The sequence below is a fragment of the Haemaphysalis longicornis genome, unplaced genomic scaffold, assembly GCF_048455015.1.
Source record: "Haemaphysalis longicornis isolate Haplotype H1 unplaced genomic scaffold, Haemaphysalis longicornis Haplotype H1 scaffold_8, whole genome shotgun sequence".
Lineage (NCBI taxonomy): Eukaryota > Metazoa > Arthropoda > Arachnida > Ixodida > Ixodidae > Haemaphysalis > Haemaphysalis longicornis.
In genome coordinates, this window is record NW_027526445.1 from 24,550,549 (window position 1) to 24,622,637 (window position 72,089).

General features: G+C 46.2%; 1 protein-coding gene across 1 annotated transcript; it reads left to right on the plus strand.

The window, feature by feature from the left end:
* Positions 1-15,543: 15,543 nt before the first annotated feature.
* Positions 15,544-32,943, plus strand: LOC144148963 (male-specific histamine-binding salivary protein-like). Its single transcript, XM_077680481.1, has 5 exons — positions 15,544-15,699; positions 21,024-21,190; positions 28,617-28,699; positions 30,228-30,311; positions 32,804-32,943. Exons 1-5 carry the CDS (start codon positions 15,568-15,570, stop codon positions 32,929-32,931), a joined length of 594 nt encoding a protein of 197 aa, XP_077536607.1. The 5' UTR covers positions 15,544-15,567; the 3' UTR covers positions 32,932-32,943.
* The last annotated feature ends 39,146 nt before the right edge of the window (positions 32,944-72,089 follow it).

The window sequence follows — 72,089 nt, forward strand, 5'->3', positions numbered from 1 at the left end:
ACCAAAAAACCATTGTGCCCTTTCCCTCTCTCTCACGCTGTCCCCCGCAATGCAACACGTTTGACACCCTCCCCCCTCTAGAAGCAATTCTGCTGATGCTCCGGTCGGATGTTACTGAGAGCTGTTGTGATTCATATTCATTGGCAGTTATAAATTCACCTCCATTAACGTGCGCCGAAATCTCGACACGCAGGCGTTTTTTTTCTTTTCGCCTCCAAAAACTAGCAGAGTCATCAGTAGAGGGAAGAAAGCCTTAACAAGCAACGGATTTACTATTGAAAAGTCTGCGAGAATTTGTTAGGAAACGAAGAAAAATACAAGTGTCGAGAATGTCGACCCTAAATAATTTATTACTAAAAGCACGATGTGTGAAACCCGTAAGAATCTCACAACGAGTATTGTAGAAACATTAGAGAGTTTTAGTATTGTGGAAAGCACCACTTTAGCGCGCCCATAGCGTTAGCGGGGACGCTAACCGTCGCGTAACGAGGCGCTATTCGTTTGCGATTGGGGCCCGCAAACGTAAACGCCACAGCTAACACGCTATACTAAAACTATCTATTAAAGTAGGAGATTTAGGGGACCCTGGTACGCTTATTCACTGGTACGCTTATTATTCACTGGTTCACTGGTACGCTTATTATTGGAATAAACAAAATAATCTAGGTCAGAAGCCTATTGCAAAGAAAGAATATTCTCCCCTAGAAATCTAATTAGTCACAATGGCTATAACGAGGGTAATGTAACTACAATTACGAAAGTGAACTCCAATAACAGACCTCTGCGGCCCGACAACCACCGTGGTCCTGCGCTGTAAAGCTGCTGGGAACTGATGCCCGCAAGTTAAGTTGGTCAGTAATTGTAGGTGAGGGCCAACTACTAAACAACGGTGACCACTTGTTTCTCGGGTCAGCGAATGCTGTTCGTGAACTGAATAGTCCCCCCAGCGTGGTTTCACCTATTTAGCTTAGCCGGTTAGATGTTCAGGATGATGGTGTATTCCGAAGCCGGCAACAGCCCACCCCTTCATCACTTATGATCTGGGAGCTTGGAGAGAAGAGCTGAAGAAACAAAAAGAAAAGAATAGCGCGAGAAATTAATATAGAGAAAAGAAGAGAAACAAAATAAAATACCACGAAAGGAAAAGATAATAAAGTACAAAAAAGGAATGCGCCCACCGCGAATGCGGAAAAGACATGTTTGAACTAATCCGCGATCTGTGTACCTTTCTTTTTTTGTTCAACGCAAAAAACATCTCGTACGAGGAGATTAAAAGAGAAACATTCGAAGCTCGCCTAGCTCTTATTGCGATGCTCCGAAAAAAAGAAGCCACTACGTGATTGCAGCGGGTCAATAGGTACGCGACAACAAGCGGGTTTGTTCTCAGTTAATTCATGCCGTTCCCCCAAAATCTATGGTGTTTCACTGCTTGCGAGCAAAGAGGGGTATGCGTTTATAACTGTTCTCTTATGTAGATATATGTCAATATGTTTTGAAAATAAATCACTTCACCTTGGTCATGCGTAAACAACTTTGTTTGGACATTATTCCTCACGGAGTGGAATCATATACATTTTGTTGTCCAGCAGTGTCGGTATCTTGACCTATCATTTCCATTCCTTCATTTTGTCCGACCAAATCCGTAATATGCTCACAGCAAACTTGATTTTACAACCCAATAAGTTACCGCCAGCACAAGTGAAAATGCTTGCGCGTCCTTCGCCGCTTCTACTTGATGTCCCCACAGAAGGTCTTGCAGTCATGCGAGCGACGCCCCACTGCAACCGATTTCACCACCGATTCGGGTCTTGGCTTGACAGCTTCTCTCTTCCCTGTCACGTGCTCTTCCTAATATATTTTCATACCCTCCCTCTCTGGAGATTAACGGCGATACTTGTCGCCGACATGCTTCAATTACTGCTCACGTAATATGAATTATTCACGACGAAACGCCGCATCGCAGCACGTAGTGCCCGAAGTTGGCACTGCGGCCACACTTTTTCTTTCAACCAACCTTCGCCTATGGCAGTGGGGCAGCCGACTGGCGTCGACTCGCGTAGCTTACGTTGTGGCAATAGCTTCAAGGACTTTCGGTTCGCCAATCGGCGTTACTGTTTGCTCTTAGTTTTGGGGTTGTATGGCGCGCCGTCACATCATAAACAAGATTCGCAGCAGAGACCTCGTCGACTGGACGCAGCAGATCCTCGGCATACGCGGCCCCAACATTAAGGTGTAAAACAGCCGAACCTCCGGGTAAGCACACTTTACGAAAACTGATAATCTTTGGTGAATCAATTTGCTTTCGCACGCTAGTATTTTGAGGTTTTTTATTATACAAGAAAGACTACTGCGAAACTGGTTGTTCCCCGGTTTTCGTATTTACCTTATTGCAGACTCACAGGGAGGCTCAAATATATGCCCCCCATCTGTGAAATGATCGCATGTTCATCTATATACCAACAATTTGCTGGAATAAGCAAATAGTTCTATGTTGTTGCAAAAATTTTGTAGGGTCTCGCCAGATTGTTTCGCGATTGTGTGACGGTTTGCACTGCTTCAATCTCGTGTAAGAAAACCGAATTAATACAATAATATGGGAGGCAGGTGGTCAGAGGGAGGTAAAACGAATTACGCCTGTGCCCACTGGTACAGCAATATATTTTGAATAGGGCGAAAAAATCGGAAAAAAATAATACAATTTTGTAAAGAACATGCCACTGCGAGCTGCGCTTTGTAAGTCATCTATTGCGAAGACTACATTTGGTTTTCACAAGGTAAACATTTTTACGAGACACTCTATTTCACATTGCCTTTAGAACCTCCCTGGTACGATCAATATTAGCAACTAATAGCGATGGTTTCATCACACAAGGAAAGCCATATTTATTGTCTGCAGTGTGTTACCGCGGTGATGTTTTTTCTGGGACTAAAAGTGGGTGAAAGTTCTTCGCGTGTTCGCTGTGGTTTAAGAAAAAAGGGTTGCACCGAGTTTAAATCGGGTCAGAATTTGAGAGGAGTAGAATGGTATGATAAACAGAAGTTCTTTTTCTCAAGTTTTTTATACTATTTGTAAGAACGAATTAATCTGGCGTTTGACAGAGGGCCTGCGTTGCATGAACGCAAATGGCCTGGACCCAAGGGTGTCCGCGAAACACCCTGCAAGAGATCGTCATTATATAGAATTTCTTAAACATTTGCTATGGTTGTTCAGGGGCACGTTTAAAAAAGCTACAGCAACATCAAAACACATGCCAAAACACGGCGCCTCTCGAAAGCATGAAGATTTCGTAGTGAATGGCCTCCCGAAACATGGTACTACTGCTCTACGTGCTGGGTCTCTTCTGAATAATTTCTTAAGAGGTAATCGCAATGAACGTCTCAAATTAGCAACTATGCCGTAGCGATTTAGGTCACGGCAACCGTAAAATGTTTTGGAGCGTATATACCTTACCAACTCCCACTTTGTCCGAAGCGCTGTGTACTGCCGTATGGTGGAGCGGACGACCAACTATAACCCTTGAATACACTGCCTTCAGACTAATTAATCCGCATCAGCACGCCCTCTGATAACACAAATGTTACGTGGAAACCACAAAAATCAATTTTCAGGAGGGCATGTTTTTCCAGCTAATTGGCCCGAGTGAACATTATCTGTAATAACGTAAGCTATGCGAAAACAGAGTGCGTAAAAAATTTATCGTGAATTTGATTAGAAAGCCAAACATTTTGCACTAGCGGAGAAGCCTGCAATTCGTGTAATATTCGGAAACATTACTGTTAAAGATTTTACAGTACTCGGTTTGTGTATAATATCTGTGTAAATGTTTTCCTCGGGTTTTGGGGCCTTCTGCAAATCGCGTAAACGTTTGGCGACTGAACTTACCGAAGATAATCTGTGCCTAACTGCTCAAACTTGCACAAATGTAAAGAACTTTATCAGTGGTAAACGGGGCAAGCTTAAAAAAGTGTTACTTAATTACCCCCACTGGGGGGAAAATCAGGAAAGCTTGTACTCACGCGCAATACTTGAATGGCGAGGCTGTTCTTAGGGAGAATTTTGCGGCACACAGTAACTTTTCAATATCCTTGATTATTTGCGTAGTTGCGATGTTAGTAGCTATCGTCATGTGCATTTCAGGGCGAGTGGTGGAAGCAAAGTCATCCTCAGCATTGTGTACTTCCACCAGCTCCACTGGCGAAGCTGGCAGAAAGACCACAAAGCTTGAACGATAGCGAAGCTGCAGGATTTCTTTATATGTTAGCACTGAACAACACATTAGCGTATTTCTACAAGATTGAGACGGTTAATTTACATTTTCCGTAATTGCGTTGCACAGTTACAGTAGTAGTCATCGTCAAATTCATAGATATCGTCGTGTTTTTATTCCAACCTTTACGCGTGCGGTAGCGCTTGAGGATCGCGTTGGGCTTTTTGTTAAAGCAACTGCTGCAGCTGCGAGTTGGCCATGGCCACAACGCACATGCTCAGGACCGCTCAGCATTTTCTTGTGACTCGTAGTTCTTGCAAGTTTTTTTTTCCCCGCTAACGCCACTGCGCGTGCCGGAATTGCTCGGCGGTTGGCGTGAGGCGCGCGCTCTCGAGGGATCCGCATATTCTTAGTGTTTTTTTTTTCTGCAACCCTGAACTTAGGGCTTTGTGATGGTATACAGGCTCCCAACAGTCTCCAGAATTACGGACGGGAGAATAAAAACACAGGGCACCGGAACATGGAAAAGAACTGAACACGGCACAATTTATAAGATTGGGTTATGGAAGAAACCTGCGGAGTTAGAAGGCGAAGGAAAAACTAAACAGGATTCTAACTAATAGCGAAACCGACTGTTCAAATCACACGAGTCCATTTTAATAGAAATCAAATGGGAAAACCCTTACAGTCGCAAAGAATGGACGAGCTGCTCAGGAGGTACAGCTTGGCTGGAGCTTCGTCTGCGCGCCGGCGGAACTTTCTGGAACGTGGTCGAGTCGTGGGGCGCTGGTCCGTGCAGTTATTTCTCTGGACGTTGCCTTCCAGGCCGTGGCAATGGAACCACGGTCGCGCATCCGGTAGTTGAAGAGCGCTGTATGATCCGCAATCTGCCCTCTTGCTCACAACCACCGCAGGACAAGACCAGAACACCCCGTCGGTTTCCCGGCGGGAATACTCTCCTGCTCTACCTCCGTTTCCTTTTCTCACAGCCTCACAATAGAGATTGGCCGTCTTCTTTCACGAAATTGTCTTCAAAAACAGAAAGTTACCGGTACTTCCTCACAGACTTGTGCAACAGCTCCGTTGTTAAAAATCCCTAATAAAAGAATTCTATTGCGTGGGAACGCAATAGAATTGCTTTTGATTTGCCTCTAATTTGCGCTGGACTGAGTGGCACATTTTGAAGGTCTTTTTGTATTGCGGTTGCCGAAAACTAAGCAACGCAAGCACTCGGAAACGTTATGCGCTTCCTTCCTTACTGCAGGTAGGAATAATGGCTGCCCAAGAAACATTTTCAAGGGGCACTAACATCACGGGGGAAAAGGTAAGGTTGCGCGAATAAAGCTTAAGGCTTTTATGTCAACGAGAGTACTCAAGAAAGATGACAAAACGATCGTTTTTGTCTTCTTTCTTCACGTTATACGAAGCGCGTACAATGTTTCCCTAGTGTACAGCGAAACTAAACTGGGCACACATTTGAAGTTTCGATAGGAGTGGCAAATATGCACTGTTGCGCAAGTGTGAAGTTCCTAGTAAATGGAGGAAGATGCAGCAGTCTCAATCAGTCAATTGGTATAGCATCCGACGCTTCATCAAGGTTGCGGGTTTGGTCCAGTCTTAGTGCATATTTTAGCCCGTTTTTTGCTCCGTTATTATTCATTGATTTCCTATTCAACACGTAAAAAGGAGAAACTACTCTCAGTGCCAACTTTGGCATTCTTGACGGTAGGCTTTCCTTGTTTTGCGTTTTTATAATGAAGTTTTCTATGCCTCTCTCGCGGCGTCCGACGAACGACAAAATACACTGCAGGAATGCCTAATTTGCACAAGCCCTTCAAGAAAAAGACGCTTCCAATGAGCGGCATCACACCACCTGGGTCTGTCGCGCTGGGAACGCGACCTCAATTCCACTGCGCATTCGGATACGTTCGACAGGGAGCGGAATTTTAAAGCGAAGTATATATGGTCTGACTGATGTATGGAGGTTTGATTACAGTTCAAGTGAAAAGTCATGTATTCAGGTTGGAATGTGGAAATGATAAAAATTTCTAGATACCACCGGTGGAATCTCTTTAATACTAATCTTTATTCGACCTAACGATTAAGTACTACCGTCAATGATCTCTTCACTACAATCATTCATGTTTCGACTTTGGCACTTCGCCATTTAAATCGTACGGAACAAAGCCTCGTGTTCGCGCTTCAGCCATCGTTGCTTCTAGACGGAGGGGTGTTTCAATTTTGTCCACGAGCCATCCCTGGTCTATTTCCCTGAGGTATACATGAATAGCGCTGGGGCTCAGTTCTGGCAATCTGGCTGCCAGCCGTCGCGTACAGGCGATCCACGGCTAATAGACTGCCGCTTGAGCAGTGTAGACTCTCAAGTCACAGGTTATAAAAGTTCCCCTGACGTCGACCTTGTCATAGCGGCGTTGGCCGTGCATCCAGCCCGATACACTGGATAATGCGGTATATTCGTGTCTATTACATACACACGGTGAGCACCCTTAATGCACCGAGAGCAAGAATAGTGAACGTTTCACATCTCTAACAGTGAGGTTCGACGAAAAACTACGGTGTTACAAAAAGGAACATTAAAAATGTACACAGGGAATAACAAAGCGAAACATATTGCCAAATAGCAATAACGATACACTTTGCGGGATCATGTACAAGTAGGTCTCCGTGGGGGGCATATGGAAGCGCAATCTTGCGATATGGAATATTATATCATCGTTATGTAAGAAGTCAGTACAGGATGGGCTGCGATAACATCGGCAAGCGTCCTGTGAAAGGAATTAGGCTTAGTATTTGCGAGTAGGCATTGGTTATCGACACGAAGGTTTGTCGAGCGTCTAACCCTGTTACGGTAAGTCATTGTGCATACCAATTAGATGTTGTACTTGGATAAAAGAAATCTCAAATATACATAGGGCAGTTCAACAGTTTCACCCTACGTGTCACATGCTTCACGTGATATTAATCGACATGTGAGAATAAAAATTGATTTCTCAGCGACATTCAAACACGCATTTTGATTTGTGTGGTTTGCGCCGTAACACAAAGTAGGGATGCCCGGAGCTTAATCGCAGTACAGTGTTTCAAAATGGACTACCATATGCGTGGCCAGCCACCAAAGGGTAAGTTTAAAATTTGTCCACAACAAGCAATGGACGCCCCAGATCGCATGTGTGTTCCAACACTGGCCGTAGTAAGGACGTGTATGGCAGTTCATGTTAAATTTATTGATCTTGTCAAAATAACCCTGATAGTCGCCCTTCAGTCTGCGGTTTGAATACTCGTTTTCCGGTCAAATTCAAAGTTATTTTTGTTAGGCGATTCTTATGTTGTTTGACCGTTTTCAAGTAGAATAATTAAATTTTTTAAACGAATTCAACCGCATTCTTTTTATGTGGTCAGGTAATTGTGGAGCATTTTATAACATTTCTGTTTGAAGTACACGAATAAGTCCTCCGTCGAGGTAGCTTGGTTCTCTTTCGAGGGAACAGGAAGGCACGCAATACCGTCTTCGGCAAAACATCAGCCCAATTGGGGTGAGCTGGAATTGAACGCTATGTCACGTCGCATGGGACAGGAAAAGGCGGGAAACATTTGCGCTGAACCTCAGCGAAATTCTTCAATTACTACTTCTCAATTAGGCGAAGTTTCAACTCTTTCGGGGCACAAAGTACATAAGCCATCTAATTCAATAAAATATAAACCATAAAAACCATCGCCCGAATAAAATGTTGCGAAATGCCGGTTCCGATCGGGTACGTGAACATTTTCACTTCTTTGCAATCAAAAGAAATAGGTCGACGGCGAATATTTTGGCTGTTATTCATTACCAATATTAAACTTCTAGTACAAACAAAACCTTGGTCGAACCTTTTTCAGAAATATGTCAACTTGTGAAATGCGCCTTCTTTGTTTGGCGTTTTCAGTTACTCCTGACTGCCACGAACTGAAATACTCCTAAAAAGCCACGCTGGAAGGGATCCTGTTTGGAAAAAAATGCACCTTTACTTTCAGCAAATTAGCTTAATGTGTAAGAAGCCAGTGTTCATGGCTCTGAACGCTGTAAAGGGAGCGTCAAGCGAGCATTGGCGCCGCTCTTCTTGGTACTCAACGCACTACGTGGTGGGCAACCAAGCAGACAGCCGTGAAGTTCTTACCGAGAGGCTGTGAGTTCGCGATGTCAGATACCAACTGTTGCCTCGTAAACTGTGCACATTCTTATGCTAATTGCCCTCCGGGAACAACGCTTCTTCGGGTTTCATCACGGACATGCCTTTAGGAATTGTAAATACGATGTATAAGCTATAGTGAACTAGAATACTTGGGTAGTGAAAAAAGCGGGGCCTTCTACCCACAGCACCCTTGAAGCCGAACATGTTAAAGGCCAACTGCACTCAAAATTTCGACTTCTTGAAAACCCTATTTCCGTATAGTCTGCTTCAAACGAAAGCAACATGCAAAATACAACAGCTGAAATACGCACGTGGCCGCCGCAAGCGGCCAGCAAAAATCGGCGATTTTGAAACCGAAACCGAGGAGAGCGCGGCCATTGCAGTGACGTTGCAGCCGTCCAGCGAGCGGCCGGACGGTCACCAGTTCGGGAGAATGTCTGCGCGCAAGCTCTACGCGCGCACGGGGCAGCAGAGCTCGACCGGTTCTCCCGCTGCGTGGCTGGCCAGAGGAAAAAGCCACCGTCGGCTGGAACGTCAGAGGCGCGTCATGGCTGTTTACGCGATCCGCCGGCAGGTGCAGAGTGGTCTGCGGCGGAGCTTTTTTAAACGCTTCTGACTGATTAACGAGGCGTTTCACGGGGCTACCACTTGTGTCCCAGCTTATTTGGGGGTACTTACTACGCATTAAAAATAAATTTGGCCGAGGTGAAATTTGAGTGCAGTTGGCCTTTAACCGACGCGCGTGGCCGCTATGCTACTGTTCAGGGATTCACGCTCGGTTTTGATGTTTCTGAAGCCGCTGCACATATTATTTTCTTGCGAGTAATTTCAAGAGCAGCCTAGCCGGCATTACGCTGATTTTTAAACGTTCTTGTATTTCTTTCGTTTGTAATTTGGAGAGGGCCTATGATTGCATGGTCCAAAGGGCCATGGCCCATGCGGTTTGAAAAGATAGGGCAATAGCGTGTTGTGGGAGTGTGATTGCGACTGTGACTGTGAATAGATTGATGTGATTGCTACAAAGATTTTATATTTGCGATTTGTTCTAGCCTGCTTTTAATAGTTGAATTCCTAACTGCTTCATACTAACTTACGTCCGTAATACGTGGGCAGCACTTTTTACGAACTTGTGCATTTGTAATATAATAATTGTGTGATGTCAATGGATGGCCAGCGTACCGATGAACTGTACAGTTTTAAAATGATCACTCTATAAAGTTTGCCGTATGGTGCTTTTGTGAGAATTACAGTTGCGAATGTTGATGCTTTTCGCCGGAGTGAAGTTATTGAAAACATACTGTGTGTGTTGTGTGGATGATTGCACTGCAAGGGCCCGGCCTAGGTGGCACGCATTTTCTCGGGACCGGGCGGGGTTCAGCCTTCAACAATTTTTAAAGACGATAGTCTTTCTTGGGCTACTTAAACCCAAAAATTTTGGTATGTCTGTATGTCTGTCTGTCTGTCTGTGTGACTCGATTCAGCCACCCGGCCAAAGTAAAACAATGTTTGCGCAATAGTCTTTTATTGTCACAGCTAATTGTGGCCGTCTAAGTCCGATGTAATGTTCATACTTGTCAATATTGTTTAGGAACAACAAGGTATTACGGATATATAAGACAACAAATTAATGCAGAAGTGATATTTGCAGCGTTCCATTATAAAAAATCGTACAGGTTGGATTTTGGCGAGAATAAATACTTCATCAACCGAAGAAAAAATTATCACACCGCCGTCACCTGCTGTCGCCCGCTTCATATAGCTTCTGGCGGAAATTGAAGAAATCAAGTGGCAAGAGTTACGAAAGGTTCCACTAGATAGGTTCCACGTTCTGCTTGCAACGCACGTGGAGTACGGAAACGCGGTTCTATAAACGTTGAAGTAGGGCGCCTCGATTCATACGCGTCTTCGCCGTACGGCAGCGTTGGCCTTGAGACACCCGGTTTGGAGCAGTGAAACGCGGGAAATTTAAAATATTTTAAGCAAACCGTTGGCGTCTCCACCTTGGGAGGAGCGCGACGCAACAGGAACAACATGAGAGGTGAGCGGGAAAGCGGAGGGAAGCATTTACTTGGCTAAAGTCGATAAAGGCTATCGTCTTTTAAAGACATTTGCAACGAAAAGAGCAGATACACGGCCAATTTATTTTTTTTCAGGCCATGCTGGCCTGCGCGCATGCATGCAGGGTCTGAGGCCAGGCAGTCGTGTGCCGCGAATTCATGATTGCTGATACCAAAAAGTTTACTCATTGAATGAGGTTAAATTAACAAAAAACGTCGAAGTGCGAAGTCACTACACCTCTGAAGAAAATATATTTCGCCGATACGTCGGACATTCCTTTTTTGTGTCCGTATATATATTTACAAAGATTGGTCGAAGTTTAAACCTTTTAACTCCAATATACTCGCGCTATGTTACGTTTTCAGATTGATAACACACATGTTTTCGGAGTCATGGGCATAGTGTGCTGGACGCGGGCTTATATATCAAAACAGTTTGACAGTTTCTGGTTCATTATAATAAATTTTGTTGGGTAGGGGTGGGGCTGGCTCCTATATTCAAAAAAATTCTTGGGCTCGGGCAGTCTTACATTCAAGAAATTGGTCGGGCTCGTACCGGGCCGGGGAACTGCGGCCTGAGCAGTGCTCTAACGAGCCTAAAATTTGAAAAAAAAAAAACGAAAACAAACAAACCAAAAAGGAAACAAAACGCACCACGCTGTTTCCTCGGCTGACAAAACACGACAAAAACGTTAGAAAACAAAGCAAACGCAAGCCTCGATCACTAAAGAACAACACACGCGGTCTGCTTGGTTTGCCAAATTGGTTGAAAAAATGAAGGGTATATACACATGACATAGCTGTGCTTTTCACTTAAGAGCCTTGATATATTACTAATTGCATTCGCAAAGCTACTGCAGCGCGCATTCGCCACACCATGGAGGAATTTACTCTCAAATAAAACTGCTGCCCCCCGAATCGAGTCCACAACAAACGCTGCGGGTTGCGTTATAGTGTTCCTTTCTTTCTCTGTGTTTTTGTTTTGTGTTTTGTGAGTTTTCTCCCACGCGCGACGTTTGCGCGCATTACCGGGACCCGTTCAGCATTGCTCACGCACTCCGGCGAGTTGACGCTTTCGTGTGGTGCTTAATATTCTCCTCCGTAGCTGTTCTTGTTTCAAGCACACCGAGCTTTTCTTTTGCATTTGCGTTTTGACTCTCAGATGTGGTCTCGGTTCTGTTTCTCTCTTCGTGTTCTTAATACCGGAATACATGGAGCGAATATGCGACGAACAGTCGACGAACAACGCCCGGCGGCGTCCACCCGGCGCGCGGCGGTGGAACAAAATTTGCCGCGTATCTGCTCCTTTCGTTGCAAATGCCATCAAAAGACGATAGTCTTTATCGGCGTTTGCGAAGTAAATGCCGCCCTTCGCTTTCCCGGTGACCTCTCATCTTGTTCCTCTTGCGTCGCGCTCCTCCCAAGGTAAAGTCGCCAAAGGATTGCTTAAATCATTTTAAATTTCCCGCGTTCCACTGCTCCAAACCGGGTGTCTCGATGCGAACGCTGCCGTACGGCGAAGACGCGCGTTAATCGAGGCGCCCTACTTCAACGTTTATAGAACCACGTTTTCCTACTCCACTTGCGTTGAAAGCAGAACGTGGAACCTATCTAGTGGAACCTTGCGTAACTGTTGCCAGTTGATTTCTTCAAATTGCGCCAGAAGCTATAGTGGGGCGGGCGACAGCAGGCGACGGCGGAGTGAATTCTTTTTCTGCAGTTAATGAAGTATTTAATTTCGCCAATTCAAGCATGTTTGATTTTTTTATAAAGGAACACTGCAAATATCACTTCTGTATTTATTTGTTGTCTCATATTTGCGTAATGTCTTGTTGTTCTTCAACAATGTTGACAAGTATGAACATTACACCCGACATAGACGCGTAGATTTAGCTATGACTATATAAGACTATTGCGCAGGCATTGTTTTGCTTTGGCCGGGTGGCTGAATCGAGTCACAGACAGACAGACAGACAGACATACAGACAGACCAAAATTTCTGGGTTTAAGTAGCCCAAGAAAGACTATCATCTTTAAAAACGTCGTCTGCCACCGATCTGCCGAGGACAGATAAGTTCGCCCGGCGCCGACGGCACCGGTAGCGGCAAACAAACAGCGTGCCAAAACTAGCCAATCAGGAGGTCTCACCGCTCGCCCCCATTTCCGCCTGCTGCGCTTGTCTGCGTCGGCTGCTGGGCGATGTCCACCGTTCACGCCGGCCGCGCGCTTGGTACACTGTCGTCGTCGAAAGCAGCCCGGATAGAATTCAATGACCGTAACCATTCAGCGGAGGTAGTGACAAAAGCTTCCCGCGTAGCTGGAGCAGACGATTTTCGCCCAGTGTAGCCAGACCCCATTCAGATCGCCGCTTCCTTCAACTGCGGCGGCGCATGCATATCGGCAACACAACAACAACATTAGAAACTATTTTTAAACAATAATTTTACGCTTTCTTGAGTGTTCCATAATTTTACAAAAAATATGTAGTGGTATTGAGAGTTTTTGCTTGTGATGCGCTTCATTTCGCAGCATTTGGCTCATCTAGCCACACTGACAGCGACCCAGCGGTGAGGCAGCAGCGGACGCCATGTCTTCGCCCCGTGTAGGGCAGTCCGACGAACACTCGGCACTGCGCAGCGGCGGATTTTCCGCCGGGCGAACTTCGTCGTGAAAGTTCGCTCCATGTATGCAGGCCTTTAGTCTGCTACAGTGGAGCGCTCCGCACGCTCGTTGTGCGTGCGTGCACGTGGGCACACACACACTGGTAATTATTTACAGTTCGGAAAGCGAACACCTACAATAAACAGGTGACACAATGACATTGTCTCCCAGCGGTTGAGCCGCTACACACGATCCTTACAGAAAATCGAAACCAGCTAGCAGCCGCACATGCTCATTGTTTGTAAAATTGTAAGAGGAGCCTAGCAGGAACCACAGTTGTTTGAATGTTCTTGGTTCATTGTTTTGTTTGTAACGTGTATGTAACTTATTAAAGTAAATAATGTGTAATTATTTTATATTTAAGGGTGTTCAGTGTGCAAAAAAGTGTGCAGTTTTAAAATGGTCGCGCAGTAAAGTGATGTCGTGTGGCTTGGTGCTTTTCTGAGAATTGCGGCTGCGAATCCTGTATTTGCACGCCTTTCGATGACATGACTGAAGTTCTAAGACATCTGTCACGTATTCTGCGTGGGTAAAATTTGGGAAAACACAACGTAAGCGTTGAATATCCGCACGAAGCTGTTTGCTCAGTATGCAAAACTTGAAAGAAGAATCAGCAAAAAGTAAGGCAAAAGCACAAACATTGACGTACGCTGGCCAGCCTAAAGCACGCCACTCATCCCTCAGTTGACACAACACGATAGAAAAATTATGAACAAATGAAGAAAAAAAGTATCCCCACGCTAGCCTCGATTGGTAAAGCACGCCGTGCGCGCTCTGCTCGTTTGTCCAAATGTGACGAAAGGAGGAGTAAACCGTAAATACACAACGTAGGTACCCTTCCCCTAAAACATTTGGTACATTAATAGCATTTCTTATTGTTTTTACCATAAAAAAGAACTGTAGCTCCTCGGAGACTGCCCCGACGCACGCCTGCCCTCCGCTTAACGTGGCGAAAGAGGCTCGCGCGGGGGACGGGAGCGCCACCGCATGGGGTTGACACCAAGTGCCTCACTAGGAAGCGGCCGCTTTTTCCACTACCCATGTATTCTAGTTCACTATGGTACAAACTGTGTGCACTGCATGAAACAAGTGGTTGTGGACCTTTTTATCCGACTATTTCGGTGGGCGCAAGACGATTGTAAATTGTTTTACACAGTGCTGATGGGACTGAATGGCAGCCGTCGAAGTGGGCAAAAATATGTAGTGACCACTTCGTTGGCCATAAAACCATCGGCCAAGAGCGCTGTAATATGGGCCTACAATTTTTCCGGCGTCCTACCGAGAAAGGCCTACGTATCGCTGGAGAAAAAGGCTCCCGTTAATATAGTACAGTCCCGTTCCTCTATTCGCACCAGCTTATTATTTTCGTGTCTGGGAATGCCGTAAGCCATTACCAGTTGATAGAATGAGCGTGCATTTGGTTGGCGACTGCAAGCCTGAATGTTAACCCCTTCGTTTTGTGTCTCTAATGCACGGACGTTTTTAACCATTGCGCAGTGAACGTAAGTACGCCTGTAGAAGTATAAAAATTATCTTGTGTTCAAGACACCTTGGTCTGCACTTTACGGCACATACCCCACTTTTACACATCTCACCAAGGCATCCATAACGTCGATGGAACACCTGATCAAGATTTTTGTAGACATTCTCAAGACGTGATATAGCTATCCTGCAGCTCGGCTAACGCGACGCTCTGCCTGAGCTACACGACGTCTTGCACGATATTTTTGACGAAATCACAGAGACTGCTACAAATTCTAACATGACGTTCGCAGGAAGAATTCTAGGCACCTCCTAACTATCTAGATTTATAAAAACGAAATGTTTATCGTCCGTTTTGACGACGTTCTCAAAAATCTTGCCTAGCAATCTACGAGACGACATCTATGCATGGTAAGGGCTCTGGCTAGTCAGTGAGCGGAAGCGGTTTGTCCGTTCGGGTAAAATCAAGACAGACTGTTCAGTTTGCAGTTGCGAAACATCAACAGTGAGGATTTTTGTACTGAATATTAGCAATCTGTCGGCAAGGGTCTAATTGCTGGTGCATGACGCCGCCTTGGGAGCAGTCATAGTTGATTTTAGCCAAACGCCCCAACCGCTTCCGCTGAATGAGTAGCCAGAGTCACTGTTAATTATTTATAGTGACCCTAGCTAGTTAGTGAGCGGAAGCGGTTTAGCCGGTTGCGTCAAATCAAGACATACTGCTCCAATCCAGTCCAGACATATCACTTCCACTTGCGAAACGACACCAGCGAGGATGGCTGCACTGGATTGGAGCTGTATGTATTGATTCGACGCAACCGGCCAAACCCCTTCTAGGTGGGTGACCATCAACTCCCCCTTTCCCCCCTCTCTCCTAAAATAACAGGTACTCAATCGTCTGAGAGATTTGCTACCATATCTAACCGATTTTCTATTTTAGGTGTTACCATTTGAAACCTTTTTCCCGAGATGGACACAATTACGCGGAGACAGCGCCATCTTGTAGTAAGTGCTCTACTAGCCAGCGCCACCATCTCCCTCAGTCTCACAGACCTGCCTGAGCGCCAGCCTAAGCTCTCGAATTATCAAGATGCATGGAAGGTAAATAGCTCATCAACGAATCGCACACTTGCAACCGGTTCCAACTCGCCATTAGCAACAGAACTCCCTAATTCTTATAAACCACCTAACTTTCACCTCGACAACTTCCAAATGACCATTTTAGCGTACCTGAGACTATGCCAGTCACTTTGAAATGCACAAACTTGAGGTAGGAAAATACACAGTAAATTAGTTGAAGTCTTTAAATCCTTAGTATTTATAGTCTTAAAAAGGTGCTGTATATCAACCGCTAGCGAAAATTGTGCGAGCTGTATGACAAAATTTGCATTAATGTTTCGGGGGGGGGGGGGGGGGGGTCGGTCGGTTCCTGCATACAAAGTCTTAGTGAAAATTTTGTAGGCCCAACTGGAAACGCGCAGCCGAGAAAAATCCAATGTACAAGCTTACGTCCCGACCGACGGTCAAACTTTTAATGTCGGAAAGCGAGAAAGAACACATTTATTACGTACTGTCATGAACTATTTCGTTACATTCAAGGTTAAAAGTGAATTTTCAAATTTGGCCTACAAACGTTCGACAAAGCTGATTCATTAGAATCTATCATCCTAGATGACCCGTGCGGAGTTAACACGCAGCAGCTATATGGTCACAGAGTATTACTCACAGCTTGCTGGTTACACACGTTCAACGTTGCCTGTGAGAAATAATGTTTCGCTTGCTGAGCGGAATTTTAAACTGAATTTTGTTTTCAGCGGTGCGAGTGGTAGGGCAATGCAAATATAAAGAAGAAGGGATCTAATTAATCATTCGGCACAACAGCCACCAACCGGGGTCAGTGCATGCGGAAGGGAAAAAGCTTTTCTTAAATGCCTGATTGCGCAGAGAGCAATAATGGGATAAAGGAGTTGAAAACAAATTTAGGACAATCTTAATCTGGATGAAAATTATCCCGGGGCCTCTGAAATTTATGTGAAGAGAGCATCGCTGTTGCCATTAAGCCTTTTCTTAATGTGAAACACTTAAAAGCCCCATTCTGCGAGAAACCGTGGTTGTTATCTTCGTACGTTACCAGCGTGTTACAGTAGTTGTCGTTGTCGTTTCACCATTTGTGACATACTCATTCGCGGGATTGGTCAGGAATCGAGAGCTTGCTGGGTAATGTAACCATTTCGCAAATTTGACAAAACTAAGAATCGGAAAATTAAAGCCTTGTAAAATATACGTGACACGTGACACCCCAAGGAGGTGACACTTGAGCACAACGGGTACTCGTACACATTCTAGATTCTAGGGAAGATGCGGCGTTTGCCTTTATGGTTTCTGACATGCGATTGCTGACTCCGAAACGAAAGCGAAGAAAAAGAGGGGCACACGGTGTAGCAGAAAATGGGCCCATTCAAGCAATTTGCACAGAAAGAGAAATATTTGAAAACGAAGAAATTAATGCAGTTGCGGTATTGCAGCAAGGAGGTCGTAATAAGTTTCACCAGGATTTTGCATTGAGAGAACGTAAGCAGATTTGAGCGCCACGCTGAATTTTTTATTATTGCCGGCTACATTAAGTAACCATGGCTTAAGCTAAACAAACTTCGGCCTGCAGGATATGTTGTGGTTTCCGCGATAGGAAAACATCGACAATGCACACAGGCAGCTTGGTGTACAATGATTTTGTTCTTTTCCTGGCATTTCGTTAGGCTGAACAGAAAAGTAACTCACGGTTACGCCGCATGTAGCATAACAACCTACCGTTGTCCGGGGGAACTGCGGTCACAAGCTAGCGGTGGTATCACCAATACCGGCACCGCTGCGATCTCGTTTCGCGGCTTTTCAATGGACGCATAGGTTTTGCCCTCACAACTCATAGGAAGTTCTTGTGGCTGTGGGATACTTTTAGGTGTGGAGTTTCTTAGGACCGCACAATTTTCGTCAACGTCCGTGCGCATAGCATTTACAACCGCGAAAAATCTCGCAGGCACCGGCAGGATTCGACCCGGTGTCTGGTAGGTAAAAACGAGTTAGTCTTAGTCATCTTACCTATTGGACTACGACCGTTTTTTTCTTCTTTATTTCCGTTGGGCTATGATATTGAGTTATTACGCGAGTGTCAAACGGGTTACTTCCTCGTCTGTAAAAGTGCGGAGCACCTTAAGCCCTCCCTATGTCCTTCCGCGTCCAACCGTGCGCTCACCACCATTAAGCGAAACTAGAGCGAAATTCTATTTGATCCATGGGTTGCAGTTTCATTTAATTAATAATCAAAGTCCACCTCACGGCTCAAATCGAATGACCATCGGGGCGCAAATCGAATGTCCCTCGGAACGCAACTTCGGTGTCATTTCGAGTTTCCGTACCCAGCACCCTCAACATGATGCATGGAGTGGAGATGCTGCCATTTTTTGCATACATGGGAATTAGATTTAAAATTAACCGTGTTGTAAAAAAAACACCTCCTCAGGCATGGATATGGCAACAGCGTAGCCGAGATAAGAAGCCTCTCTACAAATCTCCTATCTGATATACAATCCGGGTTGTAATTGCGTTTTGCATACAATGGAAATGTCAAAGCGCTTACCCCCATCTATTGGTTCGCTTTGAACCATAGCGATAATGTTTTCGAACAACTGCAAAAAAAAGGGGTCACCTTTCGATTTTTGTAGCTTTCAGGTAGTGTCTTGGGTTCCCATTGCCGTGGCGTGGGCTCTAGTTTCCGTTAAACTGAAGCTTTTAATGTGCTTATATTTATTGGGCTACATAAGCGCGAAAACGTTACTCGGTCTCTCTATCCCTCGATTCAGTGCTAAGGTCAAAAGTAAATAATTCATCAAAAAAGGCTTTATATAGCCATGCAGATCCATTTCAAGTTAGGAAGCTGCTAGAGCGCGCAATACTTCTCTTCATATTTTATCACTAAGGAAGCTAGAAATATTTAAGGCAATATACAGGTGCTTCACTGATAATCCCTGCGTACTTTTACGGAAGAATATATGTTGATGTTTTTTACAAAACCAATCGAAAAACCTGGCTGCAGCTTAGGTCAGCTAACACTAGATATGCATAGCAAAAGGTTTCCTTAGCCTGGTTAAGATTTGGTTTCATTTTTTTAACTGTTCATTTTTGTGTTCTGTTGTACTTTTCGTGCAGAGCCCCGCATTTTCCGATCCCAAGAGCCCACCGAGCGATATCCGCCGTGTAGTCAGACGCCGCTTGCCTACGTATACCCAAAGGCTCCAGCTCCCTTGCACCGCTCATAAAAGACGGCCTGGCCTCGCTCTTATTCGTGGTCGAGATCGCATGCTCGCGACAAATCACCTGGTCAGGCCGCGAACCAGATGAGGAGAGCACTTGCCCATGCAAAAAGCGAAGCCGGCAACTGTGAAAGCGGTCGTTTTTTTCCTGTATTCGGCGAACGCGGCAGCTGCCGCAGATCGGCCCTGGGAGTCACGTCATGCGTTGCCAAGGGTAAGGCGCAGCTGCGGTCAAATAAAGGCGAATATCACAGCGACGGCGAAAACACGCCACAAGATTACTAAAGCATGAATTTAAATACCCCCATTTAAAATGCCCCAGGAAGGAAAGGCTCCGGCTCCAGCGAGGTAAAAGCAATCACAAAAAGATCAGAGCTTCCGCTATTGCTTTTCCAGTCAGTACCAGCAAGCAAATGATGGAAAAATTGTCGTGGTCACAACGGGTGGTGTAGGCAGTGCGACGCCAGGAAAATTGATTTGGATAGCACAAACCTCCACTGAATTCATCACAAGAGGACCGAGAACGGTGGTGGTGGAACGCGAGGAAGGGGTTAAATTCAATACGCTGCGGACGAATGTTGATGTTCGGCGGCATTCGCAGAAAAGCAAGGATTTACGCGGGCAATTTTTTGCGGTCAAGAAACTTTTGTGTAAAGGTGTTGTAAATCAATACCGGTGCCCATCTTATTCGTAATTTGAGTCTTTCGCTATGTATCACATTGGGCTAAGCACTGCACATCCTATAACCATGTTTAATGCTGCTTTGCTCCTTTCAAGAAGGGCTGTATGTGAACGGTAGACGAACTAGAACTTTGCATAGGAATTACCTTCAGCAGCGGAACACCAAAACCAATTAAGATAGCTTAAAGTAACGCTCCTTCTTGAAATACATATGAACATCTGGGATGCTTCTCGTATATGTATGCCGAAGACGGGAGTATTACGTGAAAATATTGATTGTGCCTGCGTTCAAAGAACATGCAGAAATTCAGAGAATTGACTAATATATCATAACAATCTCCCACCACGTGTTAACGGTGCGAGTTCTTTACATCGAATAATGGCTGTGAATACCCAAAGACTTTAGAATACAATTTTTTAAGTTTTTTTTTGTTTCTTTTCACCCGTGACCTATAGAATACCATTATACCTATGAAGTGGCTTTACTTCGCTAATTGTGTTTTTTTTCGAAGATGCAATGCGTACTCCAGATTTGGTCCGTTTACTGTAATCTTTAGTGGCAGTTACAGCGTTGTTTAGAGGAATTTTTTTTGCTTATTCTTCAGTTTTGTGGGGAGATGTATAAAATACATGTTGTTTTTATTTTTTGTCAGTATATTCTTTGTGAAATATTTTTTTCCATTTTCATTGTTTGGTTTTCAAAACTCTGTTTAACTAGTTCTCTATATATAGGCTATTGTAAAATTTCCATTTGTGACTTCTACCAAAATCTACATTTTTCTGGAAATGCGGGGCGTATCACAGATCAAGTTGGGGGAGGGGGGGGGGTACTACTGGGCAAAATTGTTACGCATGAAAAAAAGATATCATCCTGTTGCGAGAGGCTGCTTTCATGCTCTGAACTCGAAGATGAAGCTACGCTGGTCGAACAGGCGGTGACGGCGGCGTCCTCCCGCGGACTCCAGAAAGTTGGAAGCTTACCAGCACCTTTCCCCCTACCTTTTAACCTATTATAAATGTTCATCCGTCATCATCATCCCTTTATGTCAGATTACTCCTCAGCGTGAATATTTGCGTCATTTAAATTCTTACTTGCGTGAAAAGAGTATCAATTAGCTGAAATATTATCCCGTATCCCAAGTAGTGGGGTATACAAAGGCGAAAAACTGACATTTCTTACAAGAACCAATATTACCCTAGCTATAGAACGTTACACATACCAATTTATTTATTCCACCAATTCCCCCCAAAAAAAGGTGATACGCTTCATTGCTTTTTTCCGCTTGTAAGTAGTCACACTTTAATGTTTATGTTTGATTCACCTTCCAACACCCCGTTAACAAAGCCGGGGTTCACTGAATTGTGAAAAACTAATATGTTTTAGTCTATGTCAGGCTGAGGTAAAAATCATAGACTTTTCAACACTTTCTCTTGCAGACACTTAACGTACCAGGGAAGTATTATCTGTACATGAGGTCCTACGAGGATGAACCGTTGTACGGTCTAAACAGCGTATGCGTTTCAAATGAACTTATCTCTGTCAACGAAAAGGAAAATTACACCATCAGTACCTTTGGGACCACCAGCGCGAAGGACGGCTCAAGGTGAGTGCATGCAGACTTATTAGCAGAGGGTTAACTATTTAATGATCGACCAAAGGAGGGCGTTACCATACAATTCCACTTTCTCGCACCCCCCTGCCCCCCACCCCCCGGGAGGGGTAATGGGGGAAAAAACTGGTAAACAAGAACTGTTTACATGCTGTCTTAATACAATGTCTATTTGGAATGCATTGTACAGGGCAGAATTTTCGTTCAATAACACCTTAGCCCGGTAATAACTGTTGCAATACCAAGGGGCAGTTCCATTCTTGATGCAGTTTATGTGCACCTATTGAAATCATCGCGTAGATAGGAGAACATTTCTTATACAAGAAAATCTTGCAGGATTATTCTTCTTGGTTTTAACGGCCAGCAATGGTTGATAGTTCGATGGTTTGAATGGTTCAATTTAGACCCACGCCTGACTTTATTCAACAAATTTTTTTCTGATAGTATTGCATCTTTACATAGAATGAGTATACACTATGACACGCATTCGTGTGCGTGAGAGAGTCCTGAATGCGCCAGAAATAGAAGGGCGTATAACTGATCTTTCCCAAGGGTGCTCTATGTACAATCATGGACCAATGAATCGCGATCACTAAAATAGGAACCATCCATGCAAGTCAATTTGAAGAGTGGTTTAATTACAGTAACGAAATTGCGGAATGTAGCTTTCCAAATTCTCCGATATCCTGCCACTATTGATCCTCCAAGAACAAAACTTTTTCATTGTCCGTCTTCTTATTCATAATTTTCTTTTCGCACTTCAATTGTGCATGACGGTTCGTACATATATACCACGAAATGTGAGCACCCACAGTTGGGTGTGTGGACATTTTGCCATGTATAGAGTTTTAGCACGCAGGCTTCCGCTGATCCCATTAAATCAGCGGAAGCCTGCGTGCGATGTTAGTAATACCTAGCTACAATACAAAAGAACCCAACGCAACCTAATTACAAAAAAAAATATTTATCGTGCTCAAACCAGAGATCCAGGAGATCAAGGAGACTCTCACCAGCATGGAATCAGCGATCGAGGCCATCATGAACCACCCGATAGTCACCCAATACGCCCAAGTGCACGGCAACCAAGGCAATCACCCGCAACCCACGTTCCAGCTAACATGGCCTCCAACGCACCACAACTAACAGTCTGGCAATGGAATTGCCGCAGCTTCAACGGCAAGAAAGCGGCAATACAACAGCACATCAAATACGCCAAGAATGCACCAGACGTCATACTACTCCAAGAAACACTCGAGGACGCCCCGACCCTTCCCGGATACAGAGCTCACTCCAGTCCGACGGAGGGCCGAGGCGTCTGCACCTTCGTCAAGAAAGGGCTCCCCTTCATAGAGCACGACTACAAGAATACCAAGATAGAGCATACCTTCATCGAACTAATACCAACAAGGAAAAGGAAGTGCAGCATCTTCATCCTCAATATATATAGCAGTCCCACACAAAGACTTCAACGCTTCAGGTCACTCCTGCACAGAGCCTGCAAGACGGCAGACCGGCATAGACTCCTAATTGGGGGAGACTTCAACGCCGCTGACCCGGCCTGGGGCTACAGCTACAGCCTCGCTAAAGGAAGAAACTTATCGCAAGATGCACACGAGCTCGACCTCGTCCTCATTACGGAGCCGGCTCACCCGACAAGGATAGGCAACTCGGTGTCTAGAGATACCACGCCCGACCTTACTTTCATCAAGAACTTTGGCTCGCAACCGGCAACGTGGCACAACACATCCACGGACCTGGGAAGCGACCACTTGATAATAGAAATCAAGATCCCTCTTCCTGGAGCACACCATGCTGGCACACGTAAATTTAAATGGATTGACTGGAACGACTTTAGGAAACTAAGAGAATCGCAACACGACGAAAACTCAAGCCAGATCACGGACATCGATGCCTGGTGCCGAGACCTCACAGGCAGCGTCGAGGCAGCAACTAAGGAGATCGAGACTGAACTTGAAGTAGACAAGATGGACAGCCGATTGGCACACATGATTGAGGCCAAGAACTCTATACTCGCGCGTTGGAAAAAACAACGCCTCAACCGCAAACTTCGCAAAAATATCGCGGAGCTAAATCGCAACATGGAGGACCACTGCCGGGAGCTTTGCAAACAGCAATGGCACGAGCTTTGCAACGCGATCAACGGACAAATGCACAACGGCAAAGCGTGGAACATCCTAAGACAGCTACTAGACAAAACGAAGACGAAATCGCATCAGCGTGACCGACTGGCTAAACTAATACACAAGGAGATAATGGCCAAGGGCGAGACGGCTGTCAAAATGCATCTATTGGACAAGTACGTGCCACGGTCGACCGCGAAACAACACGGCCCTTATACTGGCGAGACTAATGAAGCCCTAGACCGCGACATAAGCATCGAGGAAGTGAGAACGGCACTCTACGACCTCAACAGCAGATCGGCGCCCGGCCCTGACCGGGTAACGAACAGAATGCTTAGGAACCTCGATGACCAGTCAATAGAAGCCCTAACAGATTACTACAACGAATGCTGGAAAACAGGCAAGCTCCCCCGACAGTGGAAGAAGGCCAAAATGATTCTAATCCCGAAGCCGGGCAAGCCCCCAGACGTCCTGCGTTGGAAAAGTTCTCGAGCACGTCCTCCTCAATCGGTGGCAAAAGTACCTCGAACGAATAGAAGCCTTCCCCCACACGATCATCGGATTCAGGCAACACCTGGGCACCCAAGATGCCATGCTTCAGCTCAAACACCAAGTAATAGACGGCCAAACCAGCGGTAACAAAGCCATATTAGGTCTCGACATACAGAGCGCATTTGATCAAATCGAACACGCTGCAATCCTAAGACAAATATCGAAACTCAACCTGGGAGAGCGCAGCTACAACTACGTTAGAGACTTTCTAACAGACAGAAGCGCCGAACTCTTGGCGGGAGACTTAAGAGTCGGCGAACGTACCATGGGGCACAAGGGCACCCCACAAGGGTCTGTAATCTCCCCAATGCTCTTCAATCTCGTCATGATCGGAGTGGCCGAGAGACTCGAGAAGCTTGAGGACGTCGAACATACGATCTACGCCGACGACATTACCCTATGGGTATGCAAAGGCAGCGACGGAAACATCGAGACAGTACTCCAGAGAGCGGTCAACGAGATCGAAGATTACCTCCAAGACACTGGCCTGAAATGTTCACCAAAGAAGTCGGAACTACTCTTGTACCAACCGGCAAGAAAACACAAGAGTAAACCACAAAGGGAACGGGATAAGATCACGATACGCACCAAAGATGGTACCATCATACCCACGGTACCTAAGATCAGAATCCTCGGAATGGTCATCGAATCTCATGGGAGGAATGGGGACACGGTCAACCGTCTCATATACAAGACAGCCAACGCCACCCGGCTACTCAAACGAGTAACCTCGAAACGGGGAGGCATGAAAGAGGACAATGTAGTCCGCCTAATTCAAGCGTTTGTGATCTGTCACGTAACCTACGTGGCTGCATATCACCACTGGTACCAAAGTGAAAGGAAAAAGATCAACATACTGATACGCAAGGCTCACAAGATCGCTCTCGGCCTACCGGATACCACGAACACCGATCTGCTGCTACAACTAGGAATCCACAATACGCTCGAAGAAATAGCAGAAGCACAGAGAGTGTCTCAACTCGAACGGCTATCAGCAACAAAGACAGGTCACAAAATCCTCGAAAAACTGCATATCAGATACCACCGACAGCAAGGAAACAAGAGCACACTCAGCAACGAAGTTCGCCAAGCCCTACGCATAGACCCAATACCTAGGAACGTTCACCCAGAACACAACAAAGGCAGGCGCCAAGCCCGAGCCAAGGCCCTCACGGACAAACTCAGCGAGGACCCCGGCGCTCGCTTCGTCGACGCTGCAGAATACGCGTGCGGCAGCCGCTACGCCGTGGCGGTAGTTGACGCTGCAGGCACTACAAGATCCGCTGCGAGCATAACTTGCGTCAAGTCCGAGGAGGCCGAGGAGGTGGCCATAGCCCTGGCGCTTGCCGACCAAGGCTGCACTACAGTCCTCAGCGACTCACGCCAAGCAGTACGGAATTATGCCAAAGGGGAGATCTCACCCAAAGCGGCCCGCATCCTGGAGCGAGCCGACCTTCATAACCGGAAACACATCACTTGGTTCCCAGCACACGAAGGCAAGGTCTCAGAGACAAACGAAAACAGAAACGAGTCGGCCCACGTCGCAGCGCGCGCTCTATCTCTCCGCGCTGGCAACGAACAGGCCACACAACTCTGGTTCAGCACTAAGGACAGACTCGTCAACTACCAAGAGATCACCAAAGCGTATCGCCTGGCTCGCAGGACTCTCCCTCCACCCAGCGACAAGCTGGACAGAGCCCAGGCTGTCATCTTCAGACAACTGCAAACCGGAACCCTCCTAACGCCGCTACTTCTGCACAGACAATACCCCGATGCCTACCCAGACAGCAAATGCAGGGTCTGCCGAAGGGAGACGGCTACTCTAACGCACATGCTGTGGAATTGCAACGAACACCCCGAAGAAGCAAAGTCCGGAACCCTTCCGCCGCGACTAGCAGCGGCGCTGACATCCTACGACCAAGGAGAACAACTCTGGGCCGTCCAGCAAGCCCAAGAGGCGACAACGAGGCAGGCTTCCGACACCCCGCATGTGGGGAGAAGAAACCTAGCCAAGACGTCTCCCCGACGGTGACCTAGGCCCGGTCGACTAGCGTGCGTGCACGCGAGTTTTGCAGGCACATAATAAAGTTTATTCCACTCCACTCCACTATCGTGCGAGTAAATTGCCTCCGCGATAATTCTCTTAGAAATGTAAACAATTATGTCCACAGTGAATAAAGGGAGAGGATAAAGTTAGAAAATAACTTTACGCTGTTTAAACCACCATTTCCCGCTTCTTACCAAAGGAAGATGGATAGATGGTTAGGTGTCAGGTAGTATTCAAGAAGCTACCATACTCAATGATCGCAATGTTTGGTGAAATAGATGTACTTTAGCACAAAACCACATTTTTTTTCGAACTGGAGGAAACAATCTGCACTCGTGAATTTGGTGAGGACGCGGGAAGCGCAATACCTAAGGACAGGTTTCTCATTTGCGAAAACGATGAATGCGTGCGCAAAATTTGAACACTACTAGTAGTTACACCTAAGTGCCGTGGTATAAATCCACGAAGGCATAGAAAAGAGCGCATGGGGCTCAAACGAGTGCAAAAGAGTAAAAATCTCCTGTCGATGGTGAACGAGGTAGTATGAGTGACGTCTAGTATTTGTACCTCCATACCTTGTCATCCAACACTCCGATCTTTGTTATTCCCTGCTGAACCGCTTCCACAAGTACTCCAAACAGTCTTAACGTCCAAATTGTTAACACAGTTTGTTTTATTTCTGGCTGCGCCAGTTTACATCATGGTTCCAAAGGCACTTTTCTTACATCATTATTTACTGTATGGTTAAATGGCCCTCTGTAAAAATTTCCAAAAACCCAAGAAACTTTGCCTTAAACAGAACTGAAGTTTTTTCTAGTCACACAGCGAGTTAGGTAGTCATTAATTAATGTATAGTAAACCTGCTAGCACGGGTGACTATCAAACATCTGTCGATTACCATTATTGCATCACAGCAAATACCATCGTTCGCAATATAACTGAGGTAATGATGGGGTAAGTAAAAAGGGATCCCTTTTCAGCCAATCTGTGGATGATTTGTTATCTTGTTTTGAATTGTTTTCTTGCAATAAGGCTTTTATAGCCGTTCTCACCAATATAGAAAAAAGAACTATAGAAAAGGCAAAGCTAATATGCTCGTTTTCGGTGTCCTGGAAATTATAAAACGAGTAGGAGCAGCAATATTGGTCTTTGTTGGCACAAATGTCTCTGCTACCAAACAGCGCTAAGAATATGTTGGGTAATCCTGCAATTCAGCCTCTAATAAAATTACATAACGTTATTTTCTACTGTGTTTATCCATTCCACAACTTCTACTGCCCCAACTGCTAGCCACTTCAGTGTGATCTGTTTGTAGCTTTTAACGACAGTGCTGTTGTTTGGGCTACCTCAACAGAAAAATGTTTGCCTGCCTCTTCCGTGCACTCCTTTCTGTCTGTCTGTCTGTCTGTCTCTTGGCCGCAGTGATCAAATGGTTTACCGCAAAGAATACACAGGCGAGGCCGTTCCTAACTAGTAATACTGCTGATGCGGGTCCGACGTCAGGAAACCTCCGGTAGATCTGGAGAAAAATATAGTAACATAACTTGCAGTATACCAGTCTTCTTTAACCAGAATTACACTTTGGTTACACTTTGAAGCCTACGGAATTACACCTTGGTTACAATTTGAAACCTACGGAACAGGCCTGCGTGCAGTGGGAGTAGACAGGCTGATGATGATGATAATGATCATGACAGCTAAGTTTTGTTTTTTAAATTGAAAACTTCAAAAGAATGTGTTCAAAGGGTACAGAAAGGTGAAAAAAGCAAATCCACTAAACACAGAGCTTAAACTAAAATATACGACCTTGGACTGCTGTAGCCATAACTAGAAGCAAAACCACGAAAGCATGGTGTGTATTGTCCCAACAGATGGCTCGTAAACAGTGTAAAGACAGAAAAATCGAAACTCATTGAAGGAACGCAAATTTATTTCATTTCATGAGCGGGAGGGCAGTAAAGAGTGTGACAAGTTACGTGGCTGGGGAAGCAAGCAAGTGCAATGCAACAAGCAGATGCAATGAAGCAACCCAAATATGCAGCATTTTTTTTGTGGATGGAAATTAAAAATCAACAGTAATTCAGAAAAAGAGTTACGCAGGATGCCAATTCCGAATGACAGTAGTCGTCCGGGAATGCAGTGTACTTCTCTGAGTCTCTCACTTGTTGCCATCCAATCAACCAGCCTGAGCACCATTCACTGGTATCTGGCTACTTTCAGCATGCGCAAAGTCGTCATATTGATTTGTTGACATTTACATAGAATAATGTCGCACACCATAAACAGAATTGCATATAATATGAGAAGTATCCTAATATATGTCGACTTTGTTCACTCAACAAATGTTTTTCCCTCTACCCTGCGTGAGTTAAATGTGCCATGAAAGCCCGATAACTTCATTGCAGTGGCCTTCGCAGACTCTCCGAAAAATGCTACGAATATATGTTTGAAGAACTGCATTTGATGGCCCATAGGAACCCCGCCACCAGCTCCGAATGTAATTGGTAACGCCAGTTGCGAACCAATAATGTGGTTTTTCGCGTGTGAGAAAGTCCAGCAGTAATGTGCGTAGTGTTCAATTAGTTATGACCCGAAAACAAAAGTGAAATGTAAATTCTACTTGTGCCGCGAACACGTGTTAGCAGGTTAACGACCAGTGCGTTCCTTGTTTCCTGCCCAGGACGAACAGAACGGTGTACTCGTGGGCTCGTGCTACCGAGGGCTATCCTGCCCCCAACGTAATTGAGTCGTCTTTCACATTAGGTAAGCAAATCCTTATTTGGGTCCAGCAGGGTTTACTACGTGCATTCAGTTAAAAGATAAATACCTTCAAATGAATGTGTACACTGCAACTCGGGTTATATGTTTTTCGTGGAACCAAAAAAAAAGAAATCTAAGTGCCAAAAGGCAACAATAAGGAAACTGAAAAAAAAACTAGAAATGTCTGAAGTTGAGAGCTTGCGCGCTGGCTACTTGAATGAATCGTACAGTATTATCGGCCGCATTTTGTCACGGCGGACGAGCGCGACTCGTTTTTTCAAACCATGCAGCACCTTGTGTGTATCTAGATTGTCACTTGTCTGTAGGCGCCATGTGAACAAGTACAACACCCCAGCTGTGGCAGCCCCCAACTGATTCGCTATGCAAGCCTCCTTTCCCTCCGGGTTTTTGTGCACTTGCGCAAAATGGCGAACTTTTGTTCTAGCAAAAGTTTTTCTCGCTTTCTTGATGCCACAGATATTAACAAGCGCACTCTTCCCCGACGGACTCAAGTTTCTGTTTGGCCCGTGCACTGGAGATAATGCAGGAACGGCCGCGAACACACCTGTAGTGTTTTGAACAGAATAGTTCTTCTTGGACTTCTTAAAGCCGAAAATTTTCCTCTAGTTATATCTCTCTCAGTTCCGCCAACCAAACAAAAATATCCAGATTCTACAACGAGAAGTTTACTATACGAAATTGTAACGCACAAATTTAGAGAAGGGAAAAACGAGACGAAGACAAGCGCTTGAAATAAGAGATGAGCAACATATGCGGGTCTGTACACTGCGCACTTACTCTGGTTTAGTTTTTTGTGTTTTTGCTAGGCCCGCTCCATTTATACATGTAATTTTGTAAATAAAATTTTAGTTGACCCTGTTTGAATTTATACGCTTGATATTCGTATAATAGATTACCAACTATCTCGAATCTAAAAGTTGTTGAGAAGTTTATACCAGAAACATCAATGCAAACCCACACATCTGTCACCCTAATTCATGCTTGTCAACACTGTTGAGCAAAAGAAATATTAGGCATATTTGAGGCAAAGCACCGCCAAGTGAGTAGTATTTGCAGGGGTATTTGATTAAAAAAAATACTTCTCTTCTCGATGTCTGCGATACCACATACAAAATTCCCTTTGAAAACGATGCTATGACCGAGAAACCACATGCCGATCGCGCCCCACCATAGACCATGTGTAGCCATTCCAAGAAGTCCAACCGTAACAAAAGGTTCAAGTAGATGGTGCATGAACAGTAGAACACAGGAAAATCCCGCCTTCCACCATAAACACGGTGGAGGTTTTCTTAAGTCAATTAAATTCAACTGAATTGGCTTTAACAAACATCCACTGTGTTTAGTGTTAGATGAGAGACATGCTAGGGGAAAAGCGTGACATGTCAGAGGGAATGAGAAGAGAGGCAATTCCGTTGTTGGGAGGGCAGAAGTATAGTTTTTCCGCAACATTGGCAGCGAAGTGAGCAGAGACGCGTTCATTCTGTTTGCACCTTTCTGTCTTCCTTACCAGAAAAAGATTTCGTCGTGGAGTTTGTGCTTGCCTTTTCGGAGTACAAGAACTGTGACATTCTAAGACTTCCGCACCGAAATAACGGTAAGAACCGAGTCGGCAAATAAACTGATCCACACCACTGTGTATCGCGCAATGCTCGGATGAGGTAGGTAGATATTGCGCGCACTTCGTGTACGACGCAGCTGGGAATGCAATGCAGGAGTACCGCGATAAATATCCCTTTGTTGAATCGAATCAAAGTAGTGCGACCGATTATTTTATCTTGTCTTGACGATCTTAGTGATGGCTGTTTTGTAATTATCCGTGCTTGATGGTTGTGCGTATTCGTTTGTGTGGGGTCTCTCTGGCCATTGTCCACATCAGGGGTGCCGAAAATCTCTTTCCGCATAAGAATCAATATCTTACGGTATTCTCTAAAGATTTAGTACGTGCTTAAAGCGTCGTTGTTACTCTCAACACAGAGACAGTGAAAGCCTGTTTTTAAAGTGAAGTTCATAGTACTCTATCAAAAACTTTTTGCCCTATTTATTGTTTTACCGACACGTATGGACTTAAGATATTTTAGTATTTTCTAAAGCGTGCCGGAACGGGCGCACTTACCAGCCTGCCTCCAAACAGCGTGTGATATTTCGAGCATGCCATGTGATTAGCTGTTGTCTATAAATCACACAGGTCAGCGTAGTTTCGCGGGAATTTTCGATGGAACAACTTATGGCAAAGCAGCAATTTTAAATAAAGCTCCATGGTGGAGACAAAGGAAAGTGGCGGTCAAGCGAAAAAAGAGTTGTAAACTGATATATTCCAAATGGACGGACCAAGCAACTGGCATGCGACACTACGCCTATAGTGGGACCCCACTAAGTACCGAGAGATTCACAGGGGTTTCTTTGGGCGGTGTGATAGCTCCCGATAATATCTTGCAAGCCGCACAACTTTTATACTGTCCATCAATTCTGTCAGTTGAATAACTTAAAGGATCATAGTCCTATCTGCGTTCAATATTCTCCGTTGAGAGTGGCATAGCCGAAATCTACAGGCCTGCCGAACTGTTTTCATTGCATTACGCAGTTAACTGTGCAGTTGCTACCAGTTGTGCAAAAGTGCTTCTGAGGAATCTCTTCCAGAAAAGATATCGCGCACATTTGCGCTACAAAAACATCTTGCCTCACTTGTTCTTATATAGAGATCTTTGTATGGAGTTCATTTTTTGGGGAATCGTCGCTTGTATATCAAAAACATCAACAGGGAAGGTTCCCTAGATTCGTATTGGCCAGATATCAACTAATATTCGTGTATTTGGTTGTGCTCGGGTGTCCGTGTTTTTTCTTCGGAGTGTGTGGGGATCTGTCGCTATTTATGCGTGTGCGCGCGGGAATGCCGGTATTTGTGCTTGCGTGTGTGCTCGTGTGTCGGTGTTTGTGCGTGTGCGGGGGGCGTCGGTGGCCGTGCATGAGGCTGTGCAGGGGGATGTCCGTGTTTGTTCGTACACGTGTGCGCGGGGTGTCGGTGTTTGTTCGTGTGTGTGTGCCTCGTGGATGTCGTTTGTGCGTGCGTGTGTTTTGGGAGTCGGTGTTTCTGCGCACGTGTGTGGGGGCGTGTCGGTCTTCGTGCGTGCGTGTGCGCGTAGGCGTGCAGCGCACGCAATACCACCAGCACTTGTGATTGTCCAACGTTAGAGAGTGCAATGCCTTACAGTCAGCCTGATGTCGCAAAGAGAGAAGTAGCCGAAGAATGCTTCGTTGAAAGAATTCTTTTGTTTGTTATTTTATAATCTTTCCTCAAAAAAATGAACCTTGCGCGCAGAACTCTGCCTTTCCTTTTGCGTGAAGTTTACACTCTTTGCGCACTCACGTAGAACTCGTATTTTGGTTGGACTGCTGCTTTTTTGCACATTTCTGGTGCAAATGAAAAATTACAAAACGCAGTATACAATTTCCGAGCAAATTGTAACACTTCTTCTCAAGCATTATGGTGTCTGCCTATTGATTGCTTATTCTACATCCCTCTCCCCCTATGAAATGCGCAAGCGCTTCAGAGCAGCTAAAATGAATAAGAAGCAAACGTTGGCTGCAGCTACGTATAATACAGACAATATACATATTATTCAATGCAGCCAGATTACGGAGGCACAGTTCTACAAAACGTTTAGCTCAGGGAATTTTTCATGGAATTTTTATTTCATAATTCTGCTCGATATACGGTGGTGGTGTTTGTATTTAGAATACGTTTTTTTCTTCCGTCCGAATGTGCAAGGACGTTGCACACAAAGGATGCCGCTTGTGTGTTCCGATGCCAGTAGTTAAACGCAGAGTAAACTTGAATGACGCACTGTACCATACGGCTTTATTTACCTGCCAAATATGACAGTGAATTCAACTTCGTTAGATTAGCTTTCTTGTGTGGTTCTCCCAGTCACACACCGACAGCTACATGAATAGCTCCAACAAATCACTCCTACAGCTACATGCATCACTCCTAACGCGCTGAGTTTCATCCAAAGAAGACTACAACGCCTGCATATGTTTTGTTAATTTTCCCAGCACCATACCTGACGAACCCACTTTTCATTGCAGGCTGCGAACTCTGGGCGAAAGAGGGTGAAATGCATAAGATCGAGGCACACTGCTTCTTTATCTTCCATCTCCTCTGCGGACCGGAAAAGTACATGGTATACGACAGCCAGATGTGTGAAGCAAAATAAACGCGTTTCGTGACGCCCATTCAGCGTTGCACGGTATTTCTTTTTCTAACAAGTTGGGCAGTACATAAACAAGATGCACTATTTTTATCTAAAATACGCGACGAAATTGCACCAAGCCACAAACATGCCTTAAAGAAAATTTTATGTTCCTTGTCTCATAAAAAATAGCCAGCGGTAACCTTGGCAGATGTGTAAAACCGGCAACGACGATGAAACGCGAAGCAACATACGTGACAAAGTTCCGCGCATGCAGCGTAATCATCCAACATAATTATAGTGGTATGTTTTTAACAACCGAGCTGTTTAACCTGGAATTTTACTTGTTCTTGGCGCTTCTAAGACATCTGCGCCGTGAAGTGGAAGAGAAGAAAATGTTAGGACAAGAAGTGCGAGAGGAAATGGCGAGGAGCAAGGAGCTGAGGAGCATGGGTGGGGAGTGTGTGACGCGGATGAGTTTGGCGTATGATAAGTTTTGCTCAAGTGAAACGTTCATTTGCCCTCACCCTTTTTCCGCTCGAAACAATTTGTGTGGGACCGAAAAAAGCCAAGTTAAAGTTAGCGAAGACCACCCGCTTGCTGTTTCTTTAGTCATCGCATCTCAATAGCGAAGGTGATTGAATTATCTTTTATAGAATATCTTACTGAACCGGCTTGCTTGTTTGGGCATTCGCGAACCATGCAAGCAGCCCGGCAGGAATTTCGTCCAGTAGGCCGAGGGCAAGAAGGTGCCATACCTCGTGGTAAAAAGCTTTGTTATAAAAGGAAGCCGCACTGTCGCACTAGGGCGACACCATGCTTGGTGACGAAGAGACAATTGAAAGTTATTCAAATAGTGCGTAAGACGCCATCTTGGCGAGGGTCTCGCGGCTGGGCATGGGCAGGAGAACCTACAACTTCATCCGGGACTTCCTATCGGAGAGGACCGTAAAGATCCAGGCCGGAGACCTGGAACTAACGTTGAAAAAGACGAGCAGCGTCGGGACACCCCAAGGCTCGGTGATCCCTTCGTTGCTGTTAACATCGTCATGATTGGGGTGGCCAACCGGCTCACGGAGATCCCGCAGGTCCGCTACACCATCTACGCGGACGACATCACCCTGTGGTACCCAGGAGGCAGCGACGGCCACATCGAGTCGACTCTGCAGACGGCGGTGGAAGCTATCGAAGATCTCCTGGGGGAAACTGGCCTCGCGTGCACCCCGCAGAAGTCCGAACTACTGATCATCCCCCCGCCAGGCGCGTACCGCAAAAGGGTGGAAGATGACTCCGCAGCAATCACGGTGCGGACGAGAGACGGCACGATCATCCCCAAAGTGAAGGCGCTCCGGGTCCTCGGCATGACCATCGGGGGAACCGGTGCAACGGTGCCACGGTCGACCGAACGATCACAAAGCTCGGAACCGCCACCCGCCTCATCAACCGAGTGGCGAGAAGGAACAACGGGATGAAGGAGGCGAGCCTGCTGAGGTAAGTCCAATCATTTGCCATCAGCCACGGGGCATACATGGGGGCGTTCTATTTCTGAAGACACAAGAACGATACAGGATAAATGCAGCCATACGGAAGACCTACAAGGGAGCGCTGGGCCTCCTGAACAGCGCCAGTACCAAGCGGCTACTGGAGCTCGGCATGCACAACACCCTAGAGGAGATCGGCGAGGCCCAGCCCGCGGCCCAGCTCGAGCACGTCTCCACCACGAAGACCAGCCGTCACATCCTCGAACGGCTGGGACTCGGAGAACGGGCGGCTGAGGCGGCCGACTCGCGATTGGGTTGAAAAGGCAATGAAGAAGGTTAGGAAGCCGACCGCAATCGCTGGCTTTCTGACATTTTTTGTACGTGTTTCAGTGGTTACCAATGGTGGCCGGATCAGGGCGACCGATGGAGCGTGGTGCGTGTTTGTTTTGTCAGAAGCACGCGTGTCGGAGTCATGGCCACGAAAAAACGTAAGAATTTGGATTTAGGGCCAAAGCGGACAATATTCGATGGCTACCGGCGGGTGAAACGATGTCGTCTGCGGATGTACTCGAAATCGCTTGCAGGATTTTTTGGCGCGACAGTACGCAACAAACCTGACGTAAAGGCGAAGTGAACTCGGTCGGCTCAGTCACGGCCCGGCAGCTGCGGAGTGTGTCGTGTGCAAGCAGCTGTGTTTCTCTGGTCCACAGGAGAGGTGTTTGGATACCCAAGACGACGGCGCTGCGTGCCTCGACAGTGAATTTGAGAGCTGTCAGCATTCCCATGTGCAATTTGTTTTGCAACAACGCCGCGCCAGCTTGTAAGTGCTGAACGAGATGTGCCGGCTGTGGCGGACATCATTGATGCCGAAGAATTGGACCCTACCAATGTCGCTGGCAACGTTCCCAACTGCCCACTGCAGTCAAGCTTGCCGCAGTGTTCAGATTCAGCACTTTTGTGGCTCAGTGTACAACGCCAGATTCTCTTATTTGAACAGCGCTCGTAAGCTTGAAGATAGTGTGGTGAATTTTATGACGCAGAAGAAGAAGTAATCTCTCGGTTTCTTTTTTTGTTAGGTGAAGGGGGTGATCGTGCCGCAGTTGTTCCAATTTTGGTTGCTTTCAGGAACAAATCGATCAGTTACAGCTTTGCACAACCTCGCAAAGCTCTGAGTGATGTGCAGAATTTTCGGATAATTTTGGGGCCGGCATATTTTCTATTTCGAATATTAGATACGTAGAACTATTTCGCGATACCGTTGGAGTTCAATATATCCGCGTTCGTCTTTACAAGGCAAGTTATGTAACCAAAAGGACCAGCTTTCTTTTATACTGGAACACACGCTAAACTTGGTTTTGCGTTCTTAAATGAATGACGACGAGTTAAAAGGGTGTTGCAACATGTCCCTAATATAGCACTTCTTTACGCACAGTGACCACGAGTATTTATTTATTTATTTAAAAATAAATAGGAAATAAATACGTAGATAGGGAAACAAATGCCAGTGGGTGCAACTTGTGCCAAATTATAAAACAGTGCAGTGGCACTAATAAACATGCGCCTCCTATATTTATCAATCCGCGACCAGTACGAGGACTGCGTTAGACCGGAACTACCGTAGGAAAATATGAGAAAGTCGAGCGCCTGATCGCGTGTCTGGCAGTCCGTGGTTGATCCGGGACTGATAATTAAAGAAGTGCAATGATTGCACAAATGACGAGGAGGGTTTAAAGGCCAAAACAAGAATTTACAAGCCGCAAAAAACATCCCATCACCAAGAACACAATTGACAGAGTTTACATGTAAAACTAATGCCCTCACCTTGAGTTCCGAAGTAAGAGTGACGCTTGCAGACTTAAGCGGCGGGATGATTTGGCAACGCTTAGTAGACCCCAGCCGTGTGCCCCAATTCCCGCTGATAACATGGTAGGGGAGATTACCCAAACAAGTGCAAGACGCAGAACCCGATTATAAATGGGGCAGTCCTAACGGGTGCAGAAAACAAATTCGTACAGATTTTTAACTCAATTCGCTCACATTTTGGTTAACGGTCTAGCAAAGCATGGAAGGTTTGCACAATTACAGTAGCAGACAAACGTTGCGCACATCGTTTCACGGCACCTTCGTGATGCTATTGGAATGGCTTAGAAAATAGTCAAGCCGCCGTCGCAGTCCAGATGCGAAGACAGCGGAAACAGCGGAGCTGGGATCTTCACTAGCTCTACCGTGTTTTTTTTTTTTTTTTTTTTTTTGGGGGGGGGGCGGGAGTGGAGGGAAAGGGCGCCGGCTCGAAGTGACGCCGTTTGACACGCCCACGATTGGCTTCCCGGTTTCTGCGTTGACGCTCGCCTTCTTCTCCGGGATAGAGAACTTATTAGGACTGCCCATCTTATCGGTAGATCGGACACGTGTGGCGCCATGTGCACATATTCTCTCTCAACTATGATAACCCGTGCACGTGAACGTTTACGTCATCACTGGGCGCGCCGAATTGTCGACGCGCGCCAACCCACTCGAACGTATCTGCCGCGGTGCGCACTCCCCACACCTGCGCGCAGGATCCTTGCATCCTCACGTCTCCCTCTGTACACTTGTTGGCCTAGCATTTTGCTTCTATAACTTCGATGTGCCCATTTTTTAGGTACGCGGGATACGGTAGAAATCCAATAATAAAAACAAATCCGCTGTTTAAATCCGGCCACGGATTGGCTGCAGTAAATAAAAGAGTGTTAGTAGTACCCACCATATCTTCTACGGTAAAGGTTCCCGCGGCAAGGTAGCCTCTTAAAGGGCCCATGAAGACAAAATACAAGTGCGTTTTATTCGAAAGATTCCGTGTTCTATAGTGCCCTCAGCGCTTGTCAGAAAGCAAACGATGCTTTATTCACTGCGAAATTATTCAATTTAAGGTAAAATTTTGATTCTCCTGGAATAAAGTGTTTTTGAACAACGTTTTCAATGACATCAGAAGAACAGGTCTTTCCGCTAAACTTGGTGTCGAGCCACGCGGTAGGACTCGACGCTCCTCCTCCCGTGCTCGCTTTGCGGCCTTGGCATTGGGGCGTCCTGTTCCTGCCGCCGCAAGTTGGTTGTGGCGCTGCTAGCCCACTGTTGCCCCGCCACGGCCACGCACGTTCACAGGCGCACTGTGGGTGCCGCAGTGCCGTTTACAGCCACATGTGTGACTTTAAGTGACCCGGAAAGTGCATGGCTGAACATCTTCCGATGAATATGCACTGTTGTCCAGTAAGCTGCCGGCATCTAAACTACTAACTTTGGCCAGCACACATAGCGGCGAAAACTAATGGTGGCGTCATGCAAAGATGTTCTGAAGATCGACCGCATTGGGGAGAAATGCCTTCGTATTCAGCAGGTTCAATTCAAGGACCTAAAATTGCCACATTCACGTAGAGGGCGCTTCATGGTATAGTGCTGTTGTTTTTAAAGAAGCTAGCATTATTTGGTCAGTTGAAGCCTCATTCTGGAACTGCTAGGCTACGTTGGGCTGCCTCATCAATGAACTGCATCGTAGACCTACCATGCGGTCACAAATACGTACGGCAGACATCGAGATGCTTGAACGTGCGCTTGCGCGTGCATTTGCCGGACGTGCAGAATCCGGACACTGCAAGTCAGTGCACATCGCGGCCAATGCGAATGCACGTCTCTTTTAAATGCAGAGCATTTGTATAACTCACGATGTCACCCGTGCGTCGACGTCCGCAGCAGCCAGCCTCCCCCTACACTATAAAAAGAAATAACAGTTAACGGCGCCTGGTTTCGATCCCACTACCCTGCGGGCGGGTCGCAAGGTACATGGTGCTCTACCAACTGCGCCACAAAGCCGACACAGAATGAAAAGCTACGAACGCGCCTTATATCCTTGACTCATTCAAATTACACCAAGAAGCTTTTGATACAACGCATTCACTACCTGTGGGCGGAACGCGAGGTACATGGTGCTCTTCCCGCTGCGCCACAAAACCGACACAGAATCAAAGGCTTCGAACGCGCCTTATATCCTTGATTCATTGAAACTACGTCGTCAGCGGCGTGCGTTGGCGACTCAGCGGCGTGCTATCGGCGTGATAGCCGCGTGGTGTACACGTGATAGCACCAACCCCCCAAACACTAAACGTTAACGCAATACACCCACCCCCTATGCGACGCATTTACTCGAGTCCCCCTCGCGGGGAGATTGGCCCATTTTTAATTAGACTTTAGGGATTGCCAACCAAAAAAATCAAATCGCAAGAGGAGCCATTCGGACGTTTTGAATGGCGTAAGTATGCCGTTGTGGGGTATAGTGGACAAATAAATCGCGTATCTTGCCCCTAAACAATTCCAACCGCTGGACCCTGCTTTCTCTGCGTTATTTGTGTGTGTGTGTGTGGTACCGGGTGACGCACAGTGTTCGGGTGTCGCCTAGGTGTTATCTGTTATTAACAACACGACCTGTATCAGAACATACTGCCATTTTGTCGCCTGACAGATGGTCATATAGGCTGCGGAAACTAAATATTCGCTGCTGTTCTCTATTTTTGTTGGATGTATGAGCGTTTTTACGAAGAAATGCTGAAAGATTGATTATGGGGTTTAATGCAACGATGCTACACATTTGATTAGGCGCACCGTAGTAGAAATCTCCGGATCAATTTTTACTACCTGGGTATCTTAATCCTACGAAGAAATCTCGAACACACGGGCGTTTTCTCTTTTCGCCTCCATCAGAAAAGCAGCCGCCGTAGACCGGAATCCAACCCAAATATTTTATCTACGAATAAATGATACTTGCAATTAGCGCTTGGCCCTGTCGCCCTCCTTCATCCTTAGTGTACTTTTTTGCGTTTCACACATCTACATTAGAGTTCTTGTGGGGTGTGTTGATTTTATTTAGGTATAGTCATAAGGGATATGGTTTTTTCCAAAAATTGTATAGAACTGCCATAAAATAAAACTTTATATGACCCGGCGCGCCTCAAGTCACGAATGTTACAAGCAAATATACTACATCAGCGATTAACTTTTGCTCTGATCTTATTGTGAAGTCAACTACCTTGGGTATCTATCGCTTATACCCCAGAACAAAAAAAAATCAGGCCACATCAGTTACACCAACTGCACCATTTCGTGCGGAAATGCCACTGCGAAAGCTCAGTGGTTGTGTTGTCAGCGCTGAAGTTGCCTTGCTCTTGATTTGCGCGGAGACGCGGTGACGAGGAACTAGTGGTGAGGTGGTGCTTCCCTCGTGCGGTGAGTCCCTACAACTACGCGTCAGAAAAACTCCCATGCATCGAGGCGGTATTGCGAAGGCCGTAAGGGGAGGCCGGAGGAGGAGAGTGGAGTGTGCCCGAGGGAGCGGCAAGGCCGGGCTAGTGCGGCGGCGTGCGCGCGTTGGTATCTGCCGGATGACATCTGGAAGAGCTGGCTCGGATGACATCATAGGTTCTGCTGCGAGAAACGAGGTAGTGGGTCACATGGCCATTCCCTTTTTAGATGCGACGCTGAGAGCATCTCTTGTCGGTGGCGGCCCTGTCCTTCCTGCATGCGTCCGTCGTCGTCGTTGTTGTCCGCACCGCTGCGCCCCTCCTCCACTCGCCGTGATAGCGCGCCCTCTCCCCCAACATCTGTTGCGCGCGCAATGCGGCGCGCTCTCTCACTCCGCCGGTGTGCGGCGCTGCGCGCTTCGCAAGCGGGCTGTGCGCATGTGCAGCGCCCTCTCTTTCCGCGGTCTCCTCTCCTTCGGGCGCGCTGCGCATATAAGCGGAGTGCCGCGCTCCAGCCGGTCTCTCAGTCGACGGTCGTCCGCGCTACGCTTGCTCTCTCTCTCTCTCTCTCTCTCTCTCTCTCTCTCTCTCTCTCTCTCTCTCTCTCTCTCTCTCGCTCTCTCTCGCATTACCCGACGATTGCTCACGCAATTCGAGTAATCGACCCAACGGAAACGCACAATAGAACCCCCTTCAGCGTCGCATCACACTAGGGTGCCAACCAAGGAAGGTGGGCGTAATTTTTTCCTAATTATATACCTTATTTGAACAAACGGTAAAAGTGGTCTCACTAGGGTTCTAACGAGGCAATCTTTTGAATAAACAAAACTTTCCTGTGGTCTTCATGGCCTCTTTAAGCATTAAATCGTCGGGTCATTTATTTCGGGATTGTGTCGATAAACACGAGCTACATCAATCATTTTTAATTATACCTCTCCAGTGCGCGCACATGTATTTAGAACGGGCGATAATTCCTTTCATTTTGTTCACGTTCAGGGTACTATGACAAGTAAAGGAATGCCGTCTTCTGGCTGTAACGGCAAACATCAGTACCACTACTTACAAGATATTTGGCTTCGCGGCAAAGTTGGTTTTCATCGCTCGGTATTCGGCTTCAGAAATGACACCAAGAAATTCCGCTAACCGAGTCCTATACAGATTCTCTGTAACACAACGAACAGCACAGACTCCCACTCTCCCTTTCAGAAGAGAATACTACGTAACATTGAGGAGACTAATTTTAGAGGTCCGCCGTGGATACACCAAAGGGAGCTCCTCATCACTGAGTAAATACCACAGCACACGCTAGACAAGACATAAGACTGGTGAACGCCTTCTGCGTACCAGTGTCCGCACGCGAAACAGCGCTCCTGGCACCGCGCATTGGGTTGTGGTGCAAATTTACTTTGCTTTTCTTATGCTATTTTCGTAGCAACTAGTTTTGACCGTACTGCAAGGTATACGAGCACTGCAAAGCTTGCCGAAATTGCCGCAGTTTTTATTACAAACATAAAGCTATTTCGGCATTTAGCCACGTTCACATAAATTAGGCAATTTTTGGAAATGTTTGTGGTATAAGTGGTACTTCTTGCGCCTTTCTGTAAGGCGTTCGCTATTGGGTGTTTCAGATTGAAGAAAGCGATATCGTATGGTGCGTTGAAGTCAGGGTGCTTTCTGATGGTAGGGTTGAAGATGAGGCGGTTAACGTGGTTTGTGCACTGATTACCTTTATGTTATGGCATTTTCTTAGTTTTAATGTCCCTGCTTTAGGGACTGGGACAAACAGGGAGAGTTGATGCACTGTGCTCGGGCGCCAAACGTTGACCTCTTTTTCCAAGAGTGCAATTGTCGTACTCCTCACGACGTCCTTTTGTTTTGCTATCGCTTTCTTGAGGAAGCCTTTTCACCCTGTCAGAAAGAATGGCCTCGGCGTAGGAGTTGAATTTCTGCGTGAGAGCTAGCGCCGCAAGGCTCATTGCACCTGTGGGATCGGATGGCGCATGCTTGCAGTTCATTTTTCGTTGCTTGCTCGTCCAGGACGAGCTGTTGTTGTGTACGCACCTGCGCAGCACTGGGACTCTTCCCCTTTTCTTTGCTTCCCTCGACGCGTTCATGATCTATACGCCTCGAGCGCGGCCTGTAGGGGCGCCACTGAAATCCCCCTAGCGGCCCGTTTCAAAAGCAGCCGCGGGAGTCCGCGCCCCGCTCCCCACTGCCGCCGCTGCTTTTGTGTCACGTTCACGGCCGAGATTTACCGTTTGCGGGCGTTTTAAATCCATGTTTATGTGGAGCAGTCACTCTGTTCGCAAATGGGGTGTGTTTACGAGAGTGTAAATGTTTCTGACGCGATCTTAGTGTAGTAGATTCGGTCTGTATAGGCGGCAGGTGTGTGTCACAAGCCAGCGTCGCGGAACCGGCGTATGATGTAGCCGATTTTAGTTACACTGACCTGAATTTACTAGCCATGTCTCCGTAACCACCGCTTCCTGAGACGTTCATGCTACGGCTATACACTACGATTTAAATCGGTTTTCTGCACTTCCATAATCAGCGGAGCACTCATACCTGACAACATGCCAGTTACGTTTGCCAATATTATACCTCAGATATTGATCACCACCATTTACAAGCCAGTCTGTGTTGATTTCGGGAATATTAAACAAAATTACGAGTGACAATGCATAATTATAATAGGGGATCAGCACACGACAGAGTCGTCTTGTCGTGAGGTGAGCGCCCGCAAGCACTCAACTTCTAGGTATATCATCTGCGAGCAGCGCGGAGACGGGCTTAGAATATAATACGCCTCCGCGACTAAATGCTTCTTCGAAATATCGTCATATGGCCCAGGGAGCCTGCAGAATAAAGCAAAAACTGAAATCACAGGCGCCTTATCACATACCACACTCTTCCAACGACACCTTTCATCGTTTGTTTTACAGCCTACCCTGTATAATTCCAAAAATACGTCCGCCGTACGATCAGCTCTTCCTTGAAGTAGAAAAACAAAAGGAAAGTGAATGAGATATTTGTGTGTGGGATTACTAAAACGTTCATTGCTTGATTCCGCTCCGCATTTGTACACAGCGACCCCCCCCCCCCACCGATATCTCGCGAAATAGCAGCGCATTTCGCGTATAGTTGGTCTAGTGAACCCTACCTGGCTTATGTTTCGACGAACGTCTTTAGCATGTCAGAAGCTGCACTGTTTTTTTTTTTCATTTCCGTTAGAGCTATTATGTTTCTAAATTCCGCACTTGCGCAGCATTTATGTTTCCGTGGTTTCATTAACTTGCCTTGGTGCTTGCTATATGGCGTGTGTGGGCAGATACTTAACGAGGCACAGGCTTGGAATATACTTAACATTTTCGCATGGTTTATATTTTTATAAAAGTTATAAGTTATTGTCCGGGATTGGGTAATCACCTCCCCGAAACATATTTTTGTGCGACGTATATATTCGAAACGAAGCTGCGTTCGTTATCCACGCTGCAAAATGAAGCCAACCTCTCATTGTGCCAGTATCAGGTCTAAACGAAGCGACAGTAGAATTCATTTGCACTTGATGTTTTGGAGGTGACATGGTTGATATGCTGCTGCCGTCGCCGACGCCCGGAAGAGCGGCGACAAGGCGCGCAGAACCGCGTCCCCGGGTAGCTTTTGCAGGCGATCGCGTACTCAACGAAGACTCAGCTTCTTTTTAAGTGACCTAAACGTATTCTCCGCCTATAGACGTCACCATAACAAGTTTTTTTAGGGCGCGGAAAGGCGAAAAGAAGCGAAACAGAACCAGAACACTGCACGAGCCCCTATCAGCCACGCAGCAAAAAATCCCATCAACGCCGCGGAGAAGCGGCGGCAGGCGGCGCAGCGATCGCGAAGCTCGAGGCGTATACAGTACTTTGGGGGGCTGATTTTACTTGTGTTACCGACCCTAGGCGTACCGGTACGCGGGCAAGGTCGACCCTATAGCGGTGCCCGGGAGTTCAAGCTGTTTTAAATTCGTGCTTTCTCTATATAAAAAGTCAATTGTACTTTCACAGGATGAATACTAATGTGTGTATTTTGCAAAATTCGCACGTTATTACGTAGAGTAAACATAGTTTCTTTGCATCCACTTGAACAAGACACAAGGTAGGCTTGGGGGCGGGGGAGAGGAGGGGGGCGGTGTCCAGAAACGATACTCTCCGGATATCGCCACTGGCAGCACTGCACACGTAAAAAAACGAACGAACAAACTTTATAAATAAAATCGGCCTCCGTGCCATCACGGAAAAAAGCGGGGGCGAAATATTTGTTTTGTGCAACCATATGAACAGCCAAACAAAGAGGCCGTCGCGCACGAGAATAAAACCCACACTACTCTTCCGAGACCGTTCGTAACATCGGCTACGGTGTTGTCGTCTAGCAATTTCTATAAGCACGGTCAAGTAAAAGTTTCCGCGAAAGTAAACAATGAAGGGGTATATTGAATGCGGGACGCGCATCAAAAAGTCCCTGCGCTGTGTCGTTCAATCCTTCGGCTTCCTTTGTGTTACCATTATAAATCTTGAGAACCGATTGTGATAACGGAGTGAAATACTTCGGGGTTACTTCACATGAGATCTCCATAAAGTCGATATCTGGTCGACCGCTGCAATTTGCTTGATTTTTTAAATATAATTCCCTCATTATTCCAATGTTAAGGTTGAGTTATATTTTCGTCGTAAACATTTTTTATACTAACTGCAAACAATTATAGAAAGCGAAAAGGTTGACCCCTTCCGCCCCTCCCCCTCAAATACATGCCTGTGCGCCTTGCCAAATGTAGTGACGTCGGGATAAGAAAATACTTACGAGGGGCGATTCACAACCTTTATGCTCAATTTACGCCTGGTGTACATTTCTGTAAAATAGATTTACTGTTGTGAAGAGCATGCATGTTTCTCTCTATAGAGCGTTAGATTCGGCTTAGAGCGCAATTTGCTCGAAATATCAGCATAAATATACAAGAAGTACTCAAGTTAAATGTTGAAATTTGATTAACGTGTGCCCTTACAGTTCTAAACAAACGCGCCGAACAATCTGATGCTATTCTGCACTGGTAAAGTGCTACTGGCACGCAAGTTTCAAGAAAAAACTTAAAAACGCTAACTCCAGGAGATAATAAAATAAACATACATTCCATTTTTCTTAAGTTCTCTTGAAAAGTGGCCCTTTAAATGCAGTAGCGTTATCATGAAAAACATGTTGCATAATTTTGTTCCTGGAGCGTGTATATCGCGAGAAAGAAGGTGATCTGCCCGGCTCTCAACTACGTACTGTAGTGATAGCTGCTTACGTAAGATTTTTATAAATTACGTATCTTTCATTTAAAAGGCAAATGTTCCCGTTACGGATACAGTAAGGGAGAAGGTAACAAAAAAGGCACCTGAATGTACACATTGGCACCATTCCAACCAAAACTGACCCTACGTCCCAAGCGCAAACTCGGTATATGGATCTTGTTCCTGTAATGCTGGCAATGTACCAAAAACTGAATTATATATAACGTTCGAAGTATCGTAATGTCTCCCGGCTTCGAAAAAAAAAACGCTTTTCTGTAGCAAAATGTTCTCGTGGTGCGTGTAGAGAAAATATTAATAAAACATTTTCACTTCATAGCAGTGTTGTCAAGAAAGGGTTCAAAACCTGTATCTTTATATGTTTCAAGAGCTGGATGTTGCCGCTCGTACAAACCACAGCTCAAGCTTCTATAGTAATTCTTTACGCCAATTGCGAACCATTCATGTGGTCGTTTTTGTGGGACACTTTCTGGCAGTATTTTACGTAGGGTACAAGCAGATATTACCGGAAACCGAAACTAACATTCAATTTTTATTTGTGCCGCTAACACTTGTCAGGAACCGAACGACGAGTGCGCTCCGTTTTTGCCTCAGGCCGAAGAAAACTGCGTATGCGTGGGCTTGTGCTACCACTGATTATCCTGCCCCAACGTAATTCAGTGATCCTTAACATAGATAAGCACATAGTTACTTCGGGTTCAGCATTGTTTGTTTTCAGCTGCCTGTTCCAAGGTATGTGCCTTTTAATAAGGGTATTCAGTACAAATTTGATGATACGTTTTTACAGCCCGAAAAAACGTCATACGATCCATTAAATGCCACAAAACTGAAAGAATAAAACAGTCTGTAATCGCGAACTTGCTTGCTTTGCACTTGAAGAAATCGTGCACTGTTGTACATCACATCTTGTCACGACCAAAGAGCACGATACGCTTTTCTATCCCTTGCAACGCCTCGTTAAATACTGGATGGTCACTTTACCGCACGTTCTTTCTGGACAGATCCAACGCCCCAACTGGCCAAAGCGGCGACAGAGGCGGCCCACCAACTCCTTCGCTATGCCAACTTGGGTTTTCGTTCAGTTTCCTATAATGGTCAACTTTTCTTTCAGCAAGAGGGCTTTTCGCTTTCCAGACGCCATATGTGCAAATAGGCGTACGCTTCCAAGGCATACTAGTCCTGCAGAGGCCCGCGGAAGAGCGGTAACGCACGAGCGGTTGTGAACAACTAAGCCTTTTTGCTCTCGTCTTTCTTCCTTACCGGAGAAAAATGATTTCGTCCTCCAGCCGATCCTGGCCTTTTCGGAACACAAGATCTGGTACATTTTAAGGATTTCGCACCAAAAGTTCGCTAAGAACTTTCTAAGAACCACTTTGTATTGTGAAGTGTAACATAAGGTAGGTAGTGTTTGCGCAGTGGTTATGTACAACCAAGCTGTGAATGTAGGATCGGAGTCCCAGTAATTATATCACGCGTATTGGATATGGATAGAATTGAAGTATTGCGCAAAATTATTTTATCCGTACGTTGGAAGTGACGCCAGTCTTGTTATTATCAGTTCTAGATCGTCATTGTGCATTAACATCCACGTGGGCTTTCGGTATGTGTTGTCCTCTTCTTAAGAGTAGAAAATGTCCCTCTCTTTAGGGTAAATTATTCCAGGATATTCTGCACACATTTTGTACGTCCTTAAAGCGTCGTAGCTACTCTCAACACACGCACATACTTTTTTGTGAGTTCTTTTTAGTTAAGTCAAATATCTTCATGCACACTTTTATAGTGATCTTCGTTTCCCGGCAATATACGAAGATGAGAGAGGCTATTGTTTTCATAAATATACTACAACCACAGTTATACAAAAAAAATCCCAGAAAACGCTTCCCAAGTCGAAGCAACACACTCCTGGAGACAAAAAAAGCGACGGGCAACTGAATGAAGAATTGTGAATTACCCCTAAAGGTATACTCCATGAACCACGCACAGGGCATGCGAAACTTGGCAGGGCACCGGTAGTTGTAACTGCACCTCTAAATAACGAGAAATTCACGTGCGTGTTTAGGGGTGGTGAGTTACCTGCCGACGGTCGGTTGTAACAAGCATAGAATTTTTTTCTTGTTTGCATCGCTACTGTCATTTGAATGGTTTGGGTCAGCATTGTGATACCTCCGCTCTAAAAACTGAGTTTAGCATAATATACCTGAAAAACACAAGGTAACCCGTCGGCTGGCTGTGAAATGCGGAGTTCCATATTTAGGTGACACCAAGGTGACCGCGACGACATTCCGCACACTTCTTGTAGAAAAAAGTGTCGCCATTATTATCCTTGGAAGAAAATCTTTATAAGTCGAGAATTTTATTTAGAGAACCTTCTATTTCAAAGGTATCGACAATTAAGGATCCTTAGATCAACGACTAATCAACTAGTGCTAGCATGTTTGTGCGTGCGTGTGTGTGTGTGAGTGGGGCTATTAGTGTGTGTATGTGTGCGCGCCAGGGAAGAGCACATGCACTACCGGAAGCAGTTATAGAAGGCTCAGAGCTGAAGGATCCAATGTCTCTAGCCTGCTGGATGAAGCAAAGAGGGGCGTTTTCGCAGAATGATTTACATCAAAGCTCTTTTATTAGTTCTTTAATTACGTTTTCTCAAATTTGTTGAAGGGATAATGATTCAATTAACTTTGTCTAATCAAAGCTATCCTTTATTTTTTGTAACCTTCACATACTTAGTACAGAAAAACAGCGCCTACCTTTAATTTGACTTCTGATTTTAGCATATTTTCCACCATAAGTACAAAATTTAGGTGAAAATGTTTTTATTTTTCTGTTGCATTTATGTGAACTACTTATTGCTTGATTCTATGTGGCGGTGGTGGCGGTAGCTGTTGAGCGTGATCAGGCGGTGTTAGCCTGGCCGCCAATTGCCTGGCGGAGCTCAGCCTAATTAGTCAATATTAGGGTTCTTCCACCCGGAGTCTGCCAGTTTCGTCTCGTGAAAGAAGCTTACAAGAAGGCCATACACCTCTGTGCGAGGCATTCAATGCCCCCTTAAAAAGACAATGCGGCTCAGAGTGTTCTGTGGAGCTGCTGACTTTTGAATCGTTGAGATCATTGCGGTCTGTTGTACAACGTGCTTTAGGCAACACGTTAAATACTGGTGCACATCCCCTCTATCTGCACATGATGAACACACAGGTGATCGTACGCGGCCCAACATGAAAAGGAACGCAATGGAAGTGTGAGGGAAACTCCTTCGCTTCTATCTCGTCTGTCGCACAGACCGGTACATGCAAGTATGGTTAGAGAGTGTGCTAAGCAAAGAAAGAATAGTCTCAAGAGGGAACTCAAGGGTAGTGTTTTGTCTCCTATTCTCGTCAATGTGGGCATGACTGGGCTACGTGGAGCAATAAAAGAAATTTACCAACTACTTCCCGCATCTGTGTACACTGACACTGTATGTATATTCTCGATACTCGTTCCTTGATACAATGCTAAAGCTCTTCATGTTATCTTAAACGAGTAATAAAAGCAGTTTCACGGCAGCTGCGAATAATGGAGACAGTGTACATAATCATAAGGGAGGACAGATTCCGAAGGTGCAATTGTACAAAAAAGGACTGGTCCTGGACTCATTCATGACTTTTCAGCCTTGAACGGTTATTCATAGGTTTGTGTGTTTTGCATGTGGAATAGGTGTTTTCTTTTTTCTAACTGTGGAGGAAAGAGGCACATAAAATATGCCGATTTTGCGTTGCGATGCCAGTTGTTAAACCCGCAGTCCACTAGAATAAAGCAGCGTATGAACGCCAGTTTTTAAAAACGGAGTCAACTTGAAGGAAGCCTAGTATGAATGCTAGTTGTTAAACACAGATAAACTAGAATGAAACAGTATGCTAATGGTTTGATGTTAACGGCGCAAGGGCAACTGGCGCAAACAGCGCCAAAACAGTGGTTATGTATGAGGAATGCAGACGTAAATAGTATAATGGCGCAATAAGAGAGAAAATAAAATCAGTAAAGGACAATGGGGATGATTGGTGTTGAAAGCCATGTTGTGATTATTTATGCTAAGAAATTAGGTGTAAAAATTTAGTTCTGGTAATATTTAAAAACACCCACTTCACAGAAAACAGAATCGTCACACAGGAAGAATTCGGGTGTAGTGCGATGAGTAATCGGTATAGTTGTGGAAAGTGTTTGCGTCATGGTGTGTCAAGTAGGGTCATTGAATGAGTATATGAACTACGGATAGCACCTCTACGCACCTGCTGCTCAGTGGCCTTGAAGACTCCGTGACGTGATACGTGTGCGTTGCATGTGATGCGTGCCCTATCCGTAGCCTCGAAAAAGCACCTTCTGTATATCTGTTGCACGTGTGAGTGGTGTATGGTACCAAGTGTGGTTTTATTACGTGCAATTTGTCTCCTCGTTGTTCACTCAACAACTTTTGTGATGTCTTACAAAGGTGTTGCACTAGGTGTGGCTTGAGGTACATCTTGGGTACTGTTGTTACGTGGACTGTTTTAGTGGCGTGGAAGTAGCGGCCATTTGATCAGCGTTCTTATTTCCGGATTTTGCATATTGTCCTGAAACCCAACAGAAAGTTATGTCACGGCTTCATGCAAAGCAAGACTGGTGACAAATTTCTCCAACGCTCTCCCGATGCACGTGCGCGTATGATGATAAATGACCCGTGTACCTGTCAAATGTTAAAATATGAATTTGGACTATGTCATTTCAGATAATTAATATACCTTCCGCTGCCACTGTGAATATATTGTTTTGAAAGGTCATTGTTTTACTGACATGAAAGTTTGGTCCATGCGCACCACAAGACACAGCGGCCGCAGTCTTAGATTCATGGCTGTTAATCTCAGAACAATGGAAAGTATCCTGCGGAAACAAGAAATGTCGCAGAAACGCTATTCTTTCTGACCTGTTGTTAAGTGGCGCAAAAAACAGATCACATAAAACAGGAAAGAGATACCATAGTATAACAGAATCATTGTCTTGTGGATGTCTGAAAACGAGACTGCTAGATCATAAGCTTCTTCTCTCACTCTTAGAGGAAATGCCATGGAGATAGACAGACAATTTAAAAAGAGTTGCTATGAGGATGTATCAGTAGTGGACGAATTCAAAAAATGATTTCCAATAGCCACCATTTCAGAGGCATACAAAACGTCCACGTACACCCTTTAGTGATGTAGGGACCATAGAAGCGGTCGAAGGGACCATCGAAGCGGGATTCCAACAGGATAGTATAAACACACACAGGCAGGTGCTTGTCGGCGCCATGGGATTAGTGGGAGGGGACTTCATGAATGTTCATAGTTCTTTGGTTTTTTGCAACCTGTATCAGGTGCAAAAGGAAAGCTAATTTGATATGGAAGTTTGGTCCTAAATAATGCGCTCTGGTTTACAATGAATAGAAACGCCATTAAGGAGGATGTCTTGGTCCGGGTGGAGGCCGAGCTTCCTGGAGAAGACAACACGGGTACTCTTGTTTCCTTTGATTTGAAAAGCTTTGTTTTCTGCCCAGCTGGCACGTTTTTTGACGCCGAGCTGAACTTGAGGATCACAGATTGATATATTACATGATTTAAAAGATATCTGGATGACGTCTACATACATTGAATAAAAACTTGTGGGTAACACAGCCTTTCCAAGAGAGTTCTTCTTAACTATGAACAGGGTGCAGCTTAAAACTCCACCCGGCGCTATGCCGTTTTCATGCATGTGAACCATTGACCATACTTTACTAACTCTAACGCCAAACGCTCTATCGGACACGCAACTACAAAGGGCGTTTAGCATATAGATTGAAACATCCAATCACTTCGGGCCACTGAGGATCCCCTAATGCCAAGCGGCATCATACCTCTTCTCAATGTCAATAAACACTTGCGAAAAACAGTTTATGAATGAAAGCGTCCTTGATGTACGATTGAAGAAAGCGCGACGAAGCCATTGTGCATAAGCGGCGCTTGAATGTGGTCTACACGGGACATTAGCTGTAGAAAACCCAGCAGGCATCTTCACCTCTTTGTTCCAGATGTGGCTCACGAGAAGACGTTTTTCATGTTGTATGCGTGTCTCCAAAGTACACCTTGCACAGAGAGAAACTCATATTATCTTTGAGCATGCAGATTTGCACGGGATTTGAGCTGAGGGCGGCTGTTTTGGGTCCTTAGACGTGTCCCAGTCCGGCTGCACGAGTAATCAAAGCTCTTTTGGGGTTTTTTCGGAGCATAGAAGTAGTCAGAAATTTGTGATTGATAATTTTGGGGGCATCAAAAGACATCTTTTCGTTTTCACTTTTTTTCTTTTTGTTTTTCTTCTCTCATATACTGTAGCACCCAGCCCGACTGCTCGGCTAAGCTCGCTGGTCTTCATTAAAGTTATTCTCTCTTTCTCTGTCTCAAGGGCGACTAGTTGTTCATTTGTGGATAGCCCCGTGGTTAAGCCACCCTGAAAGCTCTCGAGAAGACGATTGTACTAAAGAAAGTGCGAAAGTTTCCTGTTTACCATCTTCTCGCGGAGCATCCCCAGGCAGCTTGCGAGGGCGATCAATCGATAACTAGCAGGAGAAGTTTTGTCGTTGCCCTCTGTTATGAAAGCGACTACTTTGACCTCTCTCCAAGATTTTGGAATCTGTGATGAAAGCCATATTTCTTGTATTAGTGTAGAAGTTGTAGCGACACTATTGCCATCGTCATCGGGACGCGCCACGGACAGTTAGAACGCGACTCAGAAGCTGGGCGGCCGTTCCTTCTGGCCGGGCCTAAGTGACCTCAATAAATGTGGGAAACCACATCCGCTTCACGCTCGCTTCCTACGAAGTGTTTTAAGAGTGTCGGATGTAGGGTGTTGTATCATGGTGCATGAGATTTTGTAAGTATCCGGTGCTGAAGACTTGCAAACACTGAGAGTCATTTTCAGCTGATGAAGCGAGAAGGGGATGCTTTATGAGGCGGTCGACTTAGTATTTCGCACGGACGTCTTTCAATGGATTTTTTTTTGTTTCATGAACATAGTTTTGTAGTGTGCCGAACTGGACACGTGTTCCACATATTGTGCAAGTGTGTTAGCCTGGTCTTAGAGTATGTAACTTGTGCTAACCGGAGACAGGCGGTGTGTCGGTAATAATTTAGGTTTACGTATTCGGGACCAAGCCATTTAGTGTCTGTATGAGTTAACGGGTGATAGAAAGGTATCCCAACTCTCTCGTTTCCCCTCACGGTGCAGCCGCTAACCAAGTGCCTTCGCCCATTTGAATGATGCAAATTTGTTTGACGTGCGGTACCGACGAACGATACCCTTGGTTCGCACGGGGCAGCTGAGATCCGGGATTGGACTTTTCGGAGTTGTCGAAGACGTGCGCCGTGATCAGATGGGCTGCTTTCTCCACGCATAGGTGGACAATGGATTGTGGGGTAGCTTGGATGCGTTTGTAAATGTACTCCAGTGCGCTGTTGCTTCATTAGACCTTTTAGGGAAAGTGGAGCTGTTTGGGCCTTCGCTTATGTATGTTCACTACGAAGTGGCAACGGCCATATCAGTATGCGCCCAAACTTCACTCGAGTGATAGAAAGAGCGCTGCAGACCCAATCACCAAGTCACGATGAGAGTATGTGTTGTTTAAAAAGTATAGTATGTAGGCTGTTTTTTGTTGAAAAGGATTGCTCCACAGGATATTATAGACTCCTCAATCAGGCCCCATCGGGCATCCTTCTGAGAAGACCCCGAGAAGGAATTGCGCATATTTAAGTCGCCTGTGCGGATGTGTGGTTCGAGCAGCTGTCCAACTAGCGCCTTAAAATAAGAGTTCGAAAGTACAAATTCAGGAGGAACGTATCTACAGCATACCGTTAACAAGCTGCTAAATAATATTGTGCATATCGCTACAGCCTAAAGAACAGTGTTCCAACTGATGGGGTGAATCCAAAGGATTTGCGGGAGATTATGGCCACACTGCAAAAACGGTATCGACAACAAGCATCCGTGTCCTTTCTGGATACCATAAAATTACTCAACAAATCTGTTTGTAATTTAAATGTGTTCCTTCACACATAACACTTGGCTGATTAGAATGCAGTATCTTGTACACATCGTCAAGATTATTAAGAATGCCTCTCCACGTTCCAGTGAACAATATTTTCTCTTCTGGTTATTAGTTGTTCAGAGCTACTGGAGTCGGAATATTTATGTAAGACTTTCAGGACCGTAATTCTGCGAGGGAGATTTCTCGGCTTTCGGGTGGGTTTGGATAAAAGGACTCTCACCTCCTGCTGCGAAGCAGATAACAAAGGTCCGACATCCATTTGCTCATCAGATTTCCCGGGGGTTCCCGTCGGACCAGGTATCTTACACGTAGCACCCCTTCGAGTTCCCTTCGTTTCTGCTGTCACCGCCATGGGCTTGGGAGTGCCAGGGGCAGGGGGTTGGACGAGCATTGGAGCTGCTGATGGCTCCCCTGTGTCCATCCTATCAGTGCCCTCAGGTGTAGTGTGCGCTAGCAGAGTGGCAATGAAACGAGCGCAATCGCCCCCAACGTCGTTTGTGTTTCTTGGACACACTTAGCAGTTGGCTGGTTTGAACTTGACTGCAGATTCTTCAAGGGGTGCTGCTCCCGGTTGTGTGGCCACAGATACCCCAGCCGGGGGCAAGCGCGGCTCGGGTCAGTCTTACTTGCCTGGGTCACTCGTACAACCAGGCGCAGAGCCGCTACAATCCCCTTCCGACTCACTCTTACCCCCCTCCCCCGGCCGATCCTGCTTCGGGGTATCTCCCCAGAGGGTAAAAGGCTAAAATCTTCCGCGGATAAAGAAGACGATACTTTCCGTCACCTTCATGTTTATGATTTTATTATCTAGTATGAAGCTCCTGCAGGTTCTCGAATACGCGGCATGAGGTACTTGGCTGTTGACGCAGATGAAATGATTTGAAGTGCAGTTATCTGTGAGATGGTGATGTTGGGCGCATTTGGCACTGGTTAGTTCACCCCGATACGAGTTGGTACTGTGCCTGAACCGCTGGCATTTGAAACAGCGACGCGGATACTGAACGTACGCTCGGACGACGAGCAAGCTGAATTCTACCTTGTGTGGTCGGGAAGAGTTTAACGGTCTAATGATAGGAGGTTGCGTTTTGTAGGTATTTTCATTTTTGTTTTCTAGAATACAGGCTGTGTTCTTGTTTGACACATATCGCTCCGTAATGAAGCCCAGCGACTATTTGAGGCTGTGAATGGATGGGACACTGATGTCGTGATCGCCACTTCGGGTCTGGTTCAGGAGTTTTCTGGCTGCGGCTTGGTTGTGACTTTCACGAGCAGTTTTCCATTTCCCAACTTTTTGGCGTTTTAGGAATATCCGATTATTCCATCCAAGAACTTATAAATTAAAAACATGGACACTGAGGCAGCTGATTCAACTTTGAGCAGATATTATAATAAAACATCGAGTATAGTTATCAGGTTTCGGGGGACAGTAAAAGTTGTAAGGGCTAAATACGAGACATCAGTGCGGCCCCTTTTCAGGGACCGATCAAGTTTGTAGAGGTCTTTGATTTGGTTAGGAGGCATAGAAGATAATCAGTAGACGGGAGAACTTCCTTCACCCGGTTTACCCTCATGCCGAGAGAGGTTCCGGAGCTCCCTGCTTCGTAAACAGACAGGGAGCCCATCTACCAGAGCTTCACTACGGCTCTGAGAGCCGCCATTTGTGGTTTTCTACCTTTCACCTTACAGCTAATCACACGATTAGTTACAGTGTGGGTAGGGGGGCTAGCGGTTCGCGGTGTCGCCAGTGCCATCACTATAAATATACAATGTGCCCCGTGCGGGGAATGAAGCAAAGTACTATAGTGATTTATTTGGCTGCACAATGTGAATGTGGGTCACACGTTTCTTGATTACCTTTATTGCTTGGATTCGATCTTTCAGTCCCGCCCCTAGAGGACAGGCATCACTGCTACTGTAACAGCTCCAGGGGTAGAGGTTCAGCCAAAGAGAAATAAACTCCCTGAATATGATGTTGCATTGATTTCAATAAAACCGCACCTGAAAAAGCCACGTTTCATTGCAGCTTGCGAACTTCGGGGGGAAGAGGTCGAAATCCACAGCATCGAGGAACACTGTTTTCTATCTTCTACTATGAGGAGGGATAAGCGTCAGTGAAGAAACTTAGAGTTTCAGACTTGTTCAGCACACTACTCACACAAACTGAAGGTCAATTTTTGTTACTTGTGTCTCCTATTCTTTTTATTTCTTCATTTTTCTTCTGCTCGGTAATCTATCGGGACTCTTCCTTCCCTCTTTCCCTGCCGATCAGCATGTCGGTGTCGAAATTTCGGCAAAAATCTCTGCTTACTCCTCCAATAAAGAGCCTTCCCCCTTTCTCTTCAACCTACTGTAAGGACCGAAGAAAACATTGTATACGACAGATACCTGTGTAGTAAAACAAACGCACCTCTTGACCTATATTCAGTGTCACACTGTACTTTTTAGGAATTTCTACGCAGCATTGTATTGGTTAACTTTTTTTATGAGATCTTTAAGCATTTCGATCCGCCGTATATCGTAGCCAAAAATAAATATAAGAAACACTGCCCAGCGCCCGACCGCCGGGAGAATCTTGAGGGGTGCCCGGTGTCTGCCAGCTCGACCCTCCAGAACACTCTGCCCACATATCATGACGTGACCTCTCGTGTGCTCTTGTACACGCCCGTTCACCGGGGTTTGCCCCTAATGTGGGAAGCCCAGACTCTGAGTTCGCGCTATGCACGTCGAGTAGGCGAATCATATTGCCGCAGGTTCCAGCGCACGCTACTGCGGTAAATTTTAAGACAAATGTGAAAGGCACTGGACAAAACAATCCGGGCCTGTCAGTCATAGAAAATATTTCTCTGCAATTTTTGAAACCCATCTGAAGTGTGTCAGCCGCATCTATGACAAAGGAACAGAAGCATCTAGCTCCGCTGTTTCTATTTCCTTGCACCACTAGTGCAAGCTGAGCGATTTTGTTATCGAAAAGATGCCATGAAAAGGCACCGAACCCTGCCCTTGCCTTCCAAAAAGTTTTATGTTGAAAATATAATAAAAAATACAGTCAGAGGTAACCATCGCAGATTAGTAAAATAGTTAATGCAGGTCACACGCGCCCAATAGGTAGTATGGAACTTACTAGCAGGAATGAGCGCGGGAAACGTTGTCCGATGTGGCATAACCACATCACAAAGAGTTAGTGGTAATATTTTCAAAGAGCTCTTCCGCATGAATTCCCGTCATGCCACGCATCGTTTGAAAATCGGCGCAGCGAACTAAGAGGAGGAAAGGAACCGACGAAACTTTTCCGGAGTGGGCGTAGCGCGAGAACCGTCATGGAGGGCCTTCTTTTCCGGAAGAGGCGTGCGGCAATCCAATGGGAAGTCTTTGCCCATCTGCTCCATTACCTTGAGATGACCGGCCTCACGCCGTGGGTGTAGCCCGGACTGCAGCGACTGACTTTGATATCTTTCTCTATCTCTCTCTCTCTTGCTTTCTCTCTACTTTATCTGTTCACTCCGCCTCTACGGTCCTTCCCCCTCAAAGGGTTGTGTTCCGATGAGCTCCGTGCAAAGCACAAAAAATATTCCCAGTGCACTTCCTTTCCTTTTACTTTTCCGCAAAGCACAGCCAAAACCAGCGTGCGGCGCGGTGCCGATGTTCGGGTGGGGAGCCCTGGCGGGCGTCACTCAAAACAAGCTGCAAGCACGTGGAGAGGAGAGGAGGAAAATGCTGGGACAAGAAGTGGGCGAAGTGTCGAGGACCCAAGGAGCGGACAAGCAGTTGTGGAGAGGTCGGTTCGCCCGCAATTTGTCGCGACCAGTTTGGCTCAAGATAAACGTTCATGCCTCTACCCCATTTTTCCCTGTGAAAGAAGGCACGCGTATGCCAAACGAGACAAATTAAAACTAGTGAAAACCACAAGCCCCGCTGTTCACTCAGTCTTGGCATCTCGATTGCGAAGGTGGCCAATTTTTTTAAAGATTATCTCCCTAAAGTGGCGTATCTCTTCCGACAATCGCCTGCCATGCAAGCCGGCCTGCCGAAATTTCAACCAGTATAACTCACAGGGGGGGCGTGAAACCAAGTTTTAAAAACGCCAATCTTAGTTTACTTGCTTCGTTACAAAGAGAAGTTGTGCTGTTACTCTAGACCGATACCATGCATTGTGGTGCATACAGATTTAGCGATTAAATAAAAAAATAGTACGCAGGGCCCTTAGTAATAAAGCACAATATTTTATGTTTTAATGTAAAATGTTCAGCCAGAGTGAAATGGTTTTCGTTTTTTAGGCTCTCACTTGTAAAGCCGAAGCCTGGAGCGGTAAGGGCTTTCACTGTCGGCATCAGCAGCTAAGGATTGCCGGTAACGACTACGTGGCAAAGTCATGAAGCGATGCCATTGTTTACTGCTGGCAACCCCCGTGAAAGTGTATAAAATACACGGCGGGCAAGGTAAATGACTCGTACTACTCTGTGTTCAAGTGTCGTGAAAAAACCAAGTGACAATATACAAGACACAAATTGCTTGGGGCATTCAGGTCTGCTTGCGTGCTTGGAAGACGAAAGGCTGTCGATACACATATAAACATGTTCCGTAGTTCTACATAGTGTTTCCGCATCTTTCTACGCTGTTTGTTTTTCTCAGGGAATAACTTCAACCGGTTGATTTCCCGTTTTACCGTTCTTGTGTCTTTTTCTTTGGCTTTGTTGCTTAACCATGCGGTACTAATTACCTCACTAAACTACTGGCCAGACACAGTTTTTATAGATTGATGATTCCTCTGTGATGATGGCGTTGGCTTTAAAGGAAAGGGATCATACCAACCTAATGAGATGACAGAATAGCACCTTTTGATGATGTAAGGGATGTTTCTGGCTTTTTTTTTGTAAGAGCAGTATAGTATGCTTGCGCGGTTATAGTATACATAGTTTCAGAAAGGGCTATTGACCAAGGCTGTCAGTCTCAGTGTTTGAGAACAGGAAAGGGTAGAACACAAAATCGGTAGTGGTGACAGTAATTAGAAGATTTAGTAGTTCGAGTGGAGTAGTAGTAGTACTAGTAAGTATTGCTGAATGAGGCGGACTTAGCCTTGCATAGCTGACGGCAATTCCTGCACCTAAGCGTCCCAAATACAATATCAGAGACTCTCAAAGTCATCAAACCTCACTTAGTCATAAAATAACAGACACACAATGTCACCGTACCTCACTTAGCCACATAGCTCGGCAAAACTGGATGCCACTCACTCACACTCACTCAAAAAATATATTTATACTGAAGCACTCACTCGCACTCACGCTCGCCACTCCGCCCTCACCACTCGCTCTCACTCACACTCACGCTCACCCCTCCGCTCTCACTACTCGCACTCACTCGCACTCACGCTCTCCACTCGTCCCCACCACTCGTACTCACTCGCGCTCACGCTCGCCCCTCCGCCCTCACCACTCGCACTCACTCGTGCTCACGCTCACCACTCGTCCCCACCACTCACACTCACTCGCACTCACGCTCGCAACTCCACTCTCACTACTCGCCCTCACTCGTGCTCACACTCGGCGCTCGTCCCCAACACTCACACTCACTCGCGCTCACTCTCACCACTCCACCCACACCACTCGCACTCACTCGCGCTCACGCTCACCCCTCGTCCCCACCACTCACACTCACTCGCGCTCAAGCTCACGATTCGTCGTCACCACACGTACTCACTCGCGTTCACGCTCAACACTCCGCCCTCACCACTCGCACTCACTCGCGCTCACCACTCCACCCTCACCACTCGCACTCACTCGCGTTCACGCTCACCATTCGGTGTCACCACTCGCACTCACTAACGCTCACGCTCACGACTCGCATTTCCTATTTACACTCCCTCGCAATCGAACTCACCCCTCGCAAAGGCCACTCACACTCACTCGTACGCACCACTCGCTTCCTCCACTCACGCACTCGCCACTCCCATCGCCCGCTTAGGCTCACTCACGCTCACTCACAACCGCCACTAATTCGCATTACAACTCGCTTTGTTCCTTTGCAGAACGGGAATTTAATTTTAACTTCGCTTTGTTTGTAAACCAGATGAATCGTTCCATTTTGTGGAGACCTTAAATGTGGCCATATTGACACCGACGCCACCGTGATGTCGTTACGTGAAGCGAAAAGGAAATTCGGTGTTTTAAGAGCTTCACATTGGCTATGCGGCGTGCCCCATAACAATCGCTAACTCCGAAAAACTTGATTCAACTGACAAAAAATCAAACCGTTCTCTTAAGAGAAAAAAACTCGAAGCTTTCTCCCGTGCAAACTGAGTCAAAGCCTCAGTTTAAAATCCAAACGGATTCAACAGTGTCGAAATGGCGAAATCGGATAGACGTCGGCTTCATATCGCGGGGGCCCAAGCGCGATTCGCACCATCGGAAAGGTTTTTTTCTTGAGGCGCTTCATGTGCCTTCGCTTATCATCATCATTGCTTTGTGAAACCCACTATAAAGTTCGCTTTCCTGCGGTGCTTTTTACTCAGACGCCGACGCCACCAGTGAGGAATGGAAAGCTTCATTTCAAAAATGGCGAAGCTTGCATTAGGTCGTGAAAGGCTTCAACCACATCGAGCTGGGTGATTTCTATCTATGAAAGCATTGATTGGCCCACTAACACGCATTGCATTAGGTTCGAAATTATTTATTTACATGTAGCCAGAATGCAATCCGGGAGTTGTTTTCGAGATGTGCGATTTATGACTCTTCCGAGCACCCTAAGGTAGTCGTGCGTACTAGGATTAGGTCTGAAGCCGGTTAACGATGGATGAAACCAACCAGTGTGCTCGAGATGGAACTGAAGTCGGTTGTTAATTAATCGGTCGATGACCTTGCACATGATAGGAGTTAGTGAAATAGGTCGCAGATTTTCAGGTTTTCGCGGGCGTCTTTACTAGGCTTCGTGATGGGATGAATGATGGCCGTCTTCAAGTGCTCGTGGACTTGTCCCGCTTCCCATGATTCGTTGACAACACTCAGAAGGGCTTCATGGCCGTGCGTTGGCAGATTGCAGAGATCTTGTCAAGTGATTTTATCATGGCCTGGAGCAGATCTAGATTTGCCTTGAGCGATGGCAACGTGAAGTTCTCCCAGGGTAAAAGGAGTGTTGAGTTCGTCTAGAGGGTGTGGTATGTCTATGTCGGGAAGAGATTTTAGTGCCGTTTTATCCTTCGTAGCATGCGGAAAGAGAGTCTTGATAATAGTTTCTTCTACGTCATAATAGTCAGACTGCAGTCTCATTTGTCAATGATAGGAAGCTTTGCTTTACCGCAAAGGCTGCGAAAGATGCCCCATTATAAGTGAAAAAGGCCTCTCCCTCTTGCCGGAGCCGATGGCAAAGATTTTGCCAGTTTTCACTTTGTAATGTCTTTTGGTAATCGTTGATTTTCTTGTATAGTCGTTTCAGTTTAATGATGTCAGGGTGACGTTTGCCACGTTCTTGATACTACCTGGTGGGACATTGAGCCGTTCGGAGCAACCTATGCATATGGATATCTGGGTCGTCAACCTCAACAGTACCGATGACTGATTCAGCAGGAGATGTACGTGCATCGGAGGCGTTATGTATAAACACATTAAAGAAGTCAGCACGAATGAATGCAACCTTGCCTTTGATAGCTTTCCATGCTCTCGCTTGGAACGCGTGGCCGAACTATGTGCACTTCGGGGAACAAAGTAGGGCACTAAGCGGGATGCGTATTGACCGTCTTGACATTGCTTTTGGCGTCACTCGCGAAGTGCAGTGAATGCATATTCTTGTGCCGCCTTTTGGTATCCATTCGGTGCCGTGAACAGTGAATGGCGCTTAAAAAAGGTTACTGCTGATAAAACAATAGTGGCGGAAGCGGTAATACCTTGTGTTATGCAACTACTACGACGGCATGCGCTATCGCAGCGCGTGATGTGTATGAACACTGAAAACAAACGTTTTAGTTTTACGGGCCTTCGTTTCTGCGCTGCGCATAAACGGTAATCGTACTCATAAGTTTACTTCTTCCACTGACAAAAAATGTCATGACTTTTTTTATTTCCTTGACTTTTCTTACTGCTAGAATCATTTCTTGCGACGCTTATTCTCCCACGGCTGCCCGAGCGAGAAACCTGTACAGAACGATGGCATGCTGCCTTTCGCGATTGTGGCTGCCCTTCGCGCAGCAGTAGCGGCGCTGTCACTAATTCTTTCCTGCAGCCTTTTGATCCTTTCAGACCCTGCAACTTGCAATTATAACTATGTTTCTTTAAAAAACTTCCGCAACACAACGTCGAACCGCACGCGGCGCGTGTTTTTACGTGCGCTGAACGTCCGGTCGCGACATCCACGACCCAGAGTTTCTACGCGGCGGCGAGAGGCGGCGCTGGAGTCGCGCGCAAACTGCAGTGTCCCGTGCGAACGCGGGTTTTCTTCGGCGGCATACCGGGCATGCGTCGCGTTGGCGATCGCGGAGGCGGCGATGTGGCGGCGGCGGTAGCGACCTGCACTTTCTCGTTTCTGCCGCGCAACAGATTGCCGCGCCGTCCGGGCGCCTGGTTGTAGCTTACGAGGGCTCTCCTACTTAGGTTGGCTACCGAACAAATGCCGCCAACATCTCCTAAAGTTATTCTCTTTCTCTTTATGTATGGAGGGAGGTGGGGGCGCACAGTTTATCGTGTACGATTGCGCGCTGGGCTGACCTGCAGGCCTTCGGCGACCGTCGACAAAGTCCCGGGCAAAGGCGTCCGTGTGTCTAGACGGGGGGGACAGTATTGCAAAGGAGTATTGGGGGTGGGGGTGGGGGGGGGGGGGAAGAAGGAGGCGAGGATACACGGCGCGCCAGCCAGGCCGTATGCGCGAACAAGCGCTGTTTGGAATATGCGTCGGTGTCACCGACTACGAGAAAATGAAAACAAAAAAAACAAAGGGTGGGGAGAAAGCAGGCGCCGGCTTGTAGGCGCCGCCGAGGTAAAAAAAAAAAGAAAACTTCGTAGAGCGAAAGTGGTGGTGGGATCCCCCACGACAGATACCAACGGCATAGAAGCGCGGTTACGCGAAGAATGGCCCCAAACTTTGGACATAATTGCAGTACGCGCGTTGCGTAGAAATGTACCATGCTTTTGATCAGTTGAGCCATGTTAAAAATACTGCTTTACTGTTAAATTTGAGGTTGTGAAGGAATTATAGTACAGCGTGACGTCGTTATAACAAAAGCGTGTAGGAAGCTGCCAGATAATTCTAAGCGTGCAGCTGTGGCAAAACTGCAAAACAAGAAAATGTTAGTTGAACTTGCACAGGGCTTGTGATGTTGAGTATTATCTGTGCCATAACAGAACTTGCTTGTGTAAATCTTTTTTTCTTTTTCGTTCATACTGCACGTGTTTGAAATTGAACGGTTTGGTTCATATTTTGCTTTATACTGTCATTTTACTACCAACTATTATTGCATTAACAATATAATTTGCCAATAGGTTTTACATTTATTTGCATTTTTAAAAACAAATCCTTTCGTTTTTAAGCGAAGCTTTCTTTGCCTGGCTGACGGAGACCGTTTGCGAAAACGCACTGCAGGAAAGCCAACTTTTTGACGATGATGATCGTGGCGGGTGAAGTGAAAGGAGTTTGAACCCCAGCGATCAAAATTGAAACCCCCAACAATCAAAATGCACGGCTCCAAAGCTTCGCGTTTCAACCTTATTTGTCGTTAGACAAATGGCATTTGAGTTTTACAACAGCGAATGCTGTTTAAGCTGGTGGTTGGGCGGGCGAACGTGCACAGCAAAACCTCGCCGAGCGAGGACGTCGTCGTGCGCGCCGACACCGCTCGACCTTGTAGAACGCTCTGCCCCAGCCTGCCAGTCATGGAGAACTTTCAGCGGCAAGTTCGGAAATCCATGTGAGATGCAAAAGTACGGTCTGTAATGAAGGGAGAGATGGTGCAATAGAAGAAGAGCGCCACTCCCAAAGACGAGCAAGCGCGGCGCGAAAGCCGCTACGCCGCTACTCGAGAACGGAGGAGACGACTTTGGTACAATCCCGAATATCGCGCCGGTGAAGCAGCAGCGAAACGTCCGATCCGGAGTTACGAGCTCACGTGCATTGTACATACATAATGACCGAGTGTTCATTGCTCTTTTGGGGCTAACCACGACACCACGCAGATAGCTTGACCGTGTCTCAAAGCATAACCAAACAAAAAACTTCGCCGAGCCTCCAACCATAATGGCGGATAAACTTAACCGAACCGAAAATAAGTCGGGTGGGGCCGCCAGTTTCGCTGTTTGTCCACTCTTCGCGCAAATACAGTGCGAAGCTGCTTCATTTTTTGTTAATATTCTGCATTAGGCTGTTAGCGTAACTTGAGCGGGTTTTCGCATGTGACCACCGTTATGTAAAAATACCCTTTCACAAGGGAATTTATTGAATTGTAAAACAATAAAGACATAAATAAAAGTCGCTGGTTTTGTGAGCAATAACTATGCGTTCCTGATTACTTTGTGTGTGCATACACAGTAATCCCTCGTTATAACGAACACAACGCGACGACGAAAAATTTCGTTATAAGCGGTATTTTGATATAAGCGACCACTCGAGATAACTAAACTCGTTGAGCTTTATTTGCGCAACAACTGCGAGGAATCAAAGCACAGTGTATTCTTTGAAACACAACTTTATTCAGGTGCAAGGAAGGCAGTGAGCTTTGGCTGTTTCATGTTCTTGCTGGGCGCGAGCAACCCCTTCTCTAATGTGACCAAGCAGTGACTGGCGTCCGCACGCCTCGCAGACTGCAGAGCGAAGGAAGAGGAGATGGCTGTGGCCGCTTTTACAGGGGGGTGGGGGCGCCAAGGAACGCTACGAGAGTTTCGCGCTGGAAAGCGCCGCAAATTCAACAGCTGGAATCTGAGGTTGTGTTTGTTGAGCTCAAAAAACGTTTACCCGCTCATTGTGAGTACACAGCACAATCATGAAAACTGACCGGTTTTAGGGGCTCTGCATGATTACTGGGCAATTTTTCCCCGAGGTGTGCAGCCGTGAAGTTTGCAAAACGAGTTTTTGGGCACCCCGCTCTCGACGACACTTCGCGCACCGTCGCCTCCACGCCATGGACCAATGTCTAGGAAGAAAATTCAATCACCCTAACACGCATATTGACCATTTGTCTTAAATCGGATGGCGCAAAACGAGTATGACGGGCTCGAGAAAATCGCCGGGGAAACACCAGCTTGTCAACTCGCCATATTCACCGCCTGACTCGCCGCTGGGTCATCACTACTCGGCGCCGCCTCCGCTCGCCACTTCACTCTAAGCGGGTCCAGCTCTTCGTGCGCTTCGAGTAATGCGGCTTAAAATGCATGCGTTTGGGTTGGGACCAGAAGAAATTTCGAATAAAGCGATATTTCGAGTAAAGCGATTTCGTCATAATGAGGGGTATACAGTATATGTGCGCACGCCTGTGTTTTGTACGCGTGGTTTTACCTCTTTCCTGTGGAATTCCTCAGAACAATCAGAGTAGTCGTCAAAGATAAAGATGTTAATTACATTCATAGAGGGCTAAGACAGCCTTAATTTACGTGGCCGGTGTTGCAGCTCAGATATTTCGTCAATAAAAGCTGCCTCTTCTGTCCCGTCCTATCTCGCGTGGTGAGCATTAGGCCTTTATTTTATTTTTCTTATTTTGATTGTGTCGACGTCCCAGTAGGGTTCCCCGATTTTCACAAGTATCAATGCATTGATTTTGTTATGAGCGGCATTAGCCTTTTTGGCTGTCTACGGAACGAGTTTTGTGGGCATAGAATGCGTACTTATTTGAGCTAGAATTTAAATTTATCATTAATGGGGTCTCACGTTTTCTAAAGTCTATATACGGTTGTTATACCCACCTGTCTTAATACCCCACTTTCAACAGGGTAAACTTCGCTTTTGGCAAGTGAAAACAAACAATTCTCGCACATTTTTCGCAAGCCATGAATCAAAGCTTTCCAGGATTTATGTAACCTAGTTCGTTCACGCTCTATAAAACAAAAAAAACACTGCAAATTCTGACAGCGGTAGCAAACATAAAAAAAAAAAAAAGATCCGTTCGGAAGGAAAACTCGGTAAAGCTGCTGCCATCTTTCAAAGCACTGACTAGCGTGTGCGATTAATCCTATCGCTTAGCGCGCTATCCAGGGCACTGAATTTTTCCAAGGAATTCATTACAGACAGCCCTCCAAACAGTTTATTCCAAAGAGCAATCCAAGCTGGAACAGGGCTCACAGCGGGGATGTCAAGTAAAACTGGTAAAACACCGCCACGAAAGGATAGAAAGATGGGAGCAAGGTGTAGCAAGGCGGGCTTGGCCTTGAGCGCCGTTGATTGAGCGCTGGGCAGAAGAGGCGGTGGAGGCAGGCGGCGCCGTCGTGTCGCGGCGGCGGTCATGATGGCGACGATGGCGACGAGCTGCCGGGCAGCCGCCACCCTCCCCCTTCCCCCCACATTTTCCCATCCGCAAGCGGCACCAGGCTGCCGCACAGGAGCAAAGCTTGATCCTAAACTACGCCGTCACGTGTTCATTTGGAAAGTTTCCGCGAAATAAGGGGAAGGACGGGAGGCATAGTGAGAAACTCTATGACGGGAGGGAGGATCGGATTCACTAGCACCCCTAAAAAAGCTACGCTTGAGAGTACTGACACTTCGTGCACCAGGAAGCGTCTGGGGCCATTTTGTTTCTGTCTGTCGTGCTGCCACCTCTCCCAATGAAACCGCTGCTGGTTGTTACGGGCAGAGTGCGACCGGGCGCTCTAGCGTCCGCGCTGTAGAGTAAAAGAGAAAGGAGAGGCGCCCAGAAACAAAATGGCTGCGCTAATGTGTAAATAATTATCACGTGGTGCCGACCGACCAATGAAAATGCTGGTGGCACACAACAATCAGAGAAAACAGTGCCGCTACTCTAAAAGCCTTTATTTAGTAACGTTAGAATTAACCAGCAGTCGGCACCATAGCACCGCACATTTCGCGAGTGCACCCGCCACTCACGAGTAGCGAGCGGGGCTCACTACTTGCGAGTAGTGAGTGCACTCGCACTCGTGAGTGCTGAGAGCACTCGCACTCGTGAGTGGTGAGTGGGGCTCACCGCGAGTGGAACTTGCACTCGTGAGTGGTGAGCGGGGCTCGCCGCGAGTGGCACTCGCACTCGCGAGTGGCGAGTGGCGCTCGCCGCGAGTGGCACTCGCACTCGTGAGTGGTGAGCGGGGCTCGCAGAGTGTGGAACTCGCACTTGCGAGTGGCGAGTGGCACTCGCACTCGCGAGTGGTGAGCGGGGCTCGCCGCGAGTGGATCTCGCACTCGCGAGTGGCGCTCGCAGCGAGTGGCACTCGCACTCGCGAGTGGCGAGTGGCGCTCGCCGCGAGTGGCACTCGCACTCGTGAGTGGTGAGCGGGGCTCGCCGCGAGTGGAACTCGCACTTGCGAGTGGCGAGTGGCGCTCGCCGCGAGTGGAACTCGCACTCGCGAGTGGCGAGTGGCGTTCGCCGCGAGTGGCACTCGCACTCGCGAGTGGCGAGTGGGGCTCGCCGCGAGTGGCACTCGCACTCACTCGCACTCGCACTCACCAGCCCACAACGATGGCGAGGCTCACTCACCACTCACTCATGAGTGGTGAGTGGGGGGTGTGTGAGTGCACTCGTGAGTGAGTTTGCCGACCTATGCTTAGCCACCTCGCGAGCAATGGGAGTGCGGCCTGACAAAGTCTCGGCTCGAACTCAGGTATGCCTAATCCATAGTGCTAGGGCGAGAGCAGTCAGTTTCGGCTCTCTTACTTAGGAAAGAATACCCAAGTTTGTTTTATTGTTTTTTTTTCGGCACAATAAACTTTGGTTTCCTTACATCTACGCCAACATGCCAATAGACCAGAAAATTGACCACAGAAATATTTGCTTCGCTGAAAATAAACTTCTGGCGTGATCGCTAAATGTCCACGCTTTGCGGCGCAGAGGACGCCCCAGACTTATATGAGGCAGAGCCTTCTATATTACAAGAGTTCGGTCAGGGGGAGGAGCCTGTCATGCTGTGACGTAACGATTACGAAGTACATCACAAAAAATTGTTGTCACACCGCCATATTTACGCACAACGTCATTAAAAATCGTTGGTTCCGCCATATTTACGCCGCGCCCATAGAGAAAGCATGGGAGTCGCCGCCGAAGGCTCCAGGGGAGGGTTCCGCGGAGGAGGGCAGCGAAAACATGGCGGCGCCCGGGTGTGTGAGGAAGCTCGATCGGTCATGTAAGAAAACAAGGCAGCGGAAAGTTTTTTTCACGCCGATAATCAATCCCTGTCGTTAATAGTCAACGCTTAGGCTACTGGCGTATGCGTGCAGAGTGTTAGCGGCCGCTGTAAATGGTATTTAGTTTCAGTGCAAGCTCATTATCGGCCGAAGTGTTCCGTAGGCTTAATTTACGCGTCGACAGACTGTGGGGCTGCCGTTGAAAATGTTTTGCCGGCTGTCTTGGAGCAGGTTATTAAATTGGGGAGTTGCGAAGAAAAAAATCATAAAATCATTTGCGTGTGGACATGGGCATGTCGAAGTAACAGCATGTATCCGCGCGACCGGCTTTGAAAATCGGGCGACCGCACCAGCTGTTGCGGCGGTCAGCTGTTACTGCAAGAAAGGCGCCTGGTTTGTGCCAAAGAAGTTGCTGTTACTCGGTAACGTAGCGGTGTTATTCAGCACTTTTTTCCCAGCGTTTAACAAGTGCTCAGGGTCACGTAGCTTATTTAGCCCCAAATAAGGCTTGTTCAACGCGCACGGAACATTTGGGCCGTGTTGGTAATGATCGCAAAACTTGACGAAGTTTGTCGCTTAACCTGTCGATTGCCTCGTCGAGAAATTGCATGCCCAAGCGTCCGTTCACTTGTTAGATAAGGAATGAATAGTTTGAGGAACAGGTTTTGGTGGTACCTTTTGTTATAAACCGTGACCCAGCACTGTATATTGTATATTGTAAAAGCGCCTTGTCAAATAGACGAACTTGAATACCAAGTTTTTACGTTTGGCGAGCCTTGATCGTCGCCGACGGCACGCATTCATGTGCACGAATATTTTGACCGTTTATGACTAATAGCTGGGTTAATTTTTTTTTCGTTTTTTCATATTCAGTTTTGTAAGTTGTGGATATTGTTTTGCATGCATTAAAATGTTGTGCAAGCTGATTGAAGAGCGTTCGTTTTTTTTTGTATCTTCACGGAAATAGAAGTTACTGTACCAGTGCTTCATTTCGAGATATAACCACACTACAGCCTGTATATCTCCGTAAGTGCAGTGAAATATTGCATTACTCACCCTACAAAACTAGTTCCATTTCTGAATTGTCTGAAAATATTTCATAGACGTTCCACCTTGGTTTTACAGACTAAATGGGGAAGGCTGTATTCATCAGTCTTGCCAGGGTAACAGAAGGGCTTAAACGTTCTCTCCACAAAGCACAACCGTTCAAAAATTGTCAAATTATACTCACCTGAACTCTCACCTGAACTGGAGCTCACCAAAATTTTTGTCGGCCGTGTGCTTCTTCAGTGATTGCGTAGGTGTTAGGTCATGCATTTTTTGATATGCCACCTCTCACAACGTGCAACATGCTTGCAGATGTATCACTAGACAGCATGACATTTAATAAAGCAATCGTCTGAAAAAAGCCTCATAAGAAATCTTTTGAGGTGTTTTATAGTCCTTACCGCAGCGTACATGTATCTGCTTGTGAAGTAAGTGTCACCTATGGTGAAGCCAGTTTTTTGTTCAAAAGGCCTCGTTATAATGGTGGTATACTGTAAATTAATTTGGCTGTCAGCTTGTAAGAACAGCTTTCAATGAAAAACGTGCCTTGCAATGGTGACCCTAAAGATGTTTCAATTCAAACTTTCACCGAGAAAGTCACACTGGCACTCATGTTATTGAAAATAAGCTATAAGTAATTTTTATTCAAGTAGATTTTGAATTAAAAGGTAAATTTACTTTTTTGAAGCAGGGAAGCAACCGTAAACAATGATGACACACTGTTTTCATTGGCATAGTCTACCTAAATTTCCCAGCAGTAATTCACTTATCACTAATTTTAGACATTACTTTTTTGTAAACAGAGTACATATGTCATAAGTTATTTCCCTTTTCCCTGACTACTCTTCTCACATGGATTAGCAATGTCAGCCACAGATACACAGAAACTTTATCAGTCACAGGATAGCAGAAACAGATCAGAGGCCTAGGTCGAGGCAGCCGCTGAAAGCTTTCATGGTGTGGGTTGCCAGTTCCAGTTGTTCTTTGAGATTTGCCGCAACAGCCAGCCACTCGTGTATTTGTGTGGTTGTGTAGTCTTGTCCAATATCAATGGTACATGAAAAACAATGTTTATGACACAAAATGGTTCATTCAAATCGGCAACTTTTGCTGAGCAGTATGGAATAAAGCCAGAACAGAACACAGAAATGCCTTTAGGGGCACTATGTACTGCAGACAGAGTTACATTGAATTTTCATAACCTCCATACTGAGCAGGTGCATGTCAGAAAGGCAGTGGAAACAGTTGACTACTTTTGATGCACAATATGAGCAGCACACAAACTTTTCTCGAAAGAGGGGAGCAGTATCATTTAAAACATTTTAAAGTGCAGTCAAACAAAAGTCAATCTGCCTGAGATCTTGAACACGCAAGAAACAGTTATTCTTGTTAAAAAAACGTGTTAAAGACGTGTGTTAAACGACTTTTGCTTTCCTTACAAGTTGAGTTGAGGGCTTCCTTATTTTTTAATTATACACAAATGCTGGGAAGTCACAAGTAAGGCACGACCAGACCAGGCAGGAATTGTGTAAGCTGTTTTGCAGATGTTACCAGCCTTCTTGTTGGGAGGCGGGCAAAACCTTGGGGAATTAATCACAATGGCCTCTGCACAAAGTTAATCAATTCACTGTAGCAGCTTGAGACTTGTGCCGTTGTAGGACATCAAATAGGCCAGAGTGATTTTACATTTCTTTTTTCAGTTTCAACAAAGGCTGCAGTGTACACACTTCTTTTCAGTCTGCAGCGTCCTAGATTCTCATGCATGTCAAATGAAACCGTTTCTGAGGACAAGTTCATGCCGTAGCTTCCAGCTCCTATGTCTGTGTGAGGGCCACATTGCATCTAGGCCAACTGCACGGGACGGTTCCAAAATCCCTGCGCCACATTTTCTGACATCTTGCCCACTGAAGGAATAGCCTGGAAAGAAAAACAAAAAGACGCCTGTAATTGCTCAGTTTATTGCACATTAGTACAGCTGCTTCTTAGTATGGTAACTTTTAGCTCACCACTTTGCCTAATCAAATTTAGAGGTCCCATCCAGAAACTCTGCGTTGTAGTTTGCCAATAGTTACTCTATTTTCCGCTTAGCTCGACCACCTTTTAGTTGTCCTACAGGAGTGTAATTGATGAGCGTCGAGTGTACGTGTTGCAGACTGAAAATTTTCAACCTTATCAGGGCGTGTTGCAGACTGAACATGTTCAACTTTATCCGCTTTTCCATCATTCTTTATAAGCGTGTAGGACACCATGCTTGTAAGGAATGAGGGCGTATTTCTGTTTTCTCGTCTTCTTTCTGTTGCCGTACACGGATGCCCTCCTTACATCCTTTCAGAATGTCACGCGCACAACTGTTATCAAGAGATGCTCGGGAGCCGGGTTTAGGTCAGTTAAGTCCAGGCTTTCTCCCGTGTTGCGGGGACAAGATTTCCTGGGGCTGTTTAGAATACACAAGTTAGCGACACCCCGCTTTACAATCTTCGAGTGTCCAGACGAGAAAGGAAGTAACGGTTGGCATGCTCGAGGCTCGTACTGCCAACACGGACAGCCATCATAGAATCGTTCTTTTAGGTCTATGAATTTTATTGTCGTGTCCGGGAGAAGTTCACGGGTTAAACTGAGCGGCTGCAAATGCTGAGGGAAAGCACTGAGTGTGGCAGAACAACTTGGTTGATAGGCAACAGCACCTCTGCTGGCAGATAAATGCTGTCACACCAATCCATGAAATTTGACTTTAAATAAAGTGAAAACAGTTCGATAAACCCCTCCACTGTCAAACCAACAAAATTTTGAAACTTGAGCATCCCATAAATGTCGATGTTCTATAAACTCCAACAGTCGGCCATAGGGTAAGCTGTAATACAAGTCTTTAATGTCGACCGAAAACACTGTGAATGTCTGCTCGTGGCTGTCCTTAAAGAACGTGGCCAGCTCCTCTGATCCCTTAATTGTAAACAGGCCATTCAAATTGACCATTACTAGCTTCTTTCGAAGAAGCTGGTGAGGTTGTAAATCTACAAACTATCCTAAGCTTGTGCAGCAAAGATATTCTGTACTGAGCAGTCACTCGCACAGACGGCGACTGTGTGTGCAAGCTGCCTGAACACTCTGGAACACAAGCGGCTTCCCCAAGAGCCAGAAACAATAATTGGCCGCAGCATTTATTGACACCCAGTAATAACGGTTATAGAAAATGAATCACACACATACAGCTACATAAGTGCTAGGCTGAATGGCGATAAGGATGTGCAGGTAAACACGGAAACAAAGCAGCTCTTTTTGCACATTTGTACGACCTCTGCATTACACAAAGGTGTAATATTTATGCAATATTTGGCAAATGTGAACGCACTAACAACTGGAAAGACGAAATCGCAATGTTTGGAACCTGTAATGTTGCCCGAACGAAGTTTCTCGCTTTTTTCATCGCAGCAAGTGAAACAAATACCACGACTTAGAAAGAGGCGTAATCATACCGCTAGATGTGGAAATGAGCCCCACAGCAAGGTGTACGAAAAAGTAGTAGTTTGTTGGCTGGCTCTCAGACGAGGGCATATGCCTATGTAGAAGATCGGCAAAGAAGCTGCCTATCGAATAGTCTAACTGCATGCGGGATCCCTTTCTTTTCTTTGGCAATGTGTTAATAAACACCTTCTGTTGAATGGTGCAGCTGATGGTTGCTGGGTTCTTGTCTTTTCACAAAAGTTGTTGCCGAAAACTTGGGAATGACGTGACAAATCATCTCCTC

What these genes read in the sequence shown, in the direction of transcription:
- LOC144148963 (XM_077680481.1), top strand. Translation starts at nt 15,568, where the DNA reads ATGGACACAATTACGCGGAGACAGCGCCATCTTGTAGTAAGTGCTCTA. An exon ending in AGCGCGAAGGACGGCTCAAG is followed by an intron (nt 21,191 to 28,616) that starts GTGAGTGCATGC and finishes TTTCCTGCCCAG; the next exon opens with GACGAACAGAACGGTGTACT. An exon ending in TGAGTCGTCTTTCACATTAG is followed by an intron (nt 28,700 to 30,227) that starts GTAAGCAAATCC and finishes CTTCCTTACCAG; the next exon opens with AAAAAGATTTCGTCGTGGAG.